Source organism: Anser brachyrhynchus (assembly GCF_964034855.1).
Source record: "Anser brachyrhynchus genome assembly, chromosome: Z".
Lineage (NCBI taxonomy): Eukaryota > Metazoa > Chordata > Aves > Anseriformes > Anatidae > Anser > Anser brachyrhynchus.
The window spans coordinates 78,893,343-78,965,016 of NC_137697.1; the positions used below are offsets into that span (position 1 = coordinate 78,893,343).

The window sequence follows — 71,674 nt, forward strand, 5'->3', positions numbered from 1 at the left end:
GGGAAGCTATTTTTAGCAGCCGGTCAGGGATCAATGATTGTCCAAAAACAGTAATGCTGCCACGGTTCCAAAATTGTTTCCCTTAAAGTTGGCTTTACACCAAAGGGGAGAGCTCATCTGGGATCCCAGCTGAACACAGGGCCCACACGGCGAGACAATCTGCATATCTGTAGGAGTTGTTTGAGGACAGCACACTGATCTGAATCGTTTAGGAGATTAGAAGAAGGCACAACTCCTCATGTTTTCCTGCACTGCTTTATTTGCAGGACAGAAGGTTAAGCTTCCTAAGATTTTGAGGGAAATGTGGTTTGTGGTGATTGGCAGTAGATGAATATGAAGTGTTTGGGAAATCTTGTGTAGTTGAAAGTAATGCATTAGAAATCCAGGTAGGCCCCGCGGTTTGCAGCTCATTTTTTGTCCTGGCTTCTTTGATAAACAGTTGGCAGAAAAATTACCATTGTGTGGACATCCCGCTGATGTGGCAGGTATAAATAGCTGTGTATATCAACGAAAACATTCCTTTTAGTCAGGAGCGCAGTATTTCTGCCACTTTACACAGGGACAGCATGGACACAGCTGTCCTCAGACTCTCTCTTCCTCCGGTTAGAAACAGATTTTTTAATTATTATTGTTCTTCCAGAAATACAGTGCAACAATTGCCCAGATGTGGGAAATGCAGTAAGTTCTGCGTTTCTGCCAGGATCAGGAGGGTCTCTTGTGGTTAGGGGGACAGTGGTGGCTGAGGAAAAGGCATGGGGAGACCTTGGGGATGCCATGCACCTCTTACAGCATTTGCTGACTGTCTTGCCTCCTGTGTCCCTCCTTATACCTGTTGATAGTGAATATTAGGGGTCACCCAGTCAGGGTGGCTGTTTTAGCTCCTTTTCATGGAGATGAATGTGGCTATGGTCTGGTGTGACTGATGGAGCTGGATCCTATGGGATGCAGTAGAAATGGAGGGCAGATGCCAGAAAACTATTGCCTGCATTCAAGCTACAACTACCTAGGAGCCCGTGGCTGCCTCTTCTCCACCGAGCGAAGAACGTCTGGGTCAGGCAAGTTGAGTCTCAGCATATTTCTACGTGAGACTTAAGTACGAACACGGTGTGAGCGGGTGCATTGCTCCCACTCACATCAGGGGATGGAGAGGAGCCTTGGGACCACGTGCCAGTGGTGCCGCCGAGCCGGTCATAGCCTTCTGCTAGGACTTCAGCTCCTTTCCTGCTGACCTCCCTCAGTCTCTTATCCCGGGGGTCTCGGAAGTGCCCTCGTTAATGCACCAGTTCTTTGTGATTGCGCTGACTGGCACCACCCCAGCAGGGGTGTTTAAGGCACTGTATAGATTGTTATGTGAGGCTGCAGATGGAAAAGATCACACAACACGCAAAACGGCAAAATTTACTATTCTGGGCTAGCAAGAACAACTGAAAATCAAATCAAACCTGGCCTTGTGCTTTGAAAGAGATACAGGATTTTGCACCTGCACCCTCCTGTTTCTTGGTGCAATACCATGTCCTGGCCAGACATTAATGCTAGGTGGCTAGGTTAGTTTTGATTCCTTTAAGCATTAGCCCAATCCTTATGCACAGTTTTGTCCTTGAATTGGCTATAGTAGAGAATAACAATAATTTGAATAATTTTGTGTAGCTGTCCATTCCTTAAAAAAAAAAAAATGCACAAAAATGTTTGTGCATTTGCTCTGCACAAATACTAGAATGGTTTTTTTTTTTTTCTGTGCAAGAGCCTTCTGCATCCCTCACGACAGCCCCTGCAACCAATTTTTTAAGAAGCAGGCCGAGGAACGGCTAAATCTGAAAGGTTTCTGGGTCCCCCCGCTCCCAGGGCAGGGCGCGGGGGCTCCTCTCGCTGTGCCCCACGGCCTGGGCTGGGCGAGGAGCGCCGCGGGGCCGTGCCCGTGCCGGGGGAGGACGCGGCCTCGCCCCGCGCAGCCTCCGCCGGGAGGCAGCAGCGCGCCGCGGGGTGTCCCCGTGCGGCCCGGCCTCGGTGGGACGGAAGGAAGGGAGGGAGGAAGGGAGGAAGGAGAAGGATGGAAGGAGAAAAAGAAAGCAAGAAAGCAAGAAAAAGAAAGCAAGAAAGCAAGCAAGAGAAAGAAAGAAAGAAAGAAAGAGAGAAAGAAAGAAAGAAAGAAAGAGAGAGAGAGAGAGAGAGAAAGAAAGAAAGAAAGAAAGAAAGAAAGAAAGAAAGAAAGAAAGAAAGAAAGAAAGAAAGAAAGAAAGAAAGAAAGAAAGAAAGAAAGAAAGAAAGAAAGAGAGAAAGAAAGAAAGAAAAAGAAAGAAAGAAAGAAAGAAAGAAAGAAAGAAAAAAAGAAAGAAAGAAAGAAAGAAAGAAAGAAAGAAAGAAAGAAAGAAAGAAAGAAAGAAAGAAAGAAAGAAAGAAAGAAAGAAAGAAAGAAAGAAAGAAAGAAAGAAAGAAAGAAAAAGAAAGAAGGAAAGAAAGAAAGAAAGAAAGAAAGAAAGAAAGAAAGAAAGAAAGAAAGAAAGAAAGAAAGAAAGAAAGAAAGAAAGAAAGAAAAGGAAAGGAAAGAAATGGAGAAACAGAAAGGAAGAAAGAGAGAAAGAGAAAGAAAAAGAAAGAAAAAGCAAAAAAAAAAAAGAAAAAAGACAAGAAAGAGAAAGCAAAAGAAAGAAAAAGGAAAAAAGAAAAGAAAAAGAAAAATAAGAGAAAAAAGAAAAGAAAAAAGAAAAGAAAAAAAGAAATAAAGAAAAAGAAAAAGAAAAAAAAGAAATAGAAAAAGAAAAGAAAAAGAAAAGAAAAAGAAAGAAAAAGAAAAAGAAAAAGAAAAAGAAAAAGAAAAAGAAAAAGAAAAAGAAAAAGAAAAAGAAAAAGAAAAAGAAAAAGAAAAAGAAAAAGAAAAAGAAAAAGAAAAAGAAAAAGAAAAAGAAAAAGAAAAAGAAAAAGAAAAAGAAAAAGAAAAAGAAAAAGAAAAAGAAAAAGAAAAAGAAAAAGAAAAAGAAAAAGAAAAAAGAAAAAGTGGGCACATGCCCAACCTGTTCTTGTTTTCCTGTGCAGCTGCTCTTAAGTGCTGAGTAACATGGCTGGTATGTGAAGCAAAAGGCGTGCTGGTTTGGTCCTGTCCCTTTGAAGAATTATTATCTGAAGGAATTTAACATATCCTGGCATAGGGTGGTTAAAAGCATGATTTGTATTTTTAAAGAAATAAACTCTTTCTAGTAATAATGTTAGATATTTTCATTGATCTTACATGTGTTAAAGCATCATTATGAAAATTGGGAGAATTTGTATCATTTAGGTGTTATATTTATAGTTATTTAATAGCATTTGCAGTGGCTCTGTGAGTTTCTATCAGAAAACCCAAACTGAGATGCAGCAAGGTTAAGGGAATTTATTACAGAATACACAAGTAATCCTCTGGACATCCCCAGACTCTGCCCTCTTGACACCAGATAAAAGGCCTTCCTTCCAATGCACTTGAAGGTTTGCTTTGTTTGTGCAGAGCAGTTTCATAATTTATGGTGAGTAATCCTCATATATATGTATATATATATATGTGTATATATATATATATAAGCCTTTTGTGTTCGTATTTGCTTATTGGGCAAAAGGCAGTGTTTTTGTTTGGCTACACTGTTAAAGAGAGCACACCAAATTCATCTTTTGTCTACGTACATGAGTTTCAGTGTAGGGGCACTGGGAATCATTTTGGTCAGGCACCTCCTGCTTTGCTTGGCTTTGGTTAGTAATTTCCCGTCTTCTGTTCCTAGTCCGTGTTTGTCTTGTGAATTACATTTCCCGTCTTTATGTTTCTCTAAGTGTAATAATGTTCCCTGGGTGATGGAGTACTTGTTTAATTGAATACTATTACAGCTGAGAAGTGCTTGGAGTCATTTATCTTGCTGGACTACCAACGCACTGGAATTTAGTATATTTCCTCTTGCTTTTGTAATTCTATTAGAAAATTCAAAGCAATTTCCTAGTGAAAATGCTACTGCTCAGCAGTGTGTCAGTGTGCTCTGTGAGCCTCTGTTGCTATGTTATCTTGCAGACATTTTGCATCCACAGATTTTCCTTTTGCTGCTGTTGATGCACATCAATCATGGGGCCAGCTGTTTCAGTGCGGAATAAGAATCAGGGCCATAAATTTTGGAAAAGGAAAATCGAATTGAGCACGGTGGGAGGAAGGAAAATGCTGTGAGAAAGAGAAAAGAAATACACATATAAAATGAGTATTTATTTTCACTTCTCTGCCAAGAAATCTCAATAAATCTCAATTTTGTATTTGTTTCACATTTATACACAATCTTTATCCAGATCTTTGTATCTGAGGGTGCCACATTTATACATAATGCTATTATGAATATAAGTTTCTGAGTATTCTTGCTGAATGATCGTTTAACTTTCATTTATTTATTTATTTATTTATTTATTTATTTATTTATTTATTTCTGTTGTGAAGAGCTACATTGCTTACCCCGGTATTTTCTGAGGAGAAGCAAGGAGACGTGGTCCCCTCGTACCTTGTTCTGGGCATAGTCAAGTTGTTTGCACAGCAGTCTGTCTTCCACAGCTTATAGCTGCAGCTGGGACATCAGAGCTAAAAATGATCCTTACATACAAATGTATTCCCGAATGTGTTAAACAAGTAGAGTAGTTTGGAAAATCATCAAAAATCCCAAATACCAAATAACTAGATGTGAAATGCCATTTTCCTTGCTACAGGTTTCCTTTTTTTTTTCTTCTTCTTTTTTTTTTTTTTTCTGGACTTGTTTTTGGTGGTTCTTTGTTCGTTTTCCTTCTTTGTTTGTTTCTGGTTCTTCATTATTGAAACACCAGAATAATGGTTCAAGGGGGAAGTGTTTGGGGCTTTTCCCACCCCAAGATACTCAAACCTCTGAGCAGAAGGTGGTGCCGTGGTGGGACGGGACGCGGACGGGCGTTCCTGGTGCCTCCTGCAGAGGGGAGACGTGAGGTCTGCCTGTGAGGTGGCTGTTCCCCCTTCCCAAACAGAAGTGAGGAGGTTGGCTCTCACTCATGAAAACTCAGTGGACGTAGATGCCAATTCATTTCACTGTATCCTCAGGTAGTTTGAACTTTGCCAAAATGGAGCTTTTGCAGAATTCCTGTGTTTTCCTGCGATGGGAGAGAGGTCCGCAGGGGTGCCCCAGGCCAGGGGCTGTGAGGTGGTCGCAGCGCAGCACCCTCAGGTCCCACCTCTCACGGGCCCAGTGCTCAGCTCCCAGCTGCGCTGAAGCTGCGCTCCTGCCCCTCTTGCCCCTCATGCCCACCTTGCCCACGGCTGCACGTCCCAAAGGGACGTGCCTCAGAGCTCAGTGGGGCATCAGGAAAACAGCCACGACCAGCAAAATCTGCTGTACGTGTCAGAGGGATCCCATTGCGTCATTGCTGCCTTGCTCACAGCAGGCTTTCTGCATACAGACTGTGACCTTTCCTTTTTTTTTTTTTTTTTTTTTTTTTTTTTTTTTTTTTAACTTTAATCTCAGTTTCAGGAATGAGCTGTGTCTGAGACATTATCAGTGGGGAGGAGAAGGAAGCAAACCATGGTTTTGGGGAAGCTGTCCCTGGAGAGACAGCCTGCCCTTGTGCAACAAGGTGTCCCACCCTCTCCGGCTGAACAGCACATGTTACTCAGAGCTCAGCCTCTGCTTCCTCCAGCAGCTTCTTCCCATGCCCCTGAAGGCTTCCCCCTTGCTCTCTAAAAAGAAAAATTCCCCAAACTGGCCTCACAGGTTGGGTGTTCTAAAAGGCAGCGAGACTGTCGGAAGTTGCTGGCTCGGGTGCAAGGAGCTACCAGCACCATGTGCCTGAACCCACCCATAAAAACCTGAAGCAAACATTTGGGCTGTGAGAGCTGGGCCGGGAGCCCAGGGGTGGTGGGAGAGGTTCAGTAATTCAGGTTTCCTAATGACAGAAGAAAGTCACAGTGAAGTGGGGATGTGCTAGGGACGTAACAGTCCCAAATGGTGCTGGGGAGGCTTGGGTCAGGCATTAGGAAGATTTTTCTCCATGGAGGCCGTGGTCAAGGATTTAAACAGGCTGCCCAGTTAGGTGCTGGAGTCCCAGTCCCTGCAGCTATTTAAGAGGTGTGTGGACGTGGCACTAAGGGACATGGTTTGGTGGTGGGACTCAGTAAACCTGATGATCTTGAAGTCCTTTTCCAACCTAGATCACTCTACGATTCCACAACCTCAGTTTGCTCTTGTCCTCCTGTCGAACCAGGGTGCGATGCTAGCGGAAGGGGCTCCGTCAGCATGTCAAATGCACCCTGCCCCTCATGGGGCGTGAAAGCTGGGGTGCTGCTCACATCCCCATCCCCAGCACAGCGTACTGCCTCCCAGCCTCCACGCTGCCTGCAGAGGGCCGCCGTTCACATGGAGAGGAAGCTTTGTCCACCCAGAGTCACACCTGGGAAATCCTTTGTGCTGAAGTTGGATGAGACTCCTTCCCTGGACTGTGCCTTTTGATGTTTGTGCTCTTTGTTTTTAAGCGTAATAGTCCTTTACAGCAACGAGGCACAGGGCGTCCTACTTTAAAATGATTTTGCATCCTCAAAAGGGAAGAAGAAAACATGGCGTGTATACTAGAGATAGTCACGCTGAGGATTTCTGTCTCACCTTTTTTTTTGTGTTTATTTCTTTCTTTCCTTATTTATTTATTTTGTTGTTGTTTGGTTGTTGTTGTTGTTTGGTCATTACAGAGGGCTTCTCTTGTAGTGATTCTAGTATTACAGAGAAAATGACTTATTTTTAAATGTATCAGAAAGAAAATGCTGTACCTCACTAGGGTGACAAGCGTTTTGCACACAAATAAATTAGAAGCATTTCAGACTGCGCTGTTGCGTAAAGTCAGACTGCGCTGTTGCGTAAAGTCCGGAACTCCTGTAAAGAGATGCTGTGTCACAGTATCACAGCAATAAACATCTTTAACATGGAGATAATTATGGGGCACGATCAGCGGCTGCACCTACCTTTCACTCTTGGTTGGAATCAGCAGGAAAAAAATATTTTTTAGAATAAATGATGAAGGTTGAAGGGGCTTAATTACATTACTGCTTGCCCCAGTTGGTGGACATGTCCATAGTCTGACGTGGTAGACAATACCCCTTGGCAGCCTGCACGGAGGACATCAGCCTGGCCTCAGTTTGGTTTTGCAGCAGATGTTCATGTAAATAGTCACCAAGATCCGGGACTCAATCTGCAATTATTCTTGAGCAGCAGGGTACTCGCCATTGCACAAGGAACAATAGCCCAGTGGCTAATTACAAACGGGCTTTCCAGCCTTCCGTGCGCCAGAGCTCCTGGTTTGCAGGCACCTTGGGGCTGGCTGCTGCCAGCAGTTGCCACAGCGTGTCCGTGTTCCTCCCCTGCTTCCTCCTGTTGTTCCTGAAGAGTGAAGAAGCGAAGCCCTGCTTTCCCCAGGCTCTCCGCTGCCCCGAGGGGTGCTGGGAGGCACTGGGGGGCTCGTCTCCCTCTGGGCCAGCCGTCACCTCCTGACTCAGCCCCCGAGGGATCTGGTTCTGCTCTTTGCAGGACGTGGAAGCAGAAAATTCCAGTCCGGGTTTATTTCTTGTTTTCAGAATGAATCTTTGCCTACAATTGCCGTGGAACTTCTAAAATAATCTTTAAAATGAGTTGTCCTATGGACTTACACTTTGCCACGTACCCCCAGTAGTAATCTGATTTTTTCCAGACACACAAGACTGGGGGTGAGGTGTGAGGTAGCGGAGAAGGCAAGGGTTGAGCACTGTGTTTTGTACGGGTGAGTTTACATTTCAGTGGGGGTGTAGAAAACCAAAGTGTCTAATTCCTTTAATGCACACAGCAGCAGGTGGCTCAGAAAGAAGAAATAAGGACCAGTGCCTCTGAAATTCTCCTCTTACACTGTGTAAAGGCTCTTCCAAAGTTTGTACCCCGGAAAACATGAGAGGCAATGTGCTTTTTACTTCATCGAAGTCTGCTCCATACTTGAAGCCATTGGGACTTTACAGGGCAGTTGTGTAGGTCCGTATCTCCTCTCAAGCAGTGTGTAAGCTGTAAGTGGCAAAACAGAAGGGCAAAGGTGGTTGCGTGCAGCGCATTGCCGCCCGTATTGCTAGGGCTGGAGCACCTTCCTAAAGCTGGCAGGTCGTGCTGCAACGATTTGAAGTGCTCCTGCCACGGGTGGCATAGCTATCTGGTTTGTTCATGCACAAACAGGAAGAGTTTTCTGATTACGAGAACCAAGCGCAATTAATATATTAGGTGATTCAGCTCTTCCCCTTTGTTTACGGCAGAGCTGCATCACGCCGGGAAGTGCTGTTAGGTCATGATGCGAGGGAGGCAGAGCAAGGTGTGCAAATGTTTATCAGTGTGGCTTTTCTGTTCAGGAGCTGTTGACAGGGATAAATAATGATAAATAATCATGGAAAAAGCACCCTGCCAAACTACCTGAGGATGCTCCTTTTGCTGCTCCTTCCTCCCCAGCCACTTCCATATGCCGAGCTGTTTCCACGGTATGCACCCTGGTTTGTGTCTCATTAGGATTTATTTATTTTTTTTCCTCGAGATTTTGCCAAAGATTTTCTAAGGCCCAGGATTTTCATGCGAGACAGTTGCACTCGCAGTTCCCCAGCTGGCCATTATTTAATTTTCTATTTTTTTTTTTTTATTTCTATTTTTTCTATTTTCAGTCCCAGCAGCTGCTGGCAGTGGACCTCAGCTGTGCGCAGCGGGGCAGCTGGGGATCCGTGCTCCCTGTGCCTGGGTGCGACACGGCAAAGCTGCCACACGGCTTTGAGATCCGAGCACGCGGAGCCCGGGGAGGCAGAAAGAAATTCAGCAGCCCTTGACCTCCAACCAACAAACCGTGTTGTCCCTCCCCGAGGCAGCCTGGCCTGCTCTCTTTACACAACGTTACGCCTCCGAAAAGGTCTGGCAGTCCCTTCCAGCAAGTGCTGGGTCACCGCCTCACACCACCTGCGGTCTGGCAGGGAGCTTTCCGTGGGTGGGCCTCAGGCAGCTTCCACACAGACCCCGAGATCCCCGGGGCTGTGGGCCCAGCTCCCCCTTTTGAAAAGGAGAAACCTCACTCCTGCTGCGGGCACAAGGCAGGCCCAGCGTGGTCAGACAGAAGCAGGATCCTGCTCTGCGTGGGCAAAGCGAAGAGGCCTGGTGCTCGCGCACCCGTGCTTGGCCGGAGTGGCCTTGTGCAGAGGGACGGGGCCGCGGCCTCGTGTGGTGTGCCTGAGCTGGCTACCCGTCCGGGCCGAAACGGGCCCGGGCTGCTTATATAGGATCTAGAAAAATGCATCGCATTTTCTGCTGAAGGTGTTTTTGTCTTCACCTCAGTGTGATTTGTAACACGCCCGGCTCAGCCACAGCCTGAACATGCCACAGGGCCCTGACACAAGGCCGGTCCTGCCCGTGGGCCTTCGGGTAGGATCAGGCTGGGCTTTGGGACACCTGGGGAAAACTGAACCTGTTGATAGGCAGCGCTCAGCTCGTCCCCCATTGCGAACAGCTGTAAATATCCTCGTGGTAGTTTGACACTGTACCCAGGTAAAACATGCAACCCTGCGCCTGGCTGCACTGAGCAAACACAGGGAAAGGGTAAATCCTAGCAGGGAGCCCGCCGGTTTTTGGCAACGTGGCCGAGAAAGGCGAGCTAACCTGCTTCCACTCATGGCAGCAGGGGCTGCGACTTTTTAGAAGTCTTCCTGTGACCATCTTTGTTTGATTGCTCTCATCTCCTTTCTCCTCTGGTATTCTGATCCCTTGCTGCATGCTTCTCAAAGTGCTTCATCCAGTGAGGAAGGAGCCTTGACATCTGCTCGAATGCCCTGTGACACTACAGCGAGCTGGAGGGTTTGTTGCGGGGGGGAAGAGGGAGTCTAACAGCGTCAGGGGCTCCGTGATAGAGGGTGTCTCCCTGTGTAGGTGCCTGGATTCTCCCTGGTATGCCACCAAAAGTACCTTCTCATAACTTCTTTTTCATTATTTGTCTTCTACAGCTGAGGTAGGAGGGAAGGAAGGAAAAGCGTTGTTAGCCACTTTTGACCACATCAGGCAATTTGGGTTGAAAAATTTGGCTGTGTGGGTGCCAGAATTAATGAAGCCCAACTTCCTACAGGTTCATCTTTTGTGGCTGGTTATCACTGGGGCATCTAAGAGGGATGAATGATCTGGTTAATTTTTTTTCCTGCTGCTGAAGGAATTTATTATTTTTTTTTTCCTTCCCACCAGGTTTTCCCTCTGAAATGCAGCAGGGCATGAGTTCGCTCTGCTGAGGTCAGCAGCTGACAACGCTGTCAGCACAGATGGTATCAGCTCTGTGAATGCCCCAGGTGATTTGTAAGAAGAAAATAATTTTTGAAACTGACGCCCTCTGGAGGGGAGGGGGACACTTGTAACTAATTCCCCTTCAGAAAGCACCAGCTTGGAAACGAGAGGAGAAAAGACATTGGGAAGAGGCATCTTGCATAAAGGTGTTCAGAAGGTCTGTGGATTACTGCCCACGTGTAATTATGCCCAAAATGTAATTATTAATGCTTTGTTATCAACACTACTGTGGGGACTTAATGAGTTAATGAAGAAATCCTGTAAAATCAACCCTGGAAGATAGACGGAGCTTCTTTTTAGGAAGAAAAAACACCCTATATTTCTTTGAAATATTAGGGAAGAAAAATCCAATTTCATGTTTTCCATAATTAGTTGGGGATGGAGGGGATCGAGTTTAAATAAAACCATGTACGTACTCAGGAATGCCTCTTCCTGTCACACAATCCTGTTCGCTGCCCGTGGCAGGCATATCCTTGTGACCCTTGCTGTTGCTCCTGAGATTATTTCTCATGGCAATGCCCCGTATAAGACTGTGAGGGAATCGGAGATAGTCACTGTTGGAAACAGTGTGAACGCAACCTGTTCCTTCCCTCAGCTGCCAGGCCCAGGAGGAAAACAAACATCGCGGTGTGCACTTGCTCCGAGGAACGTCATTACTGGGAAGGCTGCTGGTGGCAGGTGCAGCTGGGGGCCCCCCTCGGAGTTTACATAAAACAGCTTTTTCTGCCCCGGAACACGAGCGTGAGTTGTCGACACGCAGGTCGTGGCCCCATGGGAAGGAGGGCTGCTAGCTTTTGTTGGCCAGTCCAGGGAACTGCTGTGCATTTTTTTTTGTTCAGACATCACTCTTCCAGCTACGCCTCAGCCCGAAGCACATGGGCGTCCTCAGGAGATGGGGCCTGGAGAGATCCAGAGCCCTGGCCAGAAAGGACCGGTGCTCTCGGTCTGCTTCCTGGTGGCTCTATCTCAAGATGCCTTCGTAGCAGAAACACGCAACAACAGAGGTGTGTTGTTTTGTCAACCAGAGAAAATTCACAGTGTAAAAGAACGTCTCTGTGTGCTTTGTCACAACCGTGGCCTCTAATTCTGGCCCTCGGCTAATTCTATTAATTAATGTGGTCACAGGGAGATCAATGAACAAGCAGACTTCCAGCTGGTTGCAGCAAAAGACAATCAACATAAGCCCTCTTTGAATCACATACAAGTGTGGTATTGGCTGTTGGGATCGCTCTCCTCCTGTTTTAACTTTTCTCTCAGCAGCATTTCAGCTAAAATGCTTGCAAACAACAAGGACACGTTACTTTTTTTTTTTAATGTTGTTAGTGCAATTTTTTGGTTTGTAGTGGAAGTAGGAAAAAAAGAGAAAAGATGACGAAACACCTGTAGCCAGCAAAAAAAAGAAAGCAAATATACCCTATGTTAGGTGTGCTTTTGACACTGATATAAGAGGTGGCTTAGGAGAGCATCAGGAAAAACGGAAGAGTAGATTCTGAGTAAACTGGTTATTTAAAATGTGAACTGATGGTCACTAAAAATTCCTTTTTGTCAACAGCAGTTTGCTGAAACTGAAGAAAAAATGCTGTGTTTCTGGAAGGCACTTGTGATACTCTGCTCACGGGGAGCTGCACCAAATAGAAGGACTGTGCACCTTTTCAGGTAATCTGAAGAACCTGTTTATGCAAGATGCTGGCTGATAGCGGCTGAGGATGGGGATCTTCCATGCAGTAATCAGCCTGCTTGCCCACAGCACTCGCCAGCAGGACTCCAAGCCTTTCAGAAAGACTGAGATAAAAGATGAGGAGATGTCTGCTCCCCACACCCATGCGGCTCCTGGCCTCTTCGCTGGGATGTGCTGAGCGAGGAGCTCCCAGAGAGGCACTGCTGGCTCCTCGGGGCCGCCCCGCTTCCCTGTGTCACAGCACGGAGGTGGCAGCTCCTCCTGTGCTTTTCGGCCGGTGTCCTGCGAGTGTTGGTGCGTTGGATGCCCTGTACACAGCTCGCAGAGGGTTTCCCATGAAAGGGAGATGCGACAGCCTTGGTCCGCTTGCCCCCTAGAGCAAGGTTTTTATGGGAAGAGAACAACACTGGGCAGCGCCCAGTGCCGCTGTTAGTGGCATCCTGTAACCAAACAGGCACCTCCTTAGATGTCTGAGCCTGAGCATCTCCTGTGGGTGCTATCCTCTGTTCTTGTAGGCTGGAGCGATCGGGGGCCTGTCCTGCGTGCCACTTTCTGGTGCCGTGACGGGGATCCTCTGCGGAGTGCTGCCTTACTCAAGGCTTTGGAGGTCAACATCCTACACTTGGCTGTTTCTCTCTCCGTGGCTCCTGTGTTTCCCTTATTTTATACCACGAAGATTCCCACAGCTCAGATCTCTGGCATGGATGCTGGATGTCTTATTGGGCGACCGGTGACTGCACAATACTTTGGTCTCATTCTGGCTTGGCAAACGTGAAAGAATTTCACAACCTCAGCAGGAGAGCGGCTCTGGCAACAGCGTGTGCCTGATAGGAGCAGTCAGACGTATCACGCATGGGAGCAGGTGCCTGCAACGCCCTGCTCATTAGCTGTGTGCGGTGGCGTGGCAGTGGTGAGCGTGGGACGTGAGCAGCAGGCTGCTCAGGCAGTGCGGCGATGGTGACCTGGGGTGTGCACGAAGCTCCCGAGTCAGGAAGTACAGGTCTGGATGCCACTGTCGGCCTTTCCTGGGTGCTTTCACTGGAAAAACACAGCATGTGCTCTGAAACACTGCCACTGTTTGCCCACACCGTGCCATTGTTCACCAGTCAACGTTACAGGAAGCTAGGAAGGACAACTCAGTGCACAATGCTCCGTGATTTTCTGCATTACCTGTATCTGCTTCTTACAGCGCTGCAGGGTATTCCAGGGGCCACCTTCCTCTTGCTTCTCTGGAAGCCCTTTGTCCCTTTTCTGCTGAGCTGCAGGACCGCCAGCAGTCTCCAGCCCCCTGCTGTGCCCTTCTCATCCTGTGCTCTTCTGGCACTGCCCTCGATCCAGAGGAGCTTTATCAACACCAGTCTCACTGCATTTTTCTTTGCCTGTCAGCCTTTTCCACTTGTTCTGAGAGTGAGTGCCATTTCAGCCCAGGCTCCTGTTAAGTCTGCCTTATCTTATCTTTGCTGTCACACCTGTAAGCCCATGAGAACCTGCTCACCTTCTTCTCCCTAAAAGCCTGCATGGTGAAACTTTGACGGCATGCTGACAAAAAACGTGCGACTGCAAGTGGTTTCCTGTGGGAAGAGCTGGACGGATGGTCAGAAGTCTTGCAGGCGACAGGATGCTTCAGAGGGAGGCAGCCTTGGTTTGGAGGCTGCGGCACAGTGCTGAGCCAGCTGTGTGCTGCAGCCATCGGTGCTTCCCCGGGGCTGGTTCGTGCCTGTGTCACACCAATGGTAGCAGGGGAAGGGCTGATAGCAGAGGGCAAGTGACATAGTGTTTGCTGTCCTTTTTTTTTGGGGGGCTGAAAGACAGGCTTCTGGTCAAAGTTTTACAGGCTTGTAGTTATTTTTTTTCTGCTCTGTTTCAGCATTTTTGGCTTTCCTGTGAAGAGATGTTCTCTGGGCTTTTTTTTTTTTTCCAGGTGTGAGTAGTATCCAGTATTGTTACTAATAAAACGGGTATGTTAAAAGCATGCACTTCATTGTCTTCAAGGTGTTCTTAGCCTGTGCACATGGCTGAAGTGTTTAGACAGGAGGAGGAGGCTCAGGCATAGCGGTGGAGGAAAACACGTTCCTAAAGCATAGAGACCCTCCTCTTCTCCCCATACCCTGCTGCAAAGGCCAGGGAAAGTGTGTAGGGTCTGTTAACCTCACCCCATCCCTGCTGAGAAACCGGCAGGCTGCTGGGTTGGGTGCACCTCGGGCACTGCCAGGGGCTTGCAGGGGGCTTGGGACTCCAGCTTCTTGCACACCGGGGGGCTCCACCGTGCACGAGCAGCACGGGGAAGGTGGATCTGCCCAGGTTTGGGGTTGGTGACTGGGGGAAGAAGGCCAGGTGCTTCTTAATCGGGAAGATTTTTCATGCAATCTGGACAATTCACCTAGGGAAGTCGAGGTGAGGACGAACACACAAAGTTCTCAGCGGTCTTTGTTCAGGATGAAGGCAGGAGTGCTGGCTGCAGGCAGCGTGTGTAACCAGCGATCGCATCGATTCTTTTAAACATCCAGTCACGCTCAGGTAACTAGCAAAAACAGCTGAAAGAGCCTGAACCGTGGCAGCCCCATTATCTGTGCAAGGCAGAGAAGCTCAGTTTCGTACATGAGATATTTATAAAGACCGTGGTGTCTTTTTACGTACGTACATGCTGCTTCCTGTGATGAGGGCCTTATCAGTGCCTTACGATCTAGCTGCTTTCTGACACTGCAATTACTCTCCAAGCAATGAATTGAGGCAGTTGGAGCACCAAAGAAAGCCGGAGCTGGCGCAGGCTGTGTTTATCAAGCTGCCAGAAAATCCACTGCTTTTCTGCCAGCCTGCCGTGCGACACGCACGCCCTGACCACGCTCCGCGGGGAAAGCTCTGCTCCGCACCTCGGAGCACCCCGGCTGGGGTCGGTGTGGGTCAGAGAGGTGCTGACACCTGCAGCATGATGCCCAGAGAGCAATTTCACCTTAACATTGCCTTTTTAACCTGGTGTTAGGGTTATTAATGGAGATGCCTTCAGCATCTTGAAGCTGATGCCAGCTGATCCGCAGGCCCCAGCTCAGCATCCCATCAGTGACAGATCCAGAGCAGGAATCCCAGCTCCCCGATGCATTACCGAGCGCCAAGCCAAGGCACAGCCCTGGTGTTGCTCCTAGGCTTACCACAGCACCAGAAGTCCTCCAGCATTAAGGCTCCATCCACACGGAAAACATGACTACATCTGCATGTGTCATCAAAATTTAAGCTTTTACGCATGGTAAATGTAACTTACTGGGTTGGTAACTTTTCAAAGCGAGAACTTCAGACGTGTTTAGGTTTTAGGGTTTCAAAGAGTGTGTGGTTTCTGGAGGGGTGTTGTCTTGTTTTTGGTTCGGTGTCAAAACGACAGCCAGAAATGCACAGGACTACTACACGTGCAGAATTTACACATCCAAAAAGCAGTTTAAGGGCAGAGTGAAACATGAGCCAGAGTAAAGATAACTGCTTCTAAACCCTTCATTCATGCATCGGTTTTGCATTTGTAACCAACTATTACCTGTGGGGAGCAACACAAGCATCCAGTACTAACAGTTACTGACCAACAGGCAAGCAAGCTCTAGAGCAGAAGAGCCTGAAATTCAGCCAACAGCGAGGAGACCTGGGAGAACGCTGCCACCTCACCTCTGGCCGTGCAGTGCTGGGAAAAAAGCCCCGTGGCCCTGGACAGTTTTCCAGACGCTCTGTTTTTCTGGACACGAGTGTTTTGCGAGGATGGTGTGCCGTGCTTTGTAATGCAGAAGCAGAGACAGGAGTAGGAATAACAGCCACTGCAATTTGGCATGTGAACATTTTGCTCTTTCAGGTTAGGAATTGCTCTCAGCATCACAAAATGAGGATCAAGGGTCATCTCCAGCTGAGGAACGGGAAGAGAAAGAGGCCAGATGTTAGGCTTGGGTGAAAGAAGGGAGACTAGCTGGAAGCACAAGACAACTGGAGCAGGGTGCTCAGTCGAGGCTGGCACAACGCAGCTCCTGCTCTCCACCACCATTTTTCTCACTTCCATGCCCCTCAGCAGCAGGACATGGTGGCAAGGTGACGGGCCACCCACGCCCCAGGAGAGCCACCCCCAGACAAGGACAGGCCCACACCTCAGTGTTGCAAAGTCAACATTTTATTGAACCTAAGTTGATGCAGAACAGAGGGGCAACAACGGCTCAAGTGTTCATTGACAGAACGCCCCAGGGTCTTTCATGTACAGTTTTAATACAGTTGGTACAGAAACGATTGAAAAAGTTTTAGAATACTCTCCAATTCAGCAAGGGGGATTCACAGCCCTGCTGTAAGCCTTCATGTTCCCAGATGCTGTCCTCCTTTGGACAATTCCATATCCTTGCCCAGAAGGCGGCTACGGAATTGCTGCCCACATCCCTCTCCCCTCAGGTACACAAACAGAGGAAAGCAAAACTTACGAAAAGAATCATACTTCAAAGCAGCCATAGATCTTCACATGAATCAACATTTACATATCCAGAAAGACTGGTTGTAACATCACTATTTTAAAAAAGCTAACGTATGAGCAAAGTTACAATATCGACACCTTAACCTGAATTCTCTTTAAAACATGTTGAAGCAACTTTGCCTCTATGACTTACCCATGTGTTTCACAAAACACTTGCAGAATATTATTATTATTACTTTTTGGTAATTGACAAGGTCAAACGAAGGCTCGGAAGCAGTCAAGAGTGATCTGCTTCCTGTGATAGTTTGGAGATACTGTTTTGAGACAGTTTTCTTTGGGCATAGATTCCCTCCCCCAAACTATAGCAAGACTGGAACACAGTCATCCTCTGATTTTTTTTCAGTCATCTGGACAGGCTGATGCCTCCCTCTTGACTACATGTTTTTTCAAGCCGCGGTGAGATCCAGCTTCCAAGCAGGAGCACATGCAGCTGCCCCTTCTCTACATCAACTGTTCGCTCTGGGCTTGCTGTAACCCCAGCCACGATGACACCATCTGCAGTGCTTGTTCCTCGGAGCGAGCTGGACACTTGCATGGGACAGGCAATACAGTCACAGGCCCAGCTTCAGTGGGTTCTCTGTATCTGACGAACAGGAACAACAGCTCAAGGGAAACAAGAGATACGTATTGCAAAACAGTGCTGTAAATCTGCATAGGCTGTTGGGTATACTTGCAAGGCTTAAGAAATGCTCAATGCAAATGGGCAAAACCTTCAATTAAGGTCTTTACAGTAGCTTGTCAGGTCTCATGATTATACACAGTGGACCTCTCAAGTACATTAATCCCCAGCAACAGATACACAGGCTGTAAACCAGAAGATGCATGCAAATACAGATCAATCTTTTTCTCATAAAAGGAGAAAAAATAGTTAATGACACTGGGTCTCAGTTACACAGTGGTAGCACTACAAATGGTAACAACGCAGCTGTAGAGCAGCACTGCACGTACCACAGTGGCAGCTAAAGTCAGATCTGTGCATACAGTTTAGATAAAGAGCACTGCCAGGGTGGGTCCCGATACCAGCAGCTTCCCCTTACTTTAATCTGAGCAGCTGCTTTGTTTCTGGGTTGAAACGGAGCCATCCAGTGCAGCTACAGTGCAGTCAGCAGCCCCCGCACTCAGACCTGGGCACTGCTGTGTGCATGCTCAAGATCAAGCTCCATCTTTGGGCCCAGAGGAACGCAGCTCTTGACGGGAAGCAAGAGGTCTCCCCTTCACTTTGCCATTTGAAATGTGCAGTATAAGCCAAGGGACTCAGAGCCAACTTGGTCTCAAAATACGTAACAGAAGTATAGTGTTCATGCAAGAGAAGGGAAGATGCCTCTTGCACGCTATTTCATCTTCACAAACGGAAGGTATCTGAACCCACAAATTTAAGGCAAAAATTCATATCCCCATTTACCTGAATGCATATTTTCTGACAAATCTCAAACATTTTCTGGTTTACAGTGACACACAACATTTTTATTTATTTATTTATTGTTATGCTGGAGATAAAGTTTATTGAAGATACTACCACAATTTTGGCAAATATTCCAAAACCAGATTTGTAAACATAATGCTTCCCTTTTCAATTGGCAGCATTTTGAAAAGACAAAAACAATAAAACAAAGATTTTGCTCTATTTTGACCAGATAACCTGTGTTTTCACATGACAAAGCAAGCAATAGTTTAAATCAAAATAAACCAAAAACTGCATGAAATGAAAGTTTGTGCTGTTTGGTGATCACAGTATTTCATAGTTAAATACATCTGTTTGTTACATTCCTGGCACCCAGGACAAAAATCTTTAAATATACATTTCATGTAGGCAATAGCTTCTTTGCATATCTCTCTTCAAAAAATACTTTATAGCAGTATATAAATAGGTAACCTACATGCTTAATTTTATATTCTTGCCCCAAAACTATATATCTGTTTAATTTTTGTAAAGTATCGATTTTCCCAACATTAATAAAGCTGACAAACTATTGAAATGAAAATGTTTTCATCTTCCATAATAGAAGTAGCAATTTTATAGGAAAAAACCTACAGCAACACTCATCAGTTGTTTTAACCTGAGCGTTTGGCCTACTTAGAGTAGCAGCTTTTTTTTTTTTTAATTTTTATTCCCCATCACGCATGCTCACACCCACACATTCTTGCACGCACACAGTACAGGCACACACTTTCAGACACTGGTAGGCCACGTAGTGCTTCCCAGGTGCTGCAGAGAAGTGGGAAGCAGTGTAGCTAATAATTTAACTACACTAAATACACACAAGCAAACACCTTAAGGCAACCATTGCAATGGGGGTTTGAGTTGCAGTGATGAGTTTCTGTTGTAACAAGTATGGGCTGTATATAGCACTTATATACATGCCTCTTTAACCCTCCAAAACAATGTGTTTTTTTTTTTTAATTTTTTTTTGTGCAAATTTCTAAACCTTCTACCATTTAAGGCAAAGAGTTTGCATTAACAAGAAAGGTCAGAAAAATAGCCTTATATTTATCCAAAAGTACTTCAGTTTGCTACAATATTTTCTTAAAATGTGCACAACTTCATAGTAGATGTTGTGCTGGGATCCCAGCACCTACTAATAAGATGGATTTCAATGGACAAACGTAAGTCTTGAAGAAAAGAAGGGACCAGAAAAAGCAGCTTCAAATATGCATATAAGCAACACCAACAACAACAGAAGTAGTCAACTCAAGTATACTAATACTGAAACTTTTGTAATGCAAAAGTTCTAGCCTCTTAGAATCTTAGAGCAACTCATCTGGAATTTTAAATAAATAAGCTTCTGGTCATTCACATGTTCTGGTCCAAGCAGAAGACTAGTGCCATGACTCTGCTTGCCGTTGGTCAAATTCACCTATAAGTCTTTTAATATGAGACAGCTTGTTATGTAGATATTCACATCTATATTTCTCTTCATGGTAGTTGGGGCTAGACTGCAAAGATAAAAAGAAAATTAGGGCATGAAAATATTTCTGAGTTTAGTATTTCACGTCCTTTGCTTAAAAATGGCCTCAAGCCCAACTCAGCAATTTCTCACTCCCACAGACCTTGTGTTATACATACCTGTTGTATCTTTCGATACTCTTCTAGGACTTCCTCGTGAAGGATCTTCAAGGAAAAAAAAGTGAAGACAATAATGAAGAACTTTTCACTGCTATTAGAAAATGCAACTATGTAAAGCAGTAAAAATAGTGTTATTCAAGATATTTTCTTATCCAAGAGCCATCCCTCCCCTGTACTGCAAAACAACAACCAGACCAACAAACCTAGGAAACAGCCCAGATCTGCAATTAAACCTGTAAATAAGCAACAAGAAGAGAATGTGTTTGAAGATTCCCTTTGTGAAGTCATTCGTGCCGCTGTAAAATACTTGTGTTCACAGACAGCTCAGTTGGGTGGAGTCTTCAATTAAGGGCTACACAACTCCTTGCAGGGTTTTGTGAAGCTACAAAAGTCAAAAGCTAGTCCACACGGAGTCAGGCCACGTATGTGAGTTCTGCAAGGTTTCTCTCATTTGTCTGACCGAGCAGTACCAAGTATTTTAAAATACTCCTCCTACTCACAAATACATTTGCAATCTGTCAAAAAAGCTTATAAAAGGTAGCCAGATACTACCAAGAACCCTCAGCATACACACAGAATTAAAGAATACTGTTACTGAACAGCTGAAATTTGCATGTCCAAATAACGTCATCCCAGGCTCAAAAACTGGAATGCTATGTTTTTAGTACCCTTCTTTGCTAAAATTTTCAACTAGGGTTTGGGCCAACCACCTAGAAGCCGAGTATGTTTGTCGCTGTAGGTCCTTTTACGTACATGTAGTTAAATACATATTCCTTCAAATAACAGAAAACAGCTGGTTAGCAAAGCCCAGGGATTATAGCTGCTGTTCTCCGTATTTCTGTGCTTCTGCCTCATCAATATAGCAGCATGTCACTGGGACACTGCAGGGCAGTTAGCAAAGCCACTGCCGATCCGGTAACTCCAGCTATACGACCAGTCACTTGGTCCCTCCTGAACACTGAACTTTTAAAACCTTGTCAATACAATTTGATGGATTACTATGCTGAAGCATCTGCCTGTGCTGAGAATGTGGACTTTTGGAAGAGATGAGAGAAAAGAGAAACAAACGTGTGCGGTTTTATTCTGCTTTACCTGATATTCCTTAGACCCTGGAGAAAGCTGTTTCCTTTGTGCATCAAGCTTCATGAATCTCCTGGTGATACTCTCCATCCGAGCGTGCAAATTCCTGTATTCATCATACTCGGCATTGAAGTCATCCTTGTAACTCTGGCGTTGCTCATACGAGACTATAGCTATGTATTTTCTAATGGAAAAAAACAAGTGTGTGTATGAGTGTACACCAAAGCCATTTCATAGTATCAGCCAGAAGTCGTGAGGAAAGGATTAACTGCTGCACTCTGCCCTTCTTTACCTCCTCTGCGAGGAAAGAATTAACTGTTCTCCTAGAAGCTAGGAACTGATTGCTTTGTGCCTGCCTAGAGCTGCAAACACAGGCCTGGGCACTTCTGCAGGGTGTACGAGGAGCAACAAGCTGATTATATGACAAAACACCAGAAGTGCTGTTTTGAGAAACCTCAGTCCCAGAAAAGAGCAAGGTCTCAGGGAGACAACAACAAAGGACTGGAGCAAACCTAAGGCTCACACCTGTCCTGCTGTGCCTGGCAATAACAGAGAATGATCAGCAGACTCGGGACTGGTGTAACGATGTGACTGGATGTGTTTGGATAGAACAGAACAGAATTCAGAGACCATCAAGTCCCACTGCCTGACCACTTCAGGACTAACTGAATGGCAAATGTCAATTCAAGTCAAGCTCTGGCTTTTCTTGTTTTCTCCCTGCAGTTGTGAGCTGCTGCTCTCCACTCTCCCTGTGAAGCCTGACTTTGTTCACAGAGGACATGTATTTTCTTCTTCTGCCCTAGTTCAAGGAGCTCCCTGTTCAGCCAGGCTGGTTTTCTGCCCCACTTGTTTGACTTGCCACACTCTGGGATTGCCTGCAACTGGGCTTTTAAAAGGTGGTTCTTCAAAATCAACCAGCTCTGATGGACTCCTAAACCCTCTAGAGCTGATTTCCAGGGATGCTGCCGACTAGTTCCCTGAGTAGTTTAAAGTTTGCTCTCCTACAATCCAGGCTGGCAACTCTGCTGACCTTTTTCTGCTAATATCAAACATTTTATACAACTAATTCCTCATCGCTGTGGCCAAGACAAACACCTACCCTCACCTGCTCCACAGGGCCTTCTCTATTCTCAACAGATCTATAAGGACACCCCCCTTCCTAGCTGGCCAAGTGTTTGAATTCTCAGCCCAGCACAGGAAGCATTAAAACTGCTGCCCCACAGTGCCAGAGCTACCCTCAGACTGCCCACAATGCATCACTGCATTAAATATGCAGAAGCTATTTGTGTTACAATGTAAAGAATAATCATCTTACAGAAAATTATTTTTAATATTTTAATAAAGCATTTAGGCAACCTACTGATTCTGCTATTATGCCATTTCAAAGCAAGTTCTTCAGCACTTCTTATTGCTATGAGGGACAAAAATTTTCAAGATATAGCAAGTAAATTTTAATTTTTGGGCATCTGACATGACAATCTGCTATGGAGCTAAAATTAAACTCAATTGGGAAGTCTTTCTTCATTTGTAAAGACTGCAGTACCCCGATCATTGCAGATATGCAACATTTCATATACAAGTTTAGTGCATTTGTACTTTTTTTTTTGTAGTCATAATTAAAAAGCTAGAATTTAAATTTGAATGGAGGTTTCTTGACCATCTCTAGGCCCCCGTTTTACAATTTTGTGGTGAAATTGTATATTTTGCTGTAGCTTCCAATTAATCAGTGGTCATTTACATGAAAGCTTAAGCAATAGTTAGATAGTTAATTCTGCTAGTTCGCATTTGTTGGTGTGTGTAATACAATTTACTTTGCAATGCTGGACTTTAAATTTGCTAGTTTTCCCTCCCCACCTTCCCAACTTAGATGTACTTTAGATGTCCTAAGTAGTGAAAACACAGGAAAGATATTCAAACTTCACATACTGAGTAATTTAGCATTCAAACTTCCTTCTGGATTGCCTCACTCCTAAACAGAAAGCAGCACATGTTCATATGCCTTTTCATTTTGGTCTTCAGGAAGAGTGAAATTATTATATTTTTTTTTAATCTGCTAAACCATATTAAAAATTGTTCTTAGTACTTCTTCCCCCTCGAAACAGTTAAGGGACAGCCTTAGATTTCGAAACTTACAGGTATGCAAATAGGGCAGCTGGTTGACTTAAATCAAAATGTAATTTTAGAGTAATGGCATGTTCCTTTAGAGGAAATTGTCATTTTAAAGGAATTTGTCATTACTGTAAAATTACATTTTGGTAATTTTTCAGTTTTGTAGCTAAACTAGAGTTTTTACTGAAGTAGTTGAAAAATCATCTGTAAGTGGTATGACTATTATTATTTTACTCACATGAAATAGTCTGGTAGTTCACTTGTCGATGAAGGAGGATCTGTGGAGGCAGTAGAATTTTCTTTAACTCCTGTGGAAAAACAGAATTTTGATGCTCATGATAAACAGCCTTTTAATAGAGCTAAACAGTACCAACCTGATGGACTGGAAAAAAAATCCTTTAGAGTTTTACTCTCACAGTAAATTACTGGCAATAAGCTCTACATGTTAATAATAGAGCTCACACGACCTTCTCCACAGTAGGCAGCACCGGAGTTTACAAAAAGGGCATGGCTACTTTATTCCACAGGGTCTGCATGACCGAACTATTACTCAGAGGTCAACTTTTCTTATTTCAAGACATGATGTGGCATCTGCACAGCAATTCAAATTACACAGCAACAGATGTAGTCGCACAATAGAACAGAGTTTGATATATACCAACATCCAGGCTTCTGAGGATGGCAGTAAAGAGAGTAGAAAGCTGAAGTTCTTTTCATGCCACGTTTTTGTCCCTCCTTCCCTACCCATTTTGGATACCCAAAGTTGGATTAAATTTCAGCACTCTTCTAGACAGGAAAGTCAAGAGCATTGTATACGGGTTACTGGCATTCAGGCTTCAATAACCTGCAACAAAGACTTGTTCATCAATTAACGTGGCAATAGCGGGGTTGAAAGTTATTTGCACTTGTAAATTGCTCTTTTGCTCTTTTAGATGGCATTGTGAAAACACAGTACATTCAACCTCCAGTACTTCTTTTTAAAGAAACATTTCAAGACACATTTGTCTTTTTGACAAATAAGAAAAATAGCTGGAACAGAAAGTAAGGTTCAGTATCTTTGTAATCTACTTTCTTTTCATTTGAGGTTTGTTGGGAAGCTTAAAAAACATACAATCCTTTATGGTAATCACTATCGTACATCACTGCTGTTTAAGCACCGTATTTCTGCCAAAGCTCAGCCATTTTTACGAAGCTGTAAGCTATGTGAACAAAGTCACAGGAAAAGACAACTTAACATGTGTTCTACTGGATTAGTTTTAATATTAAAATTATCACAGGGTATAAGCAGGAAGTGTGGTAAAAAATAGTATAAGAATAAAATTTGAGAAAAATGCAAACAGTAATATTAATAACCTCAGCATATAAAATACTATTTCTGTGAGCAATTTGGCTGTGAGCATTTCACTTCCAAAAGCTCAAGCATTATTTGTTTAAATGGCTAGACCCATCTGAAAGTTTCAACATAACCATCAACTTGAAGGTTAATATGGATCCTTTCTTCCCTAGTCATTCAGAATTATGTTACTGGTATCTGGAGAAAGACGTTCACATGTCTGTAAAGTCAAGCATGAATTATTTTCAAGGCAATTCCATGCCACATGTGGGCAACTGGGCAGTATGTCCAGGGTAAATGTGAAAAGACTGTCTCAAAGCACACTTATCTACATACACAGTCCTTCAGAGGGGCACCCTGCATGCTCTGAAGATTTCTTTGGGCTGTGATAGGCAAGGGCCAAACCCAACTTTTAGTTTGCTGAAGTAGTAGGTTCTGTGGCTAAAATGGAGAAGAGCTTACAGCACTGTTCAAACCAAAATTCTAGTAAACCATTTTCCAGTTTACGTAGGTTTTAGACAACCCAACAAAAGGTAGAGTACTATGAACTATGAACTTTGTCTTGTAATACCTGATTAAATACATTTATTTCTGATCCATGTCTTTCAGTAAATACGTATTTCAGTAAATAGTATGCAATACATACATGTGACAAGCTTCTCTAATCATGTTATTAGAGCACAGGCTTTAAAACCTGCTGGTTAAAAAAGTAAAAGTAAATTTCAGTGAACTGTCAGTTTCATGGAATTCAAGTTAAAAAAAACTATTACTTGTGTTTTTCTAGCACCTAGCCCTTCCTTTTAAAGGGTTACAGTTCAACAGAAATCCATATAATATTTCTTTGTTCTAACCATTTCAGTAATGCAGAGTGAGAATTCTTAAAAATATGCCTAACTTTAGGTAAGGTTCCAGCAGAACAACCTCAGCATCTCTTTTGGGGCTTTTCTTTTTTTAAAGCTAAAAGATAAAGTGTAATGCAATGGCAGACAAAAAATATGATTTCCTAATTCATGATCATAAGTTCGGGGTAACGGGAAGGGACTTAATATAGAGCAAGTGGAGGAAACAGACCATTCACCTTTCCAGCCCGTTTTTACCAGCACCTTTTCACAACAGTTACCCATGTAATATTTAGGAAAAGCAGTGTATGGATACCTTCACCTGACTCCAAACTGGAGGGGTTTTTCAGCTTGGCAGTTTCTTCTTTTCTAAGGTCCTTCTCCTTTTCGCCTGCACTCCTAGTGTCCTGCTTTTTGATTTGGTCCTTCTCCTTATGCTTTTTGGCCTTCTTCTTGGATTTTTTGTACAACGCCGTGCTGTTCTCGCCTGCCGGCAAGGTATGATGCTCCAACGGACCGTCAGCAGGCGCTGGGGTTCCCGAGGGAGTCCGAGAGGTATATTTTTCTTGCTGGTCCTCAAAGATGCTACTGCTGTTTTGGCTGATGCTGTCTACGGGCAGATCTTGGGTCCCGCGCCCCTCAGGGGTGGTGGGGGAACTGGAGCTGGCGGTCTGGGGTGGGTTGGAGGCAGGCGGGTGCGTGGTGGGCAGGGGCAGCGGGGCGGGCGCCGCGGCGGCTGGTGCTGGGGCCGGGGCTGCCGGTGGTGGGGCTGGGGCTGTCTTCTCGCTGGGGGCAGGAGGTTGGGTGCCAAAGGACGGCTGGACTCGGCTGGTGAGGTGAGAGATCCTCGGCTTCTTGTTCATCAGGGGGTCGATGAAATCGGAATCCAAGAGGCGTTTCTGAAAAATAAAATGGATTATCAGAATTCAGTTTTGCTGCTGGCCCAGGCAAAAGCATCTCAGAACAGGCAGATCTTGAACACACATCCCACACCTAAAACAACGACTGCCAAGCAAGAAATTGATGCAGCTAAACACGTAGCTCGTTTACACTTAGCTTTTAATCTTACGGCTTTGCAAGACTTCGTCCAAGCCTACAGCTAAGGCTGTAGAAGGCTGCAGCCAGATGAGGAGGTCAGGTCCCCGTGCACTGAGGCCGAGGGTCTCCTGCAGCTGCCACACCTCCTGGCTGACCACGGCAGCTCCGAGCAGCACTAAAATCTCTTAACCATGAGAGACTTCAAGTCCTCTCCCATGTATCGTTATGCACACACAAGCTCACGTAACCAAATTCCTCCAAGTTTTGATTGCACTTACTAACGTGCTGTTTCAGTCACAAAAAGAGTTGTGCTTTTCCGTAAAGCGATGTGTTTTGTATAAGAGTTTTTTTTAAGCACTTTCTAAAGAGTTTGTATTGTCCTGTTTTACTTTTTAGAGAAACAGGACGTAAGTATGTTAAGTATGAAAAGGCTGGGAGAAGGCTGACGTACCTCCCACTGATCCAGACCTGCCCTTTACCCTGCACCATAACAAGTATTTAAACGATGCCAGGAAGAAGAAAAACATTCCCTCAAACAGTAGATCGCTATTGTAATTTGTCCTTATTCTAGACTTTTCTGAGCATTATATTTAAAGAGCAGCACAAGGATGTTCGTGCGGGTTTGATGTATTCTAAGTACCATATCACAAAGAACCCTGAATGCATGCAATTGTGTAACAACTATTTATATAAATATATATAAACAATGTATGTATGATTTTCAGAAGACCTTCCCACACACCAAGATAATCAAGTTGTGTGTCAGTACAAAATTATTAAGTATTTAAATCAGAAAGTATGCGACTGTAACAATAATGGGTAGCCAAGAAGTTCGGCCTCTACAGGCAAGCTTAGCTCCTGCAAGGTCAACATGCTATTGACAGCGACATGCTAGGCTGATGCCTCAACTATTCAAGCACTACATGGATAGCTTCTGTGAGATCTAGGCTTATTTACAAGATAACGTGTATTCAGAAACTGTTTTTTTCCCTGAAGATTTTAATAAACGTAGCAGCTCTTGAGCTATGTGAGCATAAGGTTTAAAGTCTCTGACAGTGCAACCGTCTTGAAAAAAATGTAATTGCCCAAGTAGAAATAAGTGCTTCAGTTTTTCATATGATAAAGACAACACTAGTGCTTTGCATTACAGCTTTTACTCCAACATAAAAGCCAGTTAAATCATAATACATCGTAAATAATGTTAAAAAGCCACAAAATACCTGGGAAGGAGAAGCTGATGCAGCATCTTTATTAGAAGTTACAGGAGATTCCAAATGACTGGTGCTGGTGGTATTCTGAGATGAATTTACTCTTCTGTAAGGATTACCCATATTTCAGGTTACAAGGCAAACACATCCATGTCATAATTCTTTCATTACTGGGAAAGCACACGCTCCTCATTTCCCAGATTAAAGTTTCTAAAACTTATCTTCCTTCCCCTAGAGACTGAACTTACCTAGAAAGTATTAATTCCAATGACTGTTTATCAACTTCATTGTATCCAGGCCAGTCTTTTTGAATGTCTTTAAATACATAATCCTTCAGAGTGTAAGAGTTATCCTTGGGATTCAAGTTGGCTACCTACAGGCAGACGTTAATAAAAGAAAAAAAAAGTTCATTATACTTAAACACAAACCACAGTAGTACAGCAGAGCTAAATCATCACTGAAAACAAAATCAGGCACGAGTCTTCTAGGTTTTAGAGGTGAAGATCAAAGTCGTTCTCATGTAATGAGCACCGATCCTCAAAAACACGGTCAATTTTGGATATACGAAACATGCTCGTGAAAATCTCTCTGCGCCACATCACCCTGTTTGAATTTAACACAGCACTAAGAACCACAGCAAGCTATGTCAAAACTGCCCAGTCTTCACCGGTACAGCATGTGAACAGGCCTGGTTTTTAATATTGTTTTCTGTTAAGGAGCAGAGAACGCACGCCCCCAGGTGCAGATTGAGAGCTGTTCCACTTCAGGAGGACGCAGGCTGTTCCCGTGCCTGACACCACTGCGCTGCAGTTGCGGAGCACGGCTGTTCCTGGGCAAGCATCTCCATCAGCACCTCAACGACCGCAGCACGAGCAAGAGCAGCTCATTTGTCATCACTTGCCTGGTGAACAGAATGGCGTTTCTTTTCCCCGCTGCAGGGAACTACAGCTTCCTGTTGAAGAGGCTTACAGGATAGCCGCACTTTTTCTTTTACTACAAAGATGGATTATTCTGCCACACAAAAGGCTTACAGATGAAAAAAAGGTAACTGTGGTCATACCTAACAAGTTCTATTTTAAAGCCAAGATTTAGTGCTAAAGGAGAGATGTACAGATGTACTCTTCCTCTTGCAGGCACAGGGTTCATTGCAGCAAGTCACTGTCATGAGAAAGTCACGTGCCTCTGCAAATAAGGTGTTAAAATATCTTTCCTAAGAAAAACGCAAAGTATACTCAAAAAGTTCAAGTTAACTAGCAAAACCTCAGGACCACTGCCACCCAAATGGCTGTTTCAGACTTCCTCCTCTGACACCTGCTCCAGATTTCTGAGAAAACATCAAAGAAAAACAGCATTGGTCCATTTGCCTGATACAAAATGTTCAATTGCTCTGTGAAAAACAACCACCAGTTTCTGCAGCTTTCATTATTTTCTCCAGCCAGGTGTTCACTAAAATATGTGAATGCTGACGCTCAAAGAAAAAGGATTTAAATGCGTTAGTGGATTAAGCATGCTTTATTTCCTGATGTACTTTCTGACATATTCTCAGACCTGAGTTTATTTTTTTTATTCTTTAATACACTATAAATGAATGCTACTAATTTGTGCCTGTGTGCGAGTGTCCCCTGCTTAACAGTAATTAAAAGTATCCAAGACACCCAGAAACTAAACCATTTGTTAAAAATTGAATTAAAGCTATATTCTCAGAAAATGAAATCCGTGAATGTTAGATCTTAGCAAGTTTAGGCTCCAGGTATTAGATTCCTCTAAATGATTACTAAGATAAGAAAAAATTGAGTAAGGTTTTTCATGGTGTAGTGCTGCTAACATGATCATTTTTGAATGCAAACTAGTACCTTCAGGCAATTCACACTACCTATGGGAAGGAGACTCAAGGTCTCTTGTAAACGTTGCCAAAAATAATGGAATAGTAGAACTTTTTTTTTTTTAGTCTAGAGAGCTGAGCTTCTGGACTTTTAAAATCAACTTAAAATATAAAATTAACTATTTAAATTCATATGTAAGACTGCAGCTTTTGTTAAATTCCACATCTTCAAGGTGAAAAACTACCACTGCTTTGGGCAAGCAAAGCAACAATACTTTACGTATTTGAGCAACCAGTGTTTAAAATTCAGTGTAGGAACAACCAAATTTGCATAAATATTAAATTTTCCTCACCGTAGTAGTTTTCAAAACTATCCTAGATAGACAGAAAATGCTCCTAACTTATGCTTGCATATACTTGCATAACTCAGTCACAGTCTATGGGCACCAGTAGTATTAAAAAAAATAAAGTCAGCATCCACTGCGTGTTATTATATCCTAATGAACCTTCTCTCAACTGTTTGAGTAGAAAATGTGTCACTCTTGACCACAGAATTTACAAGTTTCACCTTGTAAAACACTGGCTTACTGGTGATTTTGATGAACATGATGAAGAAACACAAGCAGAACTTAACTCAGAGGAGCACTGGAAAAGCCACTGCATAAGAAAAAAAGCCTGCAAGAATGATAAAAGCAGAATTCATACGATAGCAAAGAAAACCTTTGCTCCAATGAGGACCACTGCCTTTCCCATTTACTGATGGCTGAGACCCCCTCAACGGACAGCAGTTCTAACAGGTCACAAGAAGAGCCAACATACCATGTACAGGCCACCAACTACATGCACATGAAACACTAACCTACTTGATTACTGACTTCTCCCCATAAACTCATCACAACAAATATTAAGTACTCTGATGACCTATTTCAAGCAACCGAGAGAAAGTAAAGTCAGTTGCTCTCAATTAGCTGGTTCAGCAGTCCAAGCAACAGAGAAGCATGGGGAAAAACGGCAGTAGGAGCAACAAAGCTAAAAAAAAAAAAAGTGAATTGCTGCCTGCCGTCCTAGAAAAACAAAACTACCCCCAGATCTTTCAGTCTTTCCTTCCATCACCTTGGCTTGCATTTTGAGCACCCTCCATAGCGCCTTTTGAAACACTTACGTGATGAGAAGATTATTTAAGGTGTTTATTATTTTTCTCATTTAAATATGGGAGTAACATATCCCTAAATCATGATTAAAAGAAGAGCAGGAGGAAAAAAATGCTGGCAACCATAATCTGACCTGCTGCAGGATAGCTGCAAGGGAATTCTTGTCCTTCTGGTTGACACCATCTCTCTGCAAGCGAGCAAGTAACTCTGGTTTCTTGTAAGCCTTCAGTGCCAGTAAGTGAATCACCCTGTCCCTGTACGGTCGCTGAGAAACAGTATTGTTTGCATGAGTCTTCCGTATTGTATTTGCTGGGTTTATGGGTGTCGACCTCTTCCTCTCAGGCGCAGCATCTGGAACACTTTGTGGTGCTTTTCTGATCTGTACTCTTTTTCCTAAATTAAGGATAAAACGAAAAAAAGTGTTACCAGGGATGTTCAAAGTAGCCAAGGAAATTGATTTTAAAGAGATTTCTAAAAATGTGTTTACTTAGCATTTTAAGATCTACTGGTATATTCAGAGAGTAAAGATGCACCAGGTTCAGAATTAAAATATTATTCAATACAATAAAAGTCAGGTAAATGAGTCATAGGAAAATTTATAGATTTATTTATATAGGTGCTGCTTTTATTATTTTTTCAGTTTTTTAGCTTAAGCTCTGAAGAGTGCCTAGGAAGACAATTCTAGAGAAACAATTGCACCACTGATTAAAGAAACGACCAGCACTTGGTGTTCATCACCCGAGTTACTCATTCTAAACAAATCTCCCCCCCCCCTTATTATGTAAGCCCATATACATGTCATCAAGTTTGGCAGAAAACAATATATCAAGAACCTAACAGTTCTTGGGACCATGCCAGAGAAGTTTAAAGAGAAAGCCTGCTCAGCATTTTGGATCAAACTACAAAGAGGCGCGTTTCTCAACTGGACGAACAACGCGAGTGCTTGCAAACAGGGCATCCAGAAGGTAAAAGTAACAGCGCCCAACCTGGATCTGAGCTTTCCAGAAAAAGCCCTCAACTCCTCTGCTCAGTTTTTAAATAACACCTGCTATAGAACAGAAAGAAAATATAAAACGTAAAATTATTGTAGCAAAAAATGTTGTGATCCACCAGAGGATGTGAGGCATTTTTCTGAAGCTAACAAGTCATGTTTTAGGCTAATGAGTATGTGTCAGAACATCTGAAGCTCCACCTCTCCTCCATCAGACATGCTTGGAATTCAAGAAATTTCTGGAGTCACAGGGGAGAGACCAGTACATAGCTGTGCTTATTGCTGCTGTCCCCAGGAACTGTAAAAACGTATTTCCAGTGCAGGCCAAACCTGTATGATCTTTCTGCCCTTGGACTTTGCCCTTCTGGTTGTCAGGAACAAACCTAACCACACAAACACACGTGGTTACATTTTCAGAGCAGCGCGAACTTGCCAGTTGTCTCCTGAACGCGTTACAAACGTTGTGACAAGGTAAAACCAATTTAGATGCGCGCCTCCTGGCACAGCAGATAGTGGAAGCTGCATTCAGACAAGCACCTGCTTAAGTCGCATCTCTGAATCACTTAAAAACAATCAGCCAGAAACATAACCACCCATTACCCTGAGTGGCAACCCCAGCTCCCCAGCTGTACCGTATGCAGCATGCTGAAAGCCACCCTCACTGCTCTAGCAGCACCCAGCCTGCCCTACCTGGGCTTCGCCTGTGCCAGCCTGAAACAGGAGCACCCCCAAACCCTGTCGTTCTGCTGCTGCCCATCCTCAGGCCCCGTTTACTTAACTTAAAAGCGTTCGCTCGGGGTCTGTTTAAGCAGCCAGAGCCACGGGGATGACGTGCAGGCAGAACGGTGCTTCTCCAAGCAGAAGGTGTTGCAGCTCTCACCCTGCAGCACGGACAACCCACCCGGCGCCCCTGTCCCAGTGGGAACCCGTGCCCTGCCCGATGCCCGCAGCGTGGAGGCTGCCAGTGCTTCGTTTTGCACTTCTAGGAATGCTCTGCAGGCACAGGAGTCAGTCGTCTTCACACTCTCTGGGGAAACCATGCTCAGTGCAGTGCAGTAACACACAGTGCCACCCGAGAGCTTTTTGTTCTGTGCACAACTACGAAATCCACAGGCAGATGCCAGCATTATTTGACTTAAGAGGTTTGTTGTTTTTTTTTTTTAATGGAAAAACACAGTCTTATGGTAACAGTTGCTCAATCATGGTGAAGACAAAATAAATTAAATCTAATTAGCATCAGCATGTGTGAAAAGAAATTTTTTCCAAAGTAAGCTTATGAATTTGTACAAGAGGCTTCCGCAGTGTTGCTTTTTTTATGTTACAAATTCAGGTGATGGTTTAGTGCAGTATTTAGGTATTCAAGACTGCTGTTACAAAACAAAAACATTAGTTACTAAAACAGAGAATGTAAGTGCATGGGAAGTTAAAAACCCTCAGATCAACAGTCAAAATTTCAACCAGCCCAGCAATATGGGAACAAGGAAGGAAAGGCTGGCAGGCTTTTGGGAGGTTAAAAAAAAATTAACTTCTGAATGCAACAACAGGAGATTTTAAATCTGTGATGTGAGAGCGAGCCACCTAGAACTAAGACTTGCCAACAGTACACCAAAAGAAATAGTTACTGAATTGGAAAACTTACAGACATCTAGTAGAAAACAAAATACAACCATACCTAAATATGGTCCACCAGGCTTAATAACCTTTGCACTTCGATTGCGTGATTCCTCTTCTGCTTGGGTCATGCGCTCTCTGGTCATCTGATAGGAATCATTTGTTGCACATACTGTAATTTTATTCTGTACAAATCCCAGGCAACTCAGTTGCAAGGCTCCAGAACTACAAAAACATTGAAAAAAAATGAGCCCAAGCACTATTTCAAGTCCAGACGTATGGTTGTATTAGAAACTTAAAAACCTGTGTTAACAGGCAGAGAAAAAAGGTTTTCACTTCTGACAGCTAGCCGATACATCTTTCAAATAATCTCTGCACACCCAGCACCCAAATGTTATCCATGTTACCTGTCAATATAATCACAACGTTCTCATATAACCACATTTGAGGGGCAAACTCACGACAGTATGAGTGGCTGTACTAAAAACTACAGCAAACTACTCAAATTAGTATGTGAGCTAGAGTAGTTACATGGGCATCCTAAAAGCTACGTGCACATTATGCCTCAGAGGCCTTCTGAGTAATGCTCAGCACCTAGTTAAGCACATACTTGAAAGTTGCCGGCTTCCTCTGCCTGCCCAAGTCTGACACCTTGCTCGTGACTGCCCAAGTGTCCCTGAGCTTCAAGAAAGCAAAGCCAGACCTCCCCTCAAAGCCTGTACGCTAGCTGCCACCCCGAACTGCTTCCTTCAGAGGTTCTCCTCCTTTTTTTTTTGCCGACCCCCTGTATTTGGCAGCAATGAGCAGTGCTGTTGGTTTAACTCTGAGGATTTGTATTTTATAAGGGACACTTAAAACAAAGCCCTGCACAACAGAGCCAACGGGAGGGCAGGCGTGGTATCTCCTCAGTAAAGCTCAGACGGGCATCAGGTTTCTGAAGGGGCCCGGTCCTCTGGGATGCGAGTGCCTCGTGTTCGTACTGGCCGCAGACATCGGCAGCGGCTCACTGACGGAGCTGCTGGCAGAAGTTGCAAAATAGGTGAAGAGCAGCATTTCCCCAGAACCGTCTTCTTGTTTCCCCTGGATCAGTTCAAACGCACTCACGCTCATCCAGATGAGCACGTCCACGGCCTAACAGCAACTTAATTTAACCTTCGTGATTACTGCTGTGAACAAGTATTTTGTGCAGCAGAGCACTCATTCTGACCAGGAAGGGGCCGACAGACTAATCTAGCCCGAAACACTTTGAACAACCCTAAAACGCCCCAGTTAAGGTTCCGAAAAGAGAGGCTGAGCAACGTTCAGCATCTACCTTCTTAGCTTACCAGGTTGTTTCTGACAGCCACAAGACTGGACAAAGCCAAGCCACGGAAAACTGTTTCAGAATAATACAGCTACAGTTTTGTCCAGCTGGAGCCCAGAGCTATTGGAATTATTTCTTGCTCCCAAAACAGCACACGTACAATAGAAAGAGATTGTTCTTGCCGTCCAGAGCGCAAGCTCTACCCGTTGCACATTTCCTTCATCCATCACCGGGACTTATCAATCTAAGAAGGACCAGCAGGAGCACCGAAGCGTCGTGCACCGCCCAGCGCGTGTGGCTTGCTGTCACTTCCCAGGACTGCAGCAGCCAAACAAAGTTCAAGAAGAGAAAGGGCCCCACTGGGCAAGTCATCTGCACGGAACAGCTCCCATAGCAGCTCGTCCCAAAATATTCCAAAGAAGAGATGCTCAGACCTCAGAGAAAAGGCTTACACTATGGGAGCAGCTAAGCACTGACCGAGACACCATGCAATTCCCCTCCTTGGACTACAGATTTTCTGAATTTGAGCAAGTTTTGAAGCCAGACCTACCTTGAGCAGAAGGTCCCTTCTGTATTATTTTTAAATGATTCTACACAGAATACTCCAACAAACTGAGAGCTGACTACAAAAGAACTCACAAAACCTAATTCAAACAAGCTTTCAAAATAGATTGGCAGAACCACATTAAAACTACTTAGGCATGTTATTCAGACCTAAAGCAGCTTAAATTTAATCTTTCCTATAAAATGAATTCAGTTCAATTTACCAGAAGCTGCTCCTTCCCGAACAAAGGGGCCACAGAGATGCTCAGTGAAACACTTGAGTCAGACTTGAGGACCGCTACGCATTCGGCTTGCCTGCACAAGGACCCCGAAGCAATTTCTATCAGGAGCGTGAGCTGCCTTCCGCAACGGCCCTCTTGAAGGCCACTTGCAGGTTTTCTAATCAGGAGCCGGCAGCAGCCTCGGCGCACCAGGCACACAGAACTTTTATCGGACAGGAGAGGGGAGAGGAAGCAGGACTCACCCCCCCCCCCACTGCTTACTTTGTGCCAGCCTCAGCCGCTGTCTGGCCCCTTTCAGACCCAGCTTAAATGGGGGCTGCCTGCTGTCAGCTTCCCAGCTCAGCACAGGCTCTGCCGGCAGCCTCCTACGAACGCGTGGGGACAGGCAGCAGTTCTGCGCCACCGACCCCACCAGCACCACACTGAATGCCTTCTTCCAGGGGCTGAGGCAAGCCTGGTGTGAGAGCACGGCGCTTGCTGGGCTGTTAGCTAGACCCTAACACTGTTCACTTTGACTCAAACGGACCAGGACAAGGCGCTGCTGTATTGCTTTTGGGTTCTGAAATGCGGTGGTCACGCAGCTATGGGCAGGTCACCGAGTTATGTGGTTCTTAAAATAAGACAACTATCCATCATGGCTGGCCTCCTAGCAGGCTGCCAGCTATAATCATATTTACATATGGTTGGAGAATGGACCTGGTCTAGCTTGGATGATACTGAACTCCAAACGCTTTTAAAAATAGCTCTAAGGGGTGAGAAAGCACTCAAAAGGCTACTCTTTTTAAAAGCAAGACCCAAAGAATTCTATGTAAAAGCAAGTATTTATAATGAGCAAAAAATCATGCTACTGCTAGGAATCTTTTTTTTTTTTTTACTGCAGCTCATCACTAAGAGCACGCCTCTGTTAAAGGATTTTGCTATATGCTCAAAGCCACAGAATCTACTTAAATTTGCCATGAAAGAAAATGTTAAGTAAAACTTACCTTGAGACAGTTTGCTGGACACAGTCAAAGCTTCCCTGAGGGTTATCTTTGCCAACATTTGACAAGTAGAAGTTAAATGTATGCACTTCATTTGGGAGATCAACTTTGGGAATTTTAACAAGCTAAAAGGAAAAAAAAAGTTTATGTAAAGACTTCAATCTACACTCCTTTGCTTGTGATTAGCTACAGTCATAAGGGTCTTCACAGGATTTACTTCTCAATGAGAAAACGCATTTCAAAAATTTCAGTATGATTTCAGTGACATCACTAAAAAGTCTGATCTGGCATAATTCTCCCTCCAAAAGCAGCACAGTCTATGTGCTGCTGTTGTAACCGTACCAGAAAAGCTACAGTCAGTCGTTTGGCACCTAATTCAGCAAGGCATACGAGCAGCAAGTAGTCCTTTCCAATTAAGTGGAATTACTGCGCACGTACTTAGCTTTAAATGCAAGTGCCTGAGCACAGCCAAACAGGCTGAAGCTCGGCTAACTCAACAGAGCGAAGCAACGTGCACGGCCCAGCTCTGTGATTTACCCAGTCCTCACGAAGCACATACAGCGTTCAGCTACAAGAAACAGCAACACATGAACTGTAAAACTTCTAAAGATATCAAAGGTGAATTTCAACTCCAACAGACACTAAAAGCTCTTTAGCTCAGTTCTAGAATATTTGCACAAATATGAAATGTAAACAGTTGTTGGTAGACTCAGTCAGATATAATAAAACCTGATTTCCTTGGCCGAGCTAATCACTTAGCACAGGATGTGACGCACTGTACCAGAGCTGAAAAATATAACTGTGAGGAATCACTAAAATGTTTATTGGCATAAGCACATTTGAAAAATGTGCTGCTTCACAAACGAAACCCTGAAGCACAAAAAAAAGACTGCCATCCAAATACTTTGTTCTGAAGGTAAAATTAGGCTGCATAACGTCTAAAAAGCTGTTCTGAAATTTGCTTGAATTTTTAATGGAATATTAAGTAAAAGTGACAAGAAAGGGTATTTAGAAGTGATATTGGACAGTCTTAAATCTTTCTCTTATCATTTTGCTTGTGAATTTGGCTAGTCTTTGTAAAAATCAATGTCATTTTGCACAAAGTACTAATATAAAACTAGAAGACTCCAATAGTATTTATATTTTAATCATTAACATCGAGAGAGTTTAGCAACAGCTCGGGGCAATTGCTGGACAAGGAGAAAGGCAATTTACCCGAACATTATTCTTTTACTTAAGCCTCAAGTAGCTGTATTCTTAAAAGAGCAATTTATGCATTTGCGATAAGAATAAAAACAGAGCAAGTTACCAGATCCATCATCATGGGTCATGCGTGCTGCCTTACCTTTCAACTATTACAAAGGTTACTACAGAGTAACCATCAGCCTGAAAAGATCAGAGGGATGCAAGTGACACTAAGATTCACCCGCATTCTCTAAAACTAACCACCACTGATTGAACGTTTCAGCTCAATGATTTTACAATATATACAGCAGGTGTGTATGCATGGAATTGACAGGACTGTAAGCAGCGGACTGAGGATTCAACCCATCAAAGAAGAGGATGTTTTGTAGCCTGATGTAGTTTGTGGAAAGACAGCAAATATCAATCTAAGGCTGCCAGTCAAGAAATACAACCACACATATTGAAGTAGATGATTGTTGCTGTGTATGCTTTCAATTAATTCTCAAAGCTTTGGGGATCTTATTTTTGTGTTGATCAGCTGAAAAAATGTATATCCATGCAATCACCGTAACAATTAATAATATCTATAACCAGAATATTTTTCTTTAAACGGCTGGATGAATTACTGTGGATATTAAGCCATAGAACAGTCAAACGTTTTGATATAATAACGTGAAGATGGAAGTTGGCCTAAGAGTACATTTAAAAACATGTTTGTTGCCCTTCCACTCCCTTCAGTGAAGCCTCATTTCTCCTAATGAAGAGAGACATTGACAAGGTATGGAGAAACATACAAATCTGCCTCCTTGCAGGCAGGAACATATCAAGCTGATCACCAAACATGTTTTACCATTTGAGCAACCTTAAATACGAATCCTGAACTTATCAAGGCTTCCTGCAGCTCCCCATCCTGCCCAGCTTTGTAAGAAAGGCACCAACGATGATGAGGGAACCAGCTGTTGACACCACTGTGACAGGTGTCTTCTCACCAGAAAGTAAAAGACCTAGAAGTTAACTTTCATCCTCACATTTTCAAGGTATGTTTTTCAAAAACTTTGCAAGAACTAGGTGATCACTCCTCAGGCATTCCCTGAGTTAAGATAAAGAGGAAGCAAGCATTGTGGGAGAACACTTCTGTGCTCGGATATTTCAAAAAATGGCAGTGCAACTAATCTGAGAATAAAAAATTGTTTCATCTTCAGTTCCAAAATTATTGAATTTGTAATGCAGCGGATACAAGGCTCTCATTTTTGTTGTTTTCCTTAAGAAGTTCTTACTAGTTACAAATAGGAGGCATTTTTAAAAAACTCAGAACAACAGTTAGTGGTGAGAGGGGCTGCTAATTCAGCTCAGTGCCGTGTTTCTTACTATTTGCAGCTGAATCCAGGAAACTGAAGGACCCAGCAGATGCTTTAGCAGCCTCTGAAAAGGACTCATTCAGAGTACCCACAAAGTCAAAAACTTTGTCCCTTAAACGAGGGAAATTACTGCAGAAAGTCTGTTGTATTTCAGATAAGCCAGTTCAATAAACTTTGAAAAAGCTCTGAGGGAAAAAAAAATGCATTTTAAGTTACATTACATGCAAATAAATCAGATAAGCCGGTTTTCCATATTATGGTTCAAAAGTGAAAGCCCAAACATCTAGGAAACAGAACAAAGTATAAGTATTGAATCTGCAGGTAATACAAAGCTGGCAGGGACAAAATACATGAGGATGGAGTCAAAGTCGTCTTGGAAAACAGGAGAGTGACTCTGAAAATGGGAGCATGCTGCCATTCAAAAGCAGCTGTGCAAGGAACCTCATTTTAGAGCAGAAACATGGGGACCAGCCAGCTGCAGGAGCAGCTCCACAGAAAACGTGCAAAGACAAAAACTGCAGGAGGAAGCGGCAGCTTGAACTGCAGCACAGTGGCCTGAGCCCTGCACCCTGGAGCTGCCTCTCTAGATCCTCTTTCCAGCTCTTCAGAGATTACTGCTGCTTCTGCAATTACTCCATTAACTTGCTGACAACTTCTAGGTTTTCAAAAATTACTGTCACCCCAAACGCTTCAGATCAAGTTTTATTGCTGTTGGCATATTTGCCATTTCCTTCTGTATCTTGCAAGACAAAATAACACTTTAAATTAGTTTGACTCATCGGTTTCTGCAAATAAGCCCCCTGTTTTGAATAAACCAGCCAGCTTTTACAATATAAATTTATACCATATAGTTCTGAAAATTTCAATAGGCTTTTTGGTTTAATCAGAATTAAGATACTGCATTCAGCTTCCGATAAGCAGAGTGGCCAAAAGTTTGTTTTTCCTATTTGAGCTATACTTGTAGAAGCAGGTCAAGGATGCTTTATTAATAAAGCACGTATTGCAACTGCATTAATCCGTGACAGAAAATAAACTTTTATTCATATCAGGAAGCTGCACTGCAAGCCAGTTTTCAGTGCTTTTATTCAGAAAAGCTGCTTTATATTTCTATTCCGCCTTCCACACATACAGAGCGTCCCAGCTTGTAGGTGGCAGGCACCACCTTGAAAGCAATTTGCTATATTCCTCCCACGGCCAAGAAGAGTATTTCTAACAGCAAACACCCACCCTGGCACAACGCATTACTCATAGCTGATCTGTGCTCTTCCCCTAGAAGGAGGTAAGTCCTTGCTGCAGACCTAGTTTATCCCTGCCAGCAGGCAGACAGATGGAGCAATGAAAGACGATGAGAAAGCCCTGAAGAGAAGCTGCATATATGCACACCTTAACCAAAGAATCACTCTGGTTGTGTCTAGACAAGGAAACAAGGTCACCTCGAAAACAGGTGCATACGAGCGCTGTTCATAACAACCTCCCCCCCTCAACTCGGGCACTAACCTAGTGAAATGAACCATGTGTCTTCCCCCGAACGCTGCCCCAGTTTCAGGCACGTTAACATGCTCGCCTGAACTGCCACGTCTGTAGTCTGTATACTTCCCAGGATACGTACCAGCATGTGAAGACAGAGCATCATTTTTCTCCTAGCAGATTCCTCATGCACCCAAGCACATTTATCCTCGTTCACACGCCTTTCCCTGTTTCACATGGGAAGCCCATTGTGCAGAACGTCTCCACAACCAGACGGTGCATCAATATAGCCACCTACCATAACACTACTCCATTTCTCCCACATGTCATTTCACATCTAACACGCATAACTCACGTCCCTGTGTCCTGGTTTTGGCTGGCATAGAGTTAATTTTCCTCCTGGTGGATGGTACGGTGCAGTGTTTTGTATTTAGGATGAGAACAATGCTGGTAACACACCGATCTTGAGCCGTTGCAGAGCAGTGCTTGCACTAAAGCCAAGGACTTCCCAGCTTCTCACACTGCCCTGCCAGCGAGGGTCTGGGGGGGACAGAGCCAGGACAGCTGCCCCCAGCTGCCAGAGGGATGTCCCATACCATGGGGCGTTGTGTGGGACAAATATATGTGAGGGCTGGCCAGGGGGCTGCTGCTGCTCGGGGTCTGGTTGGGCATTGCTTGGCTGGTGATGAGCAATTGCATTGTGCACCTCTTGTCTATTTATTCCCCCTCCCAGTTCTTTAGGAAAGAATAGACAGTTTAATAGGAAAAACTATTTTTCTTTCCTATTAAACTCTCTTCATCTCAGACCACAGATTTTACTCCGCCCCCCCCCCAGTTCTCTCCCCCATCCCACTGCAGGGGAGCAAGCAAATAGCTGCGTGGTGCTCAGCTGCCTGCCAGGTTAAACCTCAACACCCTGCACAGCCTTGAGGCACTGGCTCATTTCTGGCTGACATCCAGCTCGGGTCTGGCTTAAAATTTGCCTCAGCTGCTCTCTCATAGACTATTTATCAGTTGCGGATGTAGCTAAGACCAGCACTGGCCTATTTCAGAAGGCAACTTATGCTTTATAAATCCTTTCCTGCGTAACACCTATTCCTGCCTAAAATTCCCAGCACGCCTGTGACGCTAAGAGTTTCACCCACACGTTGCCTCTCCTGCGTGGCCAGCAGACAACACTGTGAGCATGCAGACACTGCAGGAAAACAAGAAGCTACGATCACAGAACTGCAGGGGTTGGAAGGAATCTCTGGGGATCATCAAGTCCAGCCCCCTGCTAACAGCAGGTTCCCTACAATAGGTTGGGCAGGAAAGCCCTCAGGCAGGTCTTGAGTATCTCCAGAGAAGGAGGCTCCACAACCTTTGGGCAGTCTGCTCCAGCACTCTGTCACCCTCACTGTAAATAGGTTTTACCTGTGTTTGCGTGGAACGTCCTGTGGTTTTTTTTTTGGCTATCGCCCCTTGTCCCATGGCTGCACACCACTGAAAGGAGCTTGGGCCCGTCCATTTGCTTCCCGTACTTTAGGTATTTATAAACATTGGTCAGATCCCCCTCTCAGCCTTCTCTTCTCCAGGCTGAACAGACTCAGGTCTCTCAGCCTCTCCTCGTGCAGGAGATGCTCTGGGCCCTTATGCAACTTCTGTATAGGGAGGCAAATACTTAATAGTTTTTCCCACCAGGTTTGACTGAATTTTCCTGCTCTCTCATGATCAGCTGTATGTTTCAAACCCTTCCCTTCTCGTGCTTCCATTCTGCTTTACTTCGGAGCTGTCTCCTCACACCGTTTTATCATCTGTGCCATCACCCCCATTCTTCCTGGTTAAAGAAAAAGAAGAAGAAAAAGTCTTTAATGAATGCAATGATTAACAGGCTTTGTGGAAGGTAACACATGAAAAAAGGTGGCCACAAGCCATCGCAAAAGAATTATTACCCAGTTCTGGGAACTGAGTAATTTCTTGTTTAGCCTACAGAATTTGTATTACTTCAACAGAAGCACAAAGACGTCTAAGTATTAACGTCAAACTCATCTCTCTAGGCTAACGGAGATGCGAAAAGCCTCACTGTTTTCTAGATCCTTTTCTAGATCCACACTGAAGAGACAGGAGTGGCTGCGCAGATCGTTCTTAACTGATGGCAGCTGCAGGAAATTTTCTCCTTCTGCCCCGCACTAAGTTTACATCAAGAAAATTATTTCATCTGTTTCCATACAATTCGCAGACAAATTTAATTAACTCACAGAATTTCTCTCACTCGTAGATTTTTCAAATGAGTTATGCTACTGCTTTCAAGTACTGCAGCATGGACAAGTCACAGGGGGGCATTGCACCTAACCTGAACACATCAGATGCCTTGGTTCTGTCACCAAAAGGAAAAAAAAATAAAAAAGATTGTTACTGGTGCCTGAACCTCCAGTGCTGATGTGATCTCTTAGGATATTCATATGAGGAAAGACTTTAACACTGTTCGTGCCCATTTAGTGCAGTAAGGTGTGCTCTTACAATGATGAGAAGCCAGATAAATGCGCTGCCACCGAGAAGCACAGCCCCACCACCACACATTCCCCCTGCCTCCCTTGGGAGGGCCCTGGTACCGTGCCTGTGCCAGTCCTGCACGGATGCAGAGACACAGCCCTGCAGAAACCTACAGACAGGTCAAAACAAAGAAGTTTTCTTCTAGGCTAGCTTTATGAGCCACCCCGCTGCAGCAACAGAACTCGCAGAAGGGCCTTCCTTTCCTAGAGCAGTAGCTACAACATAAAACAACTGCTGCATCAGAGGGCAAAGAGAAGTGCTGCTAAGTGCATAAAACAGTAAGACCAAACCTATTCATCTCTACACAGTGGGAGTTATCAAGATGCCAGCTTGGATATGCTAGAGGAAATTCCACTAAGGAAGATCTGAGTTGGTACAGGGCTCTCTAGAAATGAAAACAAAACAACACCCCTCACGCTTTCAGCACAGGACAGAGAAAACAAAAGTGGAAGAACAGGCATTCTGTAGAGGTTTATTCCCAACATTGTTACGATAAAATCTCAAATTTCAGCAGCGTAAAGTGATGAGGCTTTCTTGATGCAAGCAGTTTGGAAGCAAAAAGGGAGGTAAAGAGCACTTTTAAGTCTTCTGAAAATAAAAATAAGCTTCCGTGTCCAAGAGACAAAAATCATGAATCAAAGCCAGCTCTGACAATCTCAACCCAATCGTCTGCGTGACCTGAAAAAAGCCATGCAGACGGCTGTCACCAGAAGGGCACTCTGTGGCACGCAGCGGACACCCTGTTTCCATCCCCTTCCTTTACCCCACTGCTGGAGCTCAAAGCCCACATCTGCAAAACCTCACGCATCCCCACACTGGTCTCAAGTGTACCTGGGGGGGGTTTGTGTGCCCCAACCCGGCCCCCACTGTCATCGCCTACCAGGCTTGAGCACTCAACACCAGTGTCAAGAGCTCTTGACCCTCTGCCGCCTACCTTAAAAAATTATTTTAAAATATCTGTTTCCCAAATTGGCTTGCAACTTCGTGCCATTCAATGGGTTTAGTAATAGAGGACATCCACTAGAACAACTCATACCCTTGACTTTAATCCCTTCCTCTTCATAATTGATTTCTGGATCTATCATTATCCTCTCTCGCTCCGAGACATCATCCTCATTGGCTCTCTAATGTAAGAGCAGTTTTCAGAATTTTCTCTGAACACTCCTGCGCAGGCTCCCTCTTTCCAAAAAGGGCTGCAAATTTTTTTGGCTCATAGCTTTTCTTAATTTCAGTCCTCTTCTGCATCATTCCTGACAATGCTGCGCACTTGAGAGTACCATGAATTCCGGGCAGGCTTATTGTGCTCTCCAAGCCTGACTCATTTCATCTCATTTGCTCCTGAATACATCTACCCACTCTCTCCCTCTTGTTCTCCCACAGCCGGCATCAGGTCATACTGGTTGAGGGCATTCGCAGCGCCTCTATTTTTGGATGCTGCTGCTCAGCAGATGTTCCTTCTCAAAACCATCCCAACCCGATCACTCTGACCAGCTCTGCTCCCCCAAGTCATCGCCTACTTTCACGGCGACGTTTTGCAGCCCACTCCTTAGCTGCCCACCCAGCCGAAAGTTACTCACAGCTCTCCCTGACTGACACTTTGTTTGCTGGGGAGGCGACACACGCAGTGATGCACTTCTGTTCAGCAGGGATGCTCTTCCAGACTGTAACAATTCCTGTTTTACAAATCCCGCACGGGATGGATTTTGCTATGGCATCGTCTGGCTCTTGACTACAGCAGCTTTTGCCCAGGTGTCGCTGCCCCACACTGACAACATCGCTCGTTCAATTTGTGTTAATACAGGTGTCCAGCCTGAACCTCCAAGGAGACGAAGGCATTCCAGAAACCTGCTTGACAATGCTGAAGCCTCAAAAAATCCTCCTAAACATGAAAACTATTTTAGCATTGACTTCTATTGCTTTCGTTTTAATATTCAGAATCCTTCTTTTTGCCAAATGCTGTGTCCTTCAAGGACCAAACCTCATCCTCCTCCTTTGTTAGAGCCAGGCTAGAGAACACCCCTGATCAATGCCCCTTTCTAAAGGGAGATTAAGATGCCTAAGCCTCTCTCAAATAACATAATTAGGCATGGCTGCCTTGCAAACAAATTTAAGCGTCTTACTACATAAAATTTGTAAAAACACTCCATTTGAAATGCATTTCACCAGTTACACTGATCTGTAGACAATGGAGTAACCTACAGGGAGAAAACTTCCTTCTAGTTTCAGCCTCGTCTCCTCCCTTCCTTCCCAACAGTGCCTGCAGTCTGCCTGGACAGGTCTCGGCGCTACAGACAGTGCCGTTTTCACCCAGACAGACCATGACATCAACGGGCTACAGGACAATTCTCCTCCGACGGGGACTGCAAACCACCGCGGGCTCCTGGCAGTGTGCTGCAGCTGCGGAACGGCACGCTTCAGCTCTGTGACCTTTCTGTGCTGTTGACAGGGGTGCCTACAGCCCTTCCTCCCCTCTGACAGCCGTGCATCTCTTCCCAGAAGGATCCACGCAGTGCAAGAGGAGGCAGCTCCGCAGGAAAGAGCAGTGACGAGCACTCACTGACACATTTTGGGCTTTCTTGGCCAGGGCAAGGTGGACAAGCAGCATGAAGGGGGATAACACACAGTAATTACAGTTGGAGAGAGGACCAGAAGTTTGCACAGGACCAAACACCAAGGCAGGTAACTACCGTCCCCAGACTAGGGCCAGAGGACACGTTTCAGGGAAAAACAAGCAAGTAAGGATACCACCACGCTGACTCATCTGTAAGGACACCACAGAAGTAATACACTGTAAAAACATGTGAAAGAGCAGGCATTTTATATTGTTTTTAGAAACGTGTTTTTATGGAAAAGAATAAACCACAATTCCTGCAACATACGGAAGAGTATAAAAGATTCATTTTAAACTGCAATGGGTAGTTGAAACTAAACAGGTCTAGGATACCATTTGGTAAATTTATAGCAGACACTGCACAGCTGTTTTGTTTCCAACTTAAATTTCCAAGAAGGTGACGAAAACAGCAGTATTTTTGCTGAATGTTATACTAACCCTGTTCTGCGTCTGGCTGCCTGTAGCTTCCCCCAAAAATGCTTCCCTCTCTTCCCACCCCAAAGTTTAGCACTGTTGTTTCCACGCACGGTCCCGCTCCCACCAAAACAAAGGCTCTTGCACAGCTAGAGGTTGGTTCATTAACTGGATGCATCGGTCCCAAAAAGTTGTACCCCGGACGTTCTCAGACACCTAGCTGGTGCCTCTTGCTCGCTGTAAAACACAACAAGCAGACTGGGAGCTGAGCAGCACTTCATCATTTAGATGGAAAGGAGTGCTTTGGTTTAGTTAGCTGATACCATAGCAAGAGTATTTCCCTTAATATTAAGTCTTCTGGAAACCATCAGAGTGGCAGTGATAGATACGAAATAAAGTCTCATTTGACAAAAACACTGAAAGCGTTAGTCTAGAAAGATATATGAATGAACACAATCAGGTCTTTTCAAACAAAGGCATTAATTTCTCAAGAGCCACTAATGCTATAAGCTAAAGGACTGAGCTCCACAGAAAAAAAAATAATTTTTCTCTGCAGAGCATATGAAGCAGTTGATCCAGTTACGAGCCAACTTCAGCATACTGCTCAGCTCCCCAAACCGGACAACTGGTTTTGTAAACTCCGTGGGAAAGGACAAGCATCACCGTGCCTACCCCTCAGCAGACAGAAGCTGAAGCACACGTGCTGAAGGCACGTGCACCACTGCAAGAAACTGGGCAAGCTGTCAGTTTTTTGTACAGTGTGCTTGCCACAAATTTTGTGTCTAAGAGGCAAATTAGCACGTTACAAGACATGGCAGAGAAAGTTAAAAATGCAGGAGTGAAACCACATGAGGAAGGCATGCCTGTTTAAAGCTTAATGTGGACTGTATACTGGACTAGAAACAGCAGAGTTGTATTTTCTTTTGTTTTTAAACTTATAACTACTGCATTACAGTGAAAAGTCAGTTGGCAATACTGGAATTCCCCAGGGATACTGCACATAGAACAACATAGCTTCTAGGTTACCCAGACGGACAACATGTAAACCAAAACGTTTAATTACAAAGTATTTCCTGAAAGCTAATCTCTGCCGTGAGAATGACCCACGTCTTGCCTTCCCCCCTGCATTCTCCACTTAACTCAGAGCACCACACATTATGGTCCAGACGGTTCAGGGGTGAGATGCTCCAGGAGGAAAGTTCTCCTCCCCTGGGGCTGATTTGTGCCCTGGTGTGTTCATTTCAACACTCGTGTATATTTCATCAATGACAGAGTCTTAGCTCGGTGCAAACTGTACGAACACTGTTTCAGTGGTTATTGTACTAAAAGTGTCTAGGGGCGAATTACACAGCATGCACAGGTGATTTATTATTGTTTCAAATGCACACCGTCTTACTGTGTCCACAGATTTTCTAGGGCACCTCTGAGACTGCCAATACACAGCCAGTGCTTTTCAGACGCCCTCAGGGCAACACCACCTTACAACAGAAAAAAGCTAAGCTTGCTCTGGCAGAAATCCGAGCTCCCTGTTAGAACATACGCACAACCTAAAAGCTCCTACCTCACCCCTTCTAACCTAAGGCTCCTGTCCAAGCCCCAGCTTCTCAACTCCTTCACCTAACACGGTTCCAGACCACCCCAAGCCAGAGCGCTCCTTGTTTCTCCACTTCAGCCCTTCCCATTACCCATGGAAGAAGGCAAGTAGGATGCCTGCAACTAGAGATGAAGCACTTCAGAAAACAGATTTTTAGGACAAATCCAGCATTGTATCCTGGATCTGTGCAGTTGCTGATTTCCACAAAGGTCCAAGGTGACGCTGTGTGGTGTATGGGCACTGAGGATCATGCCCTAGGAAGGAAAGGCCTCTCAGGGTGGCCTGGCCTGCAACTCCGCAACTTCTGGAAGCACTCAAAATATACAGGAAAAGGAGTCTCATCATCTCCATTAACAAATTTAAAATACTGCCCCTACTTCAGATACTTAAGAGCTAAGAACGTCCTGGAGTAAGTTCCTTAGCTTGCATTTCCCTGATTAGGTGTAGATTTGAGAAGCACCATAGGAGATTTTTGCTTCTGTAGCACACAGCGAAGTCCTGTCAGACGTTTCCATCTTCAGAAGTGTTTTTTCACTGTTAGACGTTTGGTAACTGATAAAGCAATTGTTTTGTAGTGACTTAAACCCAGGCTGATAGGCTACCAAGTTACAGACAGCTGTGTTGCCTCTCTCCTGAAAGAGGATTCAGGGAGCTGGGGCAACTACAGCGTTCTGTGGACCATGGATTTTTGTTAAACATGTACATGAGTTCATATGTACACGTGCAACCATGGAGGTGGACAGAAGAACAGGTTTTTCTGTTTCTGACTGACCCCACAGCATTCTACGCTCTTGGGTGGCTGGCAGTGTCCTCCCCTCCTGTTTTCTACCTGGCAGAAGCACGAGGAGAAGTGGGAAGAGAGTAGGACATGGAGAGCCTCCATCCCTCCCTGGCCCAGACCTACAGCAGACAGCGGAGGGATGCAGCATCACCACACTGCAGCAGGAGCTGAGAAAAAAACAAGGAAGGAAAACACAGGAGCATTAATCCCTGCAGCCCCAGTTTCCTGGCAAAGGAGCGTGGGCACCCCTATAACACCCCAGCCCAGACCCCATGTGCTCACACTGCTGGCACAGGTTGTCAGCATCAGTTAACAAACCATACGGACATCCTATACGTAACTCCAGCATCCCCTCCTGCTTTCAGTGCTGTCCTGGGCTTCCGCAATGCTTTGCTGCTCTGACATATAGCAGAATATGGAGTGCTGCTGTGGGGATGTATGTACATCACATATGGTGGTGATGCAGGTGCCCAGTGCACCACAACAGCAACAACAACAACCACCAGATCTTCACAGATGAGAAACAAGGTCTCCTCCAGCCTAGTAGTATCTAAAACTGCATACAGGGTTCCTGTAAGGCTGTTACTAAAGAACATGGGAGAAATAAGGACATGAACTTTTGCAGAGAAAGAGAGAATGCAGGCTAGATAAAGTACACTGGTACCACTCTCTAAACTTTGTGCCAATAGTTAGGTTAATTATTTATAACCCCAGAACTTTTTTTTGAACTAAGCAAAACCGTAACTTTCTCCAGGTTTTGTAAACAAGAACAAAACGCACTCTGCCGAACAGTTACGTGGTCACACACAGGAACACAGGAAAAAATGCAGTGGAGTGCCAAAGGGGATGGTGCTGCATTTCTCTCTACTGCCTCCCTGCTTGTGAGCAATGGTTGATGAGATGCTCGACATGAGCCAGCATGTCCTGGACCAGGACTGTAGTTTCAAATACTTTGAGCAGGATTACTATTTTACACCAGAATAAAGGCTTTATCCATCCTTCTCTCATCCCTTCCTTGGTGTATCCACACAAGCACTGCACGTGTAGATAGAAAACTGAATCAATTACATGATATGAAGTAAGGTCAAGAGGCACAATCCATGTCGGTCTTTCACAATGAGTCTTTCACAACCCCTTGAAGTTCAAATATTAAACCTAATATCTTAAGATACTCACAGATCACAACCTACATTTAATTTTATATTCAGCTTTAGCTCTCCAATTTGCACTTGCTGACTGCTTAACAGGACATGTGCCCTTTAGGCCACATTTCCTCATTCTTTTTCCTTCAACTCTATCAACAGGCTTGAAATATTGCACTTTATATTAGTTTCAAAAAAAGGTACAAGAACCATCAATAGTCCATGTTATTAAAAACAACCCTCTCACCCCCAAAAATTGTACATCTGCTTTATACCTTGAAACCAAACACTCCAAGTCAGTTTTGCAGTATTACACCTACACTGCTTAGTTGATGACTTACAAGTTACACCCTTTCCTTTCAAATTTAGGCTAGCAGGTGATAAAAGACAAAAAAAAATAGGTATACCAACAGCATGACTCTTTTCCACTTTTAACTAAAATTGTTCAGTAAATAAAATGAAGCGTGGTGTTAAACGTATCTTGAAAATACCTTTAGAATGCTTTATTTTAAGTAACTAATAGTAGATAAGTCTATGCTGGATTTGTTTTCCTGATATAACAGAAGTACAAAATACTCACCCCTTGGAGTCCTTGAAACTGAATTGAAGGTTGAGAAGAGATAAGATCCTGCAAGAAAGAGAAAACAAGTAAAATGTAAGCAAAGCGCAAGTCTCTCTGCACCTGCAGAATGTATTTTTCTGCACAAAGAATAAACAGTGGATCCGTTGACAACCAGCCTCCTCCTCAGCGGCCATACCACGTCTCCGTGCCTCCACACATGCAAGTCCAGGGCTCCTGCCAGTGGTCTTCCACGTGGCACCAAGAAGCTTTAGAGCAGATGTTTTATCACGCTCGACAAGGATGCCTGGTTATCATGGGGTGGAGGGGTGGGCAAGAAAACTAATGCTCTGAATTGTTGAGTAGTATTGCTGATACTGATAGAACTTTCCCCCATGTATGAAAACAGTTTCAAAAGGAGTGCTTTTTCCCCCCCTCCCAAACTCTGCCTTCACATTCTGGTCGCTTACAGTTTTGGATGTGCTTAGTTTCTGAAGAGCCTGTTTGATGACACCATTTTTACATGTTCTTGAGTGCTGGGCACCCTTTGGTGCTTTTCCACTCTTCAGCTCAGCTAATGAGGTAGATTTCATTTCAGAGATTAGAAGAGATTGAACATAACCAAGCCAAGTAATTTAGGTCTCCCCCACACAATCCTCATTCCTTCAGCAAGGAATCTACCAAGAGACATATGCAACAGGGCCAAAAATAATAGTAGCCACCTCTCACTTGTCTCTATAATTTCACCTCAGTAAGTGCAGCCTGCCCCTGAACAGGATGCAAGGATGGAAGCATCCTGCACCACAGTCCATGAGGACTTGCAGATGTTTTGGGGCAGGGGGCCAAGGAGACTGCTAGCTGAAAACAACTTTTCTTTGTCACAGGCTAGGTTCTGGCCAGATCTATTCCTTGACATAGCTCACCGCACAACAGCGAAAACACCACTGCCAGCAGGAGCACGCCGATAAGAATATCCCATTTTAGCAGCAGTGCTGACTGTGCTCAGCTTTACTGAATCCTGAAATTACGCTGCTGGACAGAACAACATATGGCTTCTGTGCTGACTGGCTCGACTTACCAGGCTTTGTCCATAGGATTTTACAGTGAGATAGTCAGCCTCCTGCAAGCGCTTACACTGAAAGAGCTGCACCAAAGGATGAAATTCTCATTAATAAACATTTTGCTCCAGAAAAGCAAGTGCTTATAGACTGCAAATTGAGGTGCCATTCAGGACCACAAAGCTGTGTCAGCAGACGACACAGCTCGGCATCACTGGAAAAGCAAGCTAGGCCCAGCTCCCGTCCCCTCCTGCTTCCAAGCCACAGGTTCCTCCTCCCTCCCTTGCACTCGTCTCACTTCTCACAATAAAATTCACCGCGCTCATCCAGCAGCAGATTCCCGAGTTTGGTGACGAACTGAACCTGCTCGTGCCAGGTGACAGCAGAGGCAGGAGTCAGGCGTGCGCAGCGAAGAGCTGGGCACCACCCTGCCAGCAGCGACAAGCCAACACGGGCACAGGCCACCTCATAACTTCACCCCCAGCTCTTTAACAACGTCTGTGCTTACTGTTCGTGACAGGAGGCTTACACAGCACCTCAAGTTGCATAACAGCCCGCAACACATACAAACTTAAGCCTTTAAATGGCTTGCTAAGAACTAGTTTGCTCTACAGATCTTCCAGCTCAAAGCTGGAAAGCGCCAGAAGCCAGACAAGTCGAATTGTGAATGGATCTGCTTGTCCAGCACGCACAAATAAACTGATTTAAAAAAATGCAATGGGGGTACATATATGAAGTCTGACACTGCTATAAATCCTGACTTATGTCCCAGGCGTCAGCTTTCCGGAAGGAAATTGTGTTCCACACAGAAAGTGACGTATGAGAGCAGTTCCCCACACGCTGAGTCAGACATGGCAATGCAGTGGTCACGCAGGCGAACGCAGCAGACGTCACCTTCTTACACAGGCTCGCAGAGCTCGACATCAGCTAGTTTCTGATCCAGGGAAAGTGCGCTGGCTCAGCCAGCAACCTGCTCTACTTCAGTGAGAGAAAATGCCACCGAGAAATCTAAATTTAGCAGAGTATCAGAAGGCTCTCACGTCCTCACTGGCACGTTATCTGGAGCACCAGACTACCCTGGTGGGGAGCAGGGAACGAGATGGCCTTGCAGCCAAACCTCCTGCTGCCGACGAGCCTGACGCTTGAACAAACATCTCGGCACAGGCCCCACAGTGAGCTCACACCAGGCACAGCTGCAGGACCAGACAAATGGCTTTTCTACTTCTCATCTCTTGCCAAGTCATCATTCACTTTATTTCATGTCCTGTACCCCAAAGTTACTCAGTCTTCTCTGTGTTTCCGCAAGGAATGCAAGTTGTTGGAGAAAGCACAGCAGCATGCTCTCTGTATGGAGCACAGGGGCCCTGCCTCTTTCCTGTGCCATCCACCTCGTACTTCCTCACACCCACCTACATTAGAGGGCACATCCCCAATTACTACTTTTTAAATCCGTTTATGCACTTGCTGTCCATGAATTTGCCTAATCTCTTTACGAACCTGCTGACACTGTCTGCCTCCGGTCTCCTCTGACAGCAAGGCCGAGAAGTTCACCATCCTCCAGGTGAACGGACTCACTGGCTTTAATTTTATCTACCAGTTTCATCAACTGCCCTCTTGTTCTGGCACTGCGTGATACGGGCGTTATCAGCTCTACCTTCACATTACCTACCATTTCTCAAGCTTCAGCCCCTTATCTTTCGCTCCAAAATGAAGCCCCAGCCTTTCTGGACTCTCAGGAGGGCGTAGGCCACTGCTACACTCCCTTGATCACTCCAGAGGAAGAGCAGGGGCCAGCTCTCCTCCCTCACATCCTTTTGCAAACGCACAGATCAAATTCTTACAGGGGACCTGAAACATGGGTGCCCAAGAGCTTTAAACAGCAGCTCAGGGACACCTCTGCACCGCTCTATATGCCCTCCCAGACAACGCCCAACGTTTTGCTGGGTTTCCTGGCTGCTAATGCACTCTGATTTCAGAGGACTGAAAAGGACAACTCCAAGATCTCCTTCTGTAGTTGCAGCTGCCCATTTTAAGCCTAATGCCATGCACAGTTTACTCTCTCTCTTCATTAGTTAGGGGGAAATCATATGGCACCATTTTTTATTTTATTTTTTTTTGCCACCAGTGAAGAATAACGACATCTTTCTGGAGCTCCCCACCATCAGTTTCTCCTCCTGCTCCCTGCCCATGAAATCAGCACACCTCTATTTGGCCAGTCCAACTCAAATGTCTCAGAGTGTAGTCCTAGAAACCTCATGGTCCTGAGTCCAGGGGGCAGGCCCAGAATCCCACCACAGTCATCAAAGCAAGCGATCCTGGAGAAGCAGTCAGTACCCAAAACAGCTGAAGCGATGTGCACATTGCCTCACTGAAGCAGTAATAATCAAACGTCAGCTCAGTTAAAAAACGAGCTACAGCTGCAGGCACATTCCACTACTTCCATCTGAAAAAAATTAAGATAAATTCTCCTACAAAGAACTGGTTAAAAAAAATACCTAGAGCTGCTTCAATCAGATCATAAATCTCTAAATGGGGGGGGGGGGGAAATTTGGGAGCTACCCATCTTATTTTCTCCAGGTTTGCAGTTTTGCTTAATAGTTTTTGGGCAGGGACTATGTCTGCTTGCAAGACACAAGATCTGCGCACACATATGGTGCTTGGCAAATAACTCGGATATTTATACGGCACCACCCTTGTATACAAGGTTAATTATCTAGTGTTTTTCAGGCATGTTGACTTACAGTGAACAGAAGATGCATTTATATCAACACATTAGAGATTGTGATGTGCAATAGCTTTGTATACATTTTTACGATTTTAAAAGAGCTACCATGCAGAAAGGCTAGGACATGATATAGTTGCAGGATGACAGTGTCAGCCTAAGGATTTTTCCTTCTCCCCTCCACAATCCTTCAGCAGCTTTTCTCTCCTGCCTCAGGGCTTACAACTGCTCACTGAGCCTGTAAAAATTTAGTTGTTAATTCACAGCATGGCTATACGTCAGCATATCTTAGACTGAGGAATAAGAAGTCTCCTCACAAGAGAAGAAAAGGTATTTGGACAGAAGAGACTACAGGGCCTGAAAAAGTCTATTATACTATTACACTGTTTCACTGCCACTGAGGATTATTCCTTACCTACACATTCCAGCTATCAGAGCTGTCACGTCATACTTCCCGATTACTACAAGGATTGAGGAACTGAAGTAGCCAGCTAGGCTTCCTTTTCATGAAGTTAAGAGAGCTAACTCTCATCTCCAAGCGTTTAATATATTGAAACAATCATGCTGTGAGTTGGCAAAGCCATTTTAATGCATGGATATGGATATGCAGCCTTAACTTAGACTCCTTTGGCATACCCACCCTGATTACTCTTAAATTTACATGGTGAGATTATGTGTTTTTTTGTTGTTGTTGTTGTTTGCTTTAAATACACATCTTCACATGACCTGGACAGTATTTAGTAGGCAGAAGAACGTAAAACGCTGACGAAAGCTAACATATGACATAATAACATACAGTAAGGACTTGGTTACTACAAAAAAACAGAGACACAGCACCCATAGTCGTATCAAGAGTACTTCTCAAGTACCAGTGCATTTATCCTCGTATTTGCCATAGGGGGCTGTTGTTTTATTAACACTAACACACAGGAAAGATTACAGTCAGCATTATACGGTAGTTCAGCATGTCAAATGTGAAAAATCCTGGTTCAGATTCAACTGACACCGATAGCTCCTGGCTCCTTTCACAGCAACAGACCAGCTTACAGTACACACCAGCCTGAGCAGAGCCTGCTGCCCGAGCCAGCGCTTCCACTGCCCGGTGCTGCAACCAGAACCGCGCTGGGGCAAGGCGAGCAGAAGGAGCCTGCAGATTTGCAGGGGGAACGAACCGCCCTGGTTTCAGCAGGAGAGAGATTCCTCAGCTCAGCACCTCTCCTGGGGGCTCATGGCCAGTGCAGCACCCCCAGGGTTAGGCAGGAGCAGCCCCAGCACAAGTAAAGCAGTGCATGTACTGGCTCACAAAATGGAACTGCCCTTCCTAGGGAAGCTGGCAAACAGATCCAATTAGTTGTCTTGGAAAATAAAGTTGTATTCTAGCTACGTGGCCATCTACTGCTGCACAGCTCATGGCTCCTGAAACAGGAAGGTTTCCTTCCTCTTCCCTGCTTTCTCTTCCCAGGAATCTGTTCCCTCCAGCACCTGTGGATCTCTTCCATAAACTCAGCTCACTAACCCAGAACAAGACACTCTGGGAAAAAAAAAAAGTTAAACGGGTAGTTTTTCCGAATGAAAAGAAACGAATTTGGATATTTTTTTTCCCTCGTTTCAGGGGCCACGAAAGCTCAGATCAGCTAAAGTCATCTCAATTTCACTGCAGATATTCAGCTCCACTTTGTCTTCACCGAGTATACGCACAGGGTGCCAGCAAGGCGCTAGCCTTAAATCAACTCTATAGCAGGAACAATCTCGTTCGTTCAGACAGCATTTAACTGCCCTAAGTTTTTCCTGCAGTCCCATGTCTCATCAACCACAATCTTCTGACACCTGGAACAGGATATACATCCTAGTCACCTTCATACCAGATCTCTGATTTATCCAGAGCAGTCTGTCCTGTGCATTAGACACATGGATTGTGTAGGGAGATAGCGCAGCAACAGGAATGGAAGGGGGAAAAAAATTCATTTCTTTTATCTGAGAGTAGATGCGCAGGTTTGGCTACAGCACTGCTCACGCTCGGCACAGCAGCTGCCCCTCTACCCAGGTCGGTTTCCCACTGACGACACGAGTCCTTGCACCAACACCGCGAATCCTGCGCAGGAAGGGGAGCCAAGCAAAGGACAAGGACAGCAAGAAGGGCTTCTGGTTTTCTTTAGCAGCAGAGCTGGCTTACACACTTGCCAAAAGACAGCAGCATTTTCCAGCCAGCCAAGGGGGCAGCGGCGCAGCACACCTCCAGCTGAGGCTGAGGTACGAGCTGGGGTGGCACCGATTTAACAGACCAGGTTATCTCCATTCTCTCCCTACCATGTGGAGCCAGTTGTCTGCAACGGAGGCACAAGCCCTTGCTGCCACTGTGCTCTTAACTCAGCTGTTACGTGGTGTCTCTTCTACTCCATAGAAATTGTAGGGATTACTATTTTTTTTTCCTGCCACTAAGAGATTTGTCCCAAATCAGACTCACAACTTGATGACACAGCAAAAACATGCAGAGTAAGATCACCCAGTTCTTGCTACCATAAGAAACCGGGGGAAAAAACCCTGCAATCAACCAACGATGAAAATACATTTATTATGAATACTTGTGTTGCTTAAATCAATTAACTCTGCATTATCAAGCGCATCATCTTAAGAGAGATGCAATCTTAGATTTGAAGAAATCAAACCAAAACAAATACAGAATGTATCATCACCACTCAGTGTATATAAGTGGGCAACTTGGAGACAAAAACAGAGACCTCAGTTAGGCATATCCCCCCTTTTGCAGGGAGCTCTCCTGCAGCCTGCACTCTGGTAGCAGGAGTATCAGTAGCAGATTTTTACTTTTTCGGCAACAGCAGGAGGGAATGACCAGGGGCATTCCCAGCTCCACTGCAGGCGCCAGACTCGTCCGCACGCTCCCACTCCCAACAGGATTTTCGGTTTCTTCCCTTAACCTCTCACAGCCACGCTTTGGTTCGCTGCCAGCTCACTTCACCCCCATCCTCTTCCCGTTCCCTTTGAGATTTAAGGGAGAAGAACCAGCAGACCTCATCCCCAGCTCCCTGTTCAGAGCTCCTATTAATTCTCGCCCCCAGTTTTCTCCATCCTTACCAATCGACCACAGCTCACATTTTGATTTTCTCTTTTCCTAGGCCTTGCCTTCCCAGTCTCCCATTCCCCCTCCGGAGATCCAGCTCCAGATCGGTCCCCCTGATCCCATCAGCACCCCAGCTGCACCACCGGGGGCAGCCACCACCAACACGGCCTGAATCTAACTGCAGCACAGCTGCTGGCACGAGCAAACTGCAGCTTGGATGAGACTCACGCCAAGTCCGCCTTCAGTCTGACTGACAGGCAAGCAAAAACCAAAACCAAAGATATCTGCCCCGTCTACGAGGAGAAGTGCATCCTCACTCCCGCAGATCTCTAAGAGGATGAAGCCTTGCAACAGAAAGCAGTTTCCTAACCCCCAAGCCCAAACCCTAGCTGTTCGAGGCAGACATGAGTCACAGGGAATTTCAGCCCTGGTAAGTGAAATACAGCAGACTCCCATGACACCACTTCAATTGCTCCGAGTGGGGGGAACATCAGATAAGCACGCATTTCGTATGCTTATTGACTCCACAACCTCTGCAGCTGGAACGTCCAAATGATTATTCAAAGAATAAACACTTAAATGCGAGACGGATTCCTAAGAGCCAGAATTATCCCTGGCTTTAGGAGGCTGAGATTTTAGAGGCCAGAAAAAAAAAAAAAGCTTTAACAGCATTCAGAACAACTTCGAGATTTACAGTTGCTTTCACCTGGAGAACCACTGCTGGGACGTAACTGCAGACGTATGTTCGTTCTGCTAAAAGCTCTATCAGCTGAAGACACTGCTGTCCCCGTTGCCCTGCAGGGACTGCTCAGAGCAGTGTTCCCTAGCCTGCTTCAGGAGCTGCTGGCAGATTAGTAGAGGCCACCAGCAACGAGAGTGATATTACACGCTGCCGTCAAACAGCGAGAGGCTCCACCGTGCATTCTGTTTCTTCTTCACCTGTTCTCTTACACTGCTTCTGATCACCACATGGTAATCCAACCTTACAGCAAAGCCATCAAAAAAGTGATTTTGCTGGGCTAGTTTCTGCACGGAGCGTAGACCTGCATGCTGTATAACTCGAGCTCATCTCATCAGGTAGCTGAGCAGAACTTGGTTAAAAAAATAAGTGGTCATTCTTTATATCGATACCGCCACAGATGATGCTCACATACTTTAAGCCATGCCGATCAGCACTAGTGAGGCAAACCCAAATAAGAAGAAGGTCCTGCACCGCCTGCATCCAGCCCACTCCATGTGTCGGGAAGCACAAAGGTGAGCAGGGAACCAGGACCTGCCCTCACCTACAGAAAGCTGCACAGAGCTGGCCTGCCGCAGACACAATCCCAGTTCTGCACGTGGAGCGGAAGGGGAAGCTGGACTCACGAATTTAAGAGCTGATTGTTATGCAGGCTAAGAAAGTCTTTAGCACAGAAAGCAACACAGAGCAAGTGCTTCAATCTTCACAGAAACTATTTGAATTTGAGTGTTAAGCAATTAAGCACACACAGCCTGCCTAAGTTCTACAAGTGATGGCTAAGTAGGTCATTTGAGGGTTATCGTGATTCCACACATCTACATGCTGTTTGAGATATTACTTGTGTTACACAGATAAGATTCTGCTGCACAGAGCAGAGGCGATTACAGAGCTATAGGTCAGCTTCCCTGCACTCACTTAATAACTTTCTCAAGTTCTCAGCAACACTGATTTTAAGCCTTTGCTACAACTTTTCCAGTTGCATGGTAAGAGGTGAAACAGGTCAGGGATACAACCCAGCACAAAGATAGAGAGAGGAACAGTATTGCCAGCTACAGGCCATAGCTCTGCCCTCCTGGGGCAATGGAGGGCCATGTGCACTCGAAATTCACAAGCTGACCTATTTAAAATGCAGACAACAGAGGCTGGTAACTTCTTCTCTCTTCCTCATTCCCTCTGCCCAACGTAGATATTGCTATTAAATATTAAAAAAAATAAAATAAAAAGCATCTCAAATAAGGTAGGTCTGAGGACCACCTCCCCAGCAGCGTCACATGAAGGGTGAGTGCAAAGGGTGGAATAGTGAGATTTGGCTTGCTAGTTTAGAAGATGGCCATTTTTAACGGCAGAAACTCCAGAGGCTGCAATATCGAATCTCAAAGTTTTCTGGTCTGCTATTCTTTCAGTTGCCACTACTCCAATGGCATGTAGTGACTCCTACAGGATCAAATTAGGGAACGCAGATCTGCAGGAAGAGTGGGAGTTCCATTTACTAAAGTTAGAGAGATGAAGAAATAGCGAAACAGGAAGAATTCCAGTTTTTTTCCTGATCATAATCGCTATAAATAGATCTTTATTCAGTTCACAACATCGTGAGGATTAGGCATTTGCTAAAATTTGCTGGAAAATTACACTAAGTCGGAGGTTGATTCTGCTTCAGAAAAAAAAAAATCAGGTAAATAATTTACTAGCGCCGTTTCATAAATTAGAAATAATTAATCAGCCTTCCCAGACGCGCTACCTGCAGCGAGGAAGCTCCCCGCTCACCACGCGCCGCAGCACCCCGAGCGCCTGGCTCCATCCTGCTCCCCCCCGCGAGGCTCCGGGGGTCCCCTCCAGCGCGGGAGGTGTGCGGCACCTGCCTGACACCGCCGGGCACCCATGGGTGCCCGCTGGGCGCAGGGGGAGGCTTCGGGAAGGCCGTGCCGTGGGGGAAAAGGGGGAAAAGGAGGGCGAAAGCTGCGCGCGGAGGGGACAGGCTGGCAGCGGCCAGCACTGCCTGGCGAGCCCTGGGGGGCTGCTGCTGTGTCAAGGGAGCGCTTTGGGGGGAAAAAAATGGGTAAAACAGAGTAAGGCAAGGTAAAACGTAGTGAAGTAAGATACGGTAAAGGGAAGTAAAATAAAATAGAGTAAGGCAGGGTAGGCGAGGTGGAGTAAGGCGAGGTAAGACAGAGCGAGATAAAACACAGTGAACAAATAAATAAGATAAAACACAGTAAAACAAAATGAGAGTAAAATTAAGTAAAATAAAATACGGTAAAGTAACACGAAATAAAACGGAGCAAAAAAGCCCAGAAGGGAAACGCGACAAGATAAAGCGAGCCCAAGCGAGCTCGAGCGGCCCAAACCGAGCCGGGAGGAAGACCCCGGGAACGGACAGCCGAGCCCCGGCCGGGGGCTCCGTGCCCGGGGGCCGGGCCGGGCCGGGCTGGGCTGGGCTGGGCTCGCCCCGCCGCCGGCCGCCGCCGCCCGCCGGCCCCGAGCTCACCTGCCGGCCCTGGTAGCTCTCGAGCGCTCGCACGGCGGTCTCGGTGAGCTTGACGTGCAGCACCGTCACGTTGCCCGCCGCCCGGCCGCAGCGCACGGCGTAGCGGCCGCCCTCCCGCAGCGCCGCCATCTTACGCGCCGCGCCGCCCGCCCGCGCGCCGCCCGCCCGCGCCCCTAATGCCGGGACCGGGCCCGCCGCCGCCGCCACCGCCCGCCGCCGCCATCGCCGGCGCCGTGACGTCACGCCCCGGCACGCCCCCTCCCGCCTTCCCGCCCGCCCCGGCCACGCCCGCTGGGCCGGGGACGCGTCTGACGTCACCGCGAGCGCGTGACGTCACGGGTGGTGGGGGGGGGGGTCGGTGGTGCGGTGTGTCCGTAACGTGCGTGTTTTGCTGTCTGTAAATTCTCTATTGGTACCTACTACTCCCGTTTAACGTACCCTTTGTAAAGTTACTATTGCTGTTTGCTGTGCGCGTTTAACACACTGTTAGTAAATTCACTATTGCTGTTCACTACGTCAGTTTAATACACTATTCGTAAATTTACTACTGCTATTTACGTCCTTTTTTCATTCCCCGCTCGTCACGCGGTCCCGTCGGCCCCACGCTGTACCACAGGACCTCTCAGAGATTCACGCCTCACAACCCCCTTCCTTCACCCCCGTTCTTCGCGCGTACGCCCTTTAGCTTCCATTTTTACTGCAGATTGCTTCCTGGCCACGCAGAGCAAACGATGTAAAGTGATAATGAGAAATCCCATGGCGGCGCAGCCCCTGACCCTATAACGCCCGGCTCCATCCACGCGGCTGCTCCTTCTTCGGGGATGTCCGCAGCGGGCCCCGTGGGCTGTACGGGTACAGGTAGGGGTACAGGTACAGGTATGGGTACGGGTACAGGTACAGGTACAGGTACAGGTACAATCCCGCCAACGCTGAGGCTGCCCGTGTATGCGGGGCAGGCTCTCAGGTGCGCGGACGTCCCTCAGCACCCCGCGCCATCACACAGCCGGCAGCACCGCAGGGCCTGCGCAGCGCGGAGCTGGTCCCGGAGCCGTGCCCAAGGCGTCCCTCACCGAGGGGACTCGTGGGGCCCGTACAGGCGTTCAGGAGGCAGAAGGAAGAACAGCGTGACATCCCGGCCCTTCAGGGACTGCTCATTCGTTTTCCTTCTGCTTTAGCGTTTGGTCGGCGGTGGTTTGCTTTGGTAGGTTTGAGGGGGCACCAGTCACGGCTTCCTCAGAGATCTGAGAACAGAGCAGCCTGCCCCAGGCCACGGCTCCAAGGCTTTTCTGTCAGCTTCTCAACAGCCCTATTCTCAAAAAACAGTCCCCAGAGGAAAACCCTGTGTGTGGCCCAGTTAAGTCAACAGCCTCACATTCACCGCGCTGCAGGTTTTGGGGTCTTCACAGCTTCCCTATATAGGGAAGAAGCTGTGGTCCTGCCAGTGCATGAAGCTGCACCTGCGTAATTAGAGGTGTGACTGTGTGCTGAGCTGCTTAAACTGGTGCAGCTTTGTAAATCGACACCTCCAGGCTAATGAGAGAGGTTTTCCTTCACAGCAAATTGTTTCAGCTTATCTTGCAAACGTGAATTAAGAAGCATTGGCCCAAACTGCTTTAGTGGCAGATGATAAGTGAAATAATTTCTTCCACTGGCACAGAGAGATATGGATGGAGGCATATTTTTTTTCCCCCACTTGTTTAAAGTGCCAATTCCATGTTCAGATGAGCTTTAAGATTTCTGCAGTTTCTAGATCATCTGATAACTATTTATTTCAAACTGCATTTTGAATGTGACGGGGTGAGAAATCTAATTTCATTTTCAAAAGCATAACTACTGTTTCTTTCTGATGGTTGCTTTCCGTAGATAGAGGCCAATACATGCAGGCAAGGTTCGCTTTCGTTTTGTTGTTGTTTGAAGTGGAAAAAGAGCATGTATGAAGGAAAGGAGGTGATTATGCTGCTCGCTTTGTATATTATTTCCTCTCCCATGGACTGTTTTACTCTAGAAGAGCTGCTTGGAGAAAGGAGCAGTAAAATAAGAAGCTTGGTAGCTGAGCAACAGAGTAATTCATCCACTGCCTATCGAGGTGTAACAGGCTGGCGTCTGCGGAAGGGTTGCAGGATGGGGGGGATATGGAAAAAAACAGATGTGATTCAGAGGTGCACAATTATGCTCACAGAAAATATAACAACCAAGGGGAAATGACAGATAAAAGCAGGCTATTTTCATTCCTTCTAGTGCTTTTCCTGTGTTTCATCCAGCACTGAAATGAGCCAAAACACTTTTCAGTGTTTCAGCGCTGTGGCACATTTATGCGCGCACACAATTAACGAGCAAGCATTAGCAGCAGGGCTAAGGCATATGGCATTTTGGCTCCCGTGCTACTACGGCACTTGTTTTCCTTGACAGGTGGTGGGGATATGGCTCTAGTTGCAGTGATGCTGTTGCTGAAAGCATGTACGGTTTTGCCTGGTGTCGAGAAGTGGGGCAGAGGTGGACGTCTGCTGCTCGCCTCCTCCAGCAAGGTCAGAGCTCGAAGGCCCAGCTTGTGTTTTTCTTTGGGGGTTGTCCTTCCTCAGTCTGGTAGTGATAGCTGCTGCAACCACAGATCAGTGGGTTCAAGGCTGCAGACTCCTACTGTGGGGTGTAATCATAACAGTCGAGTCCGGGGGAAAGTGGGACAAAAAACAGATAAATATTGGAAATGCTGCCTCTGTTGTGCTCCCTGTATCACCAGCAACAGTTGCTGCCTCGCTTCTTCTTATTCTTTTTTTTTTTTTCCTTCTCCTTCTAATAGTTTTTGTAATTTGTTTTTCATGGCTATGTGATGACATCAAATTCAAAACCCACTGAAATATGTGGCCCGCTTGGATAAACAGGATTCCTGAAGTTCTTTTGGCTTGCACTGACTCTAATGAACATGCTTCAAAAATTAATATGGCCAGTGTTTGGGAGAAACAGCCAATTACTGTTAAAAAAGCAGCCACTTGCATTGCTTGCTCCTTCTTTAATGTTCTCCAAGGTCTTTGTAGTTTACAGAGCAGTGGAGGCTGCAGCGATAATTCATGCTGCTGGAGGAGTGGTGAATGATGTGGGCATATTTTGTGGTCTGTCAAGAAAAGTCTCCATTTCCTCATTATACAGGTTAAAAATATACTTCCACAAACAGTGGGAACAAAATCTTTACAGGTACGTATGAAGTGATTGCTTAGATTTTAGTAGTCTTCGGTAGTAATATAGCTACAAGAGTCCCAATGTGTTGCCTTAAAGTTCAGTATTTCAGTTGGATTGATTTGCGGTGTTGACTTTCTAATCTCCTTCGCCACTTGTCTGTTTCTTGCATTCCACTCATAAAAATGCCGCCTGCCATACAAGCTACGCCACATTACGTTCTATACAGCCTGTGTTTTCCTAGCTATCACTGTATTCCCTGAAGACCCTACATGGGGTTGCTCATCACTAACAAAAAGTGATGCCTTCCCGCCCTTTGTTAGCACCGCAGCCCATATCACACAGCCTCCGAACACACAATTCCTGTGTATTCCCAGTCATTTGTAGAGCTTCCATGTCAATCTGTGTGATGCTACACGTTGGACTTGCCAAAATTTGTGGTTCATGGATTGTTTTTGCTGCTACTCACTGGCTGAGTGAAACTTAATCTTAGAGGAAATAGACTATAAGAAATAAACTATAAGAAATAAAGACTATAAGAAATATAGAAATAAGACTGCAAGAAATATAGACTGTAAGAAATAGACTATAAGAAATAAACTTCATCTTAAAGGAAATAATGAAACAATCCAGACAAAGAATTAGTTGGTTAAACACTGTCTTGTATACAAACAATGTTGCATGAAAAGTATAAAACACCTACTGCATTCAGTGCCTTCTTTGTTGTAGCGGAAGTCCCACAGCCGTGATATGTTTTAAATTCTGCTGGATAACGTGGGGTTGCTAAGGTAACCAAGATTTGGATGAAGAAGTTGGAAAACCAATCAGACATTATACACTTCTGTAATCAATTATATACTAACGTAATCATGTCAAGGCAATTTGACATTTTTGAAGCAAATCTTGTAATTTTGATTAGGAGTAGCTTCAGATGCAAAAGAATGGATTTGTGGAGTTGCCTGAAATTATCTAGTGATTTGTTACCAAATTACAGCTAAATAGTAGACAGAGGGGAATTTGTTTTGTGTAGTGTTGAGACAGGAAGACGTTATGATTTATGTTAATATTAATGTTCAAAAAGTTGACTAGAATGAGACGGTAGTTCGTGGGAATTTGTTGTTGTTGCTGCTGCTCTGTTTTACTTAACTCTTCTGTATTTTAGGCCCTGATTCCAGGAGGCCAGTTCTGTTGATAGCTCGGTTTGAATGCAACTGTTTGCAGGACAAATGGTAAACTAAAGTCACGTACATCTAAAGTAGAAACGTTGTCCAATATTCTGTCTGCCCTAAGAACGTAGTTTAATTCATCTGGTACTTTTAATTTTACCACACTGTTTCTCTCCCAGCCTCGTTCATTTTCCTTGTCAGTCACAGAGGCATCAGGTGTTACCCTTGGTGGAACACGGAGGTGTTTTTACTGGGAAGATGTTGCAGCTTGATGCTTTTCTTCACGGTCTCCATACCCTGTCTGAATGCCTCCACGAGCAGCTGACCCTGGCTGAGGGAGACTAGAAGCTTGAATCTCTCACCCGTGGCAAGAAGAGCTCCCTCGGGCACTGAACTCCAGTGGGAATTGGTTCGATTTAGTACCTTAATTGCTGTTTGGATAAATGGTGGACACAGTCCTAGAGGTTTGCAGCAGTTTACCGAGCTGTGAAATATTAAGTCCCGTTCTAGGGAGGCTCACACCGGACCACCAGCACCTCCCTCCCATGATGAAATGCTGTAAACCCATATGAAATCCCTATGACTATATTCACCTATGACAAGGGTCCAGTCGTCTTCCCAGCATCTTTGATTCTGTCTAGCGTTTCCAAACTTAAAAATAGACATAAAATTAAGTCAGAAGCAGTCTTGCTATCCTGTGAAAAGCAGTAGAGGAGACCGGCCTAAACTCTGGTTTCCATTCACTTTACAAATATGAGTAATAATCTGTAATATTCGTGGTTTCTCTCATGAATGAACTCTTTGTGATTACACTTTCTGGAAATAGCCACGTACAAGCCAAATGTTATTAGAAGAAAATATACATAACTTTTGCTTTCCACTCTTTGCTTTTGGTTTTTAGAGATGAAAGGAGTCTGTAATTGGGTAATTTTCCCAAAACTGGGAAAATAGTACTGTGATAATGCAATGTAAGAAATAAAACTTTCTTTCTCATAAGAAGGCCACCTGATTTTCATTTTTTTCTCTTCATTTTGAGGGCATGGAATCACTAACAGCTTCCAGATCCCCTGGAATCTCTTTTAATACTACTTTTTATCATATCTCAAGTCAAGTAACTTTAGTTTCATTGCTTAAATAAAATATAGAAAGAAAAAAAAAATCCAAAGGATTTTTTTCACTCTGCACCACTTTTGCTTAATTCTAAACATACCAGCCTTGTGCTTTCTTATGGAAGAGTTCAGCAGCTAAACTTGCTCCTTGTTAAAACACATTGTTGAGTCCTTATTGTAATTTCATTCCATAAATAGAACCACGACCTTTTTGCCATATGATACATGTCTTATATGTCTATGTTATGCTGGAGAATCATTAAGCCAATTAGAAGCATGTTTTTCCTGACTATAATTTCTCTGAGACTTGCAGTCTGTAATTTATATGTAACTCGGTATGTAGCAAGACATTTGTGGTTTTTTTTTTTTTTTCCTCTTTCCCTGCATCACTCTTAAAAATAAAATTGTCCCAGATGGCTAGATACAGTTCTTGAAATAGGGACGTGCAGCTCTCGGTTTCTTTACAAAGTAGCAGTTACTGCTGTAGGAACAATATTTGTTTACCCTACTTGCTAGAAATAGTCACCATTCAGACGCCCTCAGCTCTGTCAAAATACCACAGTTACTGTAATTCTGACAATTAGAATTGTGCATCCCACTTTGCTATTGTTTATACCATTGGGTAATTGTTGGCTAGTCACCCCTTCCTATTTTACATGTCACTTTTAAAAATATTACTTTTTTCTCTTTTTTTCTTTCTTTCTTGTGTTTTAAAGTAACTTTTCTTCTCTGTTCCTCCCTCCCCCCCCCCCCTTTTTTTTTTGTCTTCTTTTAATTGTAAGCTTGAAGCTTTTCTACTTTGTAGAAGGGTAGTTTAAATTTAGACATAGGCTGGAACTGCTGAAACCAGCTTATTTATGTTCAGTTGGTTCTTGTTTACATTTGCTCTGTAAAGCTTATTCATTCACCCAGAACAGTTAAGTATGACTTGGAATGTTTGCCTTCCACATTAGTTTCCAGACTTTAAATTTGTGTTATACATTTGAAACGAAGACGGAAGTTTTGTTGGAAGAATCAGGTACTGCAAGTGATCTACAGCATCAGACAGTTGATTACACTGCGCTGGATTATAAATAAATAAATGCATTCAGAAATGATCAAGAAAGGAAAAGTTGTCGTATACCAACCACTTTATCCTCTGGTGTTAGGAGTGAAATTCTGATTCCAGTTAAACTGCTGGAGAAGCAGCTGATGACTGCGGAGGAATGCAGATGTCATCCTAAGGACCCTTAGGACCAGGCAAAATAAAACAAAGCCAGCTGTCTTGGCTCTGTCTGATGCTTTCTCCTCCCAGCCCTGACCCGCCATAAGAATGCTTTATGACTGAAGCAGAGTCAAAACCCATTTAATTTCACGATGAATGCATACAAAATCCCAACACCAAACTTGGGGCTAGAGTTTCAAGGGTGCTTCATGTGAAGGAAAACTGACTTATGATGGGGAGCTGGCGCATACCAGTCATGCGAGTATATAAAAGCCAAGACACTGGAACTTTGTTCTTACTTTTGGCAGTGACTTACAGAGAACATAATTTCTTGGCACATAATAATCGTTTACCTGCCTTTGTAGTGCCTTGAATTGCTCTAATGGAAGTTATGCTGCACACGCGAAAATATGATTATTATAAAATGTCTGCCTTACTAAACTGGAGAAGGAGAGCTTGGGATGAACTGTGTTGTTGTGCACTGACTAATTAATTTATCCCTAACCCAGAAAACCTTTTTCTGAGCGAATTATCATTCCTGAGAGTAGTTTCGTTGGAAGAAAGCCACCGACTGTGAAGTCCAGCCTAGGATTAATTACCAATTAGTTCTCTGGGTGCCGTGAGGTGATCACGAAGAGGGTGCCAACCTCCACAAAGGGCCCTGCTGGCGGTGTTATTCCTGCAGAACCTCACTGCAGAGGTGCCTGTGCTGGGGGCAGGGGCTGCTTTCGTCCACAGGAAGGACCCGTACGTCCACGAGCTTTGTTCGGCTCGGGATCCCGCGAAAGGGGGAGCGGGATCCCTCTGCCGCGGCAGCTGGCGTCCCTTGTGGGTCACCCTGCGGCCGGCACTGCTGGCTGCCCTGCTGCAGCACCGCAGGAGCAGCCGTGCTGTCCAAACGCCGAAGCGAACCATAAAGACAAATTAATAGCAGATGACACAGAGACATTCTGCTAGCCCTGCTTTAGTATCCTGAAGTATGTCTTCAGCAGACTGATGCTGTTCCCAAGCTTGGGGACCGCTTGCACGGAAAGACCTCCTATAGAAATGCCAATCTTGCAGGCTCTTTCTTAAGACCCACCATGAATACATACGTATGCTTCTATTTCCAGGACACCCGTGGAATAAATCTTACAGCTTCACTTTCATAGTAGGTCCCTGTGGCAACTCATTAGCATTTCTCTAAGTCACTTATTGCCATCAAAATCCTTAATGAGTTTGCTCGGGATTTCATTAAGTTAGGAGCAAATCTAATTAGCTTCTTGGTGTTAACCAGAAGGGCCCTGTAGCTCTTTCTCTGGACCAAAAACTTCACTGACAAGATAAAATTAATGTCTTCACCTTTCAAGGACACCTGGCTTGTAGGGCACGTGAGGCTCTGTCCTGAAGGGATCCTTGCAAAGAAAGCTGTAATTCCTGGGGGGGTTCCCCCTGCAGCTCTCAGTGCTTCCTCCAGGCATTCACGGCCTCATTTTCCAATTTAAAAGTTTCTCGTGTCGAACAGTCCGTTTATGGGTTGCTCAGCCATCCCCTCAGTGCCTGCAGATGTGTGACAAATCTCCTTCCAGCCCGTTCTCCAGGGGAGGCAAGCGTTCAGACTCCAGGAAATGGTGTTTTTCTTAATTTATTTGTCTTTTCTACACGTATTTTTCCCTCTGAGTAGCATGACAGTGCTCCTAGCACCACATAAAGTCCCCATAATGCAGCCTCCTCCCTCAGTACCGCGTGGTTGCCCCTCCACGGGGACGAGCCCTGCGAGGATGCTCAGCCCCGGTGTCCCCTCTCTTCTTGTGACGAACCTGGCGTGGCTATGCCTCCCCGCTGGCTGCCCTGCAGGCCTTGTCCAAATCCTGCAGTGGCAGAAATGCAGTTTCCCCAGCTCTGAGGGCACGGAGCATTGCTTCTGTCACCTGCCGACCAGCTCCGTGACGGCCAGGGGCACCTGCGGTGCTGCTTGGGTGCTCTTGTCCCCATCGCCACCCTTCACAAGGCTCAGTTCTCCTGTAGCTATTTGCCTCGTGTTCTCAGTCCCCAGGATGACGACACATACGCAGCCCCCATGCTGTCAGCGTTGTGCACAGCAACAGAATCTGTACGTATTTACCTAAGTTTTCCCTGAAAAACGTGGTGGAAATATGAATTATCAGTCACCGTCTGTTCTTCAGCCACTTCCATCTGGTTCTTTTAAGGGAAACGCACTGCTGCGGTTAATCAGCCACAGCACCGCTGGTGCTCCCCTCCCAGGAACAGCACATTGCTTCTGCTGCAGTGGCAGTGCAGCCACGGGATCACGCAGACCGGTGCACCAGTGCTGCTGAAACAAACCTTTGCCAAAATACTAGTTTTCACTTATATCAGGAAGCTGAGCCGGGTAACCGCGCAGGAAAATGATTGCTGGTGCGACCAAAAGCAGAAGGAATAGAATATGCAACAGGAGGCTGCGCAGAAAAAGGCATCCAAGCCTTCTGCTAATAGTCCTTACTGAGGCTGGACTGAGGGAACTGACAAATCCCAGCCACAGAAAGAAGCCTACGAACAACACTAACCATGACACATGAAGTCAGTACCGACTGTATTGAGGATTTGTGCTTTTCCATGAAGTCTCTCCACTTCTCTTCCTTTACGTTGTTACTCTGTGCCACAAACACGAGCTTCCAGGCTTAACGCATTTGCAGTCCAACACAAGTGCTTTTGCAGAATCCTATGGATCTTTGTATACAAAATAATCAGTCTGAGAATCTGCGGGAGCGTACTAAGCCTAAAAATAGAGATTATTGTAAGTGAATATGCCAACTGCGGGCAGGTACATTTTCATGATGAAGTTATGGTACGTGTTATGGAGATAGCCACGTGCACGTCCTGCACTGATTGCAGAGAGGGCAGCATCCGGGTAAAATACACTCGCCGAATCAGAGCAGCTTATCAGCCAAAGCCTTCTGTGACGCTGTGGCAAGCCCATGTCCAGGTAATCGCTGACGACTATTGCATCAATGGGGGCCGAACAGCAAAGTAACACCAAACTTCACAGTCGCTGCCCAGAGGCGTGCGTTTGGCACCGAGCCGGCAGACAATGATTGTCTTTTCGGCTGGTCACTCCGTGAGATGCCCGTAAAAGGACTGATGCAACCAGTTTCAGAGGTTGTATGAGAAAGTCTGGCAAATGGCTGACTGCAGCCAAAGAGCGGCAGTCGTTTCGGAACACCATCCTTACTGTTTGCATTGGGTCTCTGTGCGGGGTTGCAAGCCACAAGACACCGGTGATGCACTCTGGAAATCTGCTTTTATGAGGGAGCGGCTCACAAAACGGAGAGAAAATCAGTTCCTGCTCCATGCTGGGACTGTGCTGACGGTGCACCTGGGTCTCCTGGTGATTTCAGCTGGTGGTGAAACGAGCTGTTGCTGCTGCCTCACTTCCTCCCACGGCCGAAGCGTGCTTTGCACAACAGTACCTGCTGATCTCACGGCTTGACCCAGTTTGGACTGTAATGAGCTGCATGGAGCCCAAGTGCCTACGTCTATGTCTGGGTTTCTAAGCAAACCTCTGGAAACACCTCGGTGTCTCTGCCAGTAAAAAAAAAAAAAAAAAAAAAAAAACAACCTCAAATGCAGCTGTGATGACAATAAAGTTAGATTCTTGCTAGCCCACCTCTGAAGAGCAACCCATTTCACTGCTTGCAGTACTTGCAGATGGTCACTATTGGATTTTGCAGCTGTAGGAAATTTCTTTCATTTGGCTTGGTCTTTGTAGGATTATTTGCAGCAAAATTCTGTCAGGATAGGGTTGAAGTGCAAAGTGATTCAGCAATACTTGGAAATTTTTTTAATGAGGACAGTAGTCTTTCTCTAGAAAATTCAGTCAGACTCTCAAAATTACCAACTATTTATTAGTATTTTTAATGACTAAACTCTTCGGCGTATTGGAATCTTTCTTCCATAAGGAAGAGAGAGCATTCAGTACGTTGTGAAATCATGATAACAATAAATATAGGCTCAATTAAAAAGATGGCTGTCATTTGCAAACAGAGGAAATAATATCAAGAAGTATGACTATGAACCTTTCAACTGTAAAGTCCTCCTTTTGGGATCTGATGCATAACCATAGCTGAGGTCAAAAGGGCTGTTCCTTGGAAATCTGCGGTAGCAGATGATGAATGAAATGTGAGCATGTGAAGGGAGCAAGGGGCTTCCCCGGGTGTGCTTACCTGGGAGGACGGGAAACAAATCAGAAACAAATCAGAAAACCATTCAGCATCCATATTAGATCCTGCTGACAGCAGGCCCCAAGCTCAACTGCTGGTTTAAACAGTGTTGCATGGTAAGAACTAACAAAGGTGAGGAGCATGACCCAAACAGTAGTCTTAACCTTCATGAAGATGTAATTAGCCAGCTTTTTGCACAGTTTTGCACAGTTTTTTTGTGAATGCTCTTCAAGTGAGCTTACAGGATGTATATTAAAATTAAATTCATGCGCGATTATTTTTAGGATGAGCCTTTGTTTGAGCCTGAAAACATATGAGCGTTTGACAAAATCTTTCTTCCAGTTTTGGCCTCTAAATTACAGTTTGCTTCATAAAATTATAGACTAGTTAATTATGTTCCAGCCAGTAGGCTGAAAGTTAAGGCGTTAATTTATTAACGTTTTATGTAAATTCAAATAACACATTAGTTACCAGGCGTGGAAATGAGCAGTGAAGCAAAATGGCAATACTTCTGAATGCATATACATCACAGGGAATGTCATTATCTCCTGTTAGGAGCTGGAGCACAGCCACTCGACCCATCTGCTCCATGCAGAAGAGGAATCTGTCTGTTCTGCCCCACTAAGCCACGTGTGAACAAGCCCACAGTACCCTACAGTGCTCAACACACTTCTTGAATCTCGAATGAAGAGAGACATAGGTCTTTCAGAGGGGTTGAGAGGAGCCCCTGGGGGCTGGAACAACTCTCTTGTGGATGCAGGCTGAGAAAGTTGGGATTAGTGGGCTTAGAGAAGAGAGATTGTGCTCTGAGGAGACATTATAGCAACTTTCCAGCCTAAAGGGGGCTACAGGAGAGCTGGAGAGGGACTCAGTGTCCGGGGGTGTAGGGATAGGACAAGGGGGAATGGCTTGATACTAAAAGCAGGTAGATTTAGGTGAGCTAGAAGGAAGAATTTTTTAATCAGAGGGCGGTGAGGCCCAGGCCCAGGCTGCCCAGAGGAGCTGTGGCTGCCCCATCCCTGGCAGTGCCCAAGGCCAGGCTGGATGGGGCTGGGGGCAGCCTGGGCTGGGGGGAGGTGTCCCTGCCCATGGCAGGGGGTGGCACTGGGTGGGCTTTAAGGTCCCTTCCAGCCCAAACCATGTCTGTGATTCGAATCCTGAATTGTGGAATCTCTTTAGAGGGATGCGTAGTGAATGCCTCAATTTACAACCCTTTTATCTGTGTTTTCCCCATGGCCTGGACTAAAACATGCAGCCACGTATTTGTACGTTTTCGAACAAAAAGAGCAGCTTGTTTACTCAGGTGCGTCT

The 71,674-nt window shown here is 45.1% G+C and overlaps 1 protein-coding gene across 3 annotated transcripts; it reads right to left on the minus strand.

Annotated features, from left to right (window-relative positions):
* Nucleotides 1-16,108: 16,108 nt before the first annotated feature.
* ELL2 (elongation factor for RNA polymerase II 2) lies at nt 16,109-59,743 on the minus strand. Of its 3 annotated transcripts, none has more exons than XM_080572959.1 (12): nt 59,515-59,743; nt 49,453-49,500; nt 35,792-35,913; nt 32,782-32,945; nt 30,252-30,511; nt 27,394-27,518; nt 27,158-27,251; nt 25,222-25,798; nt 22,966-23,035; nt 20,631-20,802; nt 19,539-19,583; nt 16,109-19,408 (listed from the first exon to the last, which is right to left on the minus strand). In XM_080572959.1, exons 1-12 carry the CDS (start codon nt 59,641-59,643, stop codon nt 19,292-19,294), a joined length of 1,923 nt encoding a protein of 640 aa, XP_080429085.1. In that variant the 5' UTR covers nt 59,644-59,743; the 3' UTR covers nt 16,109-19,291. The 3 variants fall into 3 exon arrangements, with proteins under 3 accessions (XP_080429085.1, XP_080429084.1, XP_080429086.1); XM_080572958.1 differs by having other exon boundaries at nt 25,216-25,798; XM_080572960.1 differs by lacking the exons at nt 32,782-32,945; nt 49,453-49,500; nt 59,515-59,743 and having other exon boundaries at nt 25,216-25,798.
* Nucleotides 59,744-71,674: the final 11,931 nt, after the last annotated feature.

Bases quoted from the DNA above. Each gene is read 5' to 3' on its own strand.
- ELL2 (XM_080572958.1), bottom strand. From the start codon at position 59,643: ATGGCGGCGCTGCGGGAGGGCGGCCGCTACGCCGTGCGCTGCGGCCGG. The intron at 27,252-27,393 runs GTAAGTTCAGTC...TAATCCTTACAG, and splicing joins TTGGAATTAATACTTTCTAG to AAGAGTAAATTCATCTCAGA. The intron at 19,584-20,630 runs GTAAAGCAGAAT...TTTTCCTTGAAG, and splicing joins CAGGGTCTAAGGAATATCAG to ATCCTTCACGAGGAAGTCCT.